General features: G+C 34.8%; 2 protein-coding genes across 3 annotated transcripts in view; one reads left to right on the forward strand and one right to left on the reverse strand.

The window, feature by feature from the left end:
• LOC136027362 (neprilysin-1-like) overlaps positions 1-14,229 on the forward strand; it is a 159,578-nt gene extending 145,349 nt beyond the window's left edge. For both annotated transcript variants that reach the window (XM_065704529.1, XM_065704530.1), the window contains one exon: positions 12,419-14,229. In XM_065704529.1, the coding sequence (XP_065560601.1) occupies positions 12,419-12,598 (180 nt within the window). In that variant the 3' untranslated portion in view covers positions 12,599-14,229. The remainder of the gene's footprint in view (positions 1-12,418) is intronic.
• Positions 14,230-23,852: 9,623 nt separating this feature from the next.
• LOC136027360 (uncharacterized) lies at positions 23,853-51,872 on the reverse strand. Its single transcript, XM_065704527.1, has 9 exons — positions 51,691-51,872; positions 47,831-47,987; positions 47,234-47,359; positions 43,301-43,565; positions 41,924-42,117; positions 40,251-40,388; positions 36,789-36,944; positions 32,646-32,793; positions 23,853-25,500 (listed from the first exon to the last, which is right to left on the reverse strand). Exons 1-9 carry the CDS (start codon positions 51,834-51,836, stop codon positions 24,323-24,325), a joined length of 2,508 nt encoding a protein of 835 aa, XP_065560599.1. The 5' UTR covers positions 51,837-51,872; the 3' UTR covers positions 23,853-24,322.
• Between the last annotated feature and the right edge of the window lie 20,217 nt (positions 51,873-72,089).

A 72,089-nucleotide genomic window follows, 5' to 3' on the forward strand; every position in this document is an offset into this window, starting at 1 on the left:
CCTAAATTCTATCTGACTAGCTGATGGACTACGGTAAATAACTGCGATTAGAATCTTCTCATTATTTGGAAAAAAACATTCAACAACACAAGATTCAGATTACATTTCAATATTCATTGACAAAAAATCTAGCCTTGCACGGGCTGGTATGCAACTTTTAATTAAAACACCAAGACCACCTTTCTTTTGCATACTCCTCCCAACATGAAACAATTGATAACCATCAACATGGACACTTTCAATTGAAAACTCATCTAAAAAAGTTTCGCAGAAACCGAATATGTCCGTATCAGATGTCGATAGAAAAGTGTCAATTGTATCCCTTGCAGTCCTCCAGCCCCGGCAATTCCAAAACGATATCCTCCTTGTTGTAGAATTTTTCTTTGCCAATCCATTCAAAAATAAATATTGATTTTTTGGTATATCTAAAATGCTGCTATTTTCTTCATTATCACTAGCTACAATATTTTGGAAAACTGAATGAAACAAAAGAGAATCTCGCTCAAATTCTTTTAACCCTGATGATGGAATTCCGTCTCTATCTCTATCCATTATCAAATATTACCACCATGTCAAGAATAACCACAACACGACCCATGCGCCCAACAAACAAAAATAAAAGGTAACAGACACAGAAATAACTAAGAAAAGAAAAAAGAAATGTCTTCATTCTAAGGCAAATTCTTTCAATGTTCTACCGCTATTCATAAAGACATCTATGTGCTTCAAAACAAGCAGTAAAAAAAGATAAATAAAGAGAAAGAACAGTAATAAATATATAGTGCAACAAAAATTAGTGAGAAGATAAATAAAAAACAGATAAATACGAGATAAAACATGATTAAACGCTTTCTACTCGTATATTTTAAAACATACTAACAGGGCGCTTTACTATTAGACAATACGCTTTTATTTCACTGAAACATCACTTGGAAAACTATGATGTACATGTCCTCGGGCGTTCGGAAAGTCGTCAACCTCTGGTATGCTGTCACTAAATGAATATTTTGTAATTGAGCCGTCAGGTCTTTTCACAAACAAGTTTGTCTGAATCCTCTTTGATATCCGTGCCTCATATCTAGGAATCTTCTGCAATTTATCCCGTTTCGCCAAAATCAGCTTACGTATTTTACGAATTTCGGCTGGCACATCATCACTAATAAACAAGTTGCTGTTATTTCCATGAAATGTCTTGTCCTTAAGCTTGCTGGCATTTTTTATAATAGAAAACTTGTCGTCTTTTTTATTTAGTGTTACCTTTAAAAATTTACGATTTCTGTCATATTGCGAGATTGTAAAATTTACTTCAGGCAATTCTAATCCATGGCGAAGAACTTCTGTGAATAAAGCTTTAGCGTTATCAATATCCTCGCAAACTGCATTCCATATGATGATATTATTTTCTAACTTGGCGGCTTCCAATTTCACAATCCGACACATTGAATCTTCATTTTTTCTTTTTAACTTTGTTAATTCATCAGTACAAGTTTTTAATTGCCAATTGAGGCAGGACGTATCATCTTCAATTTTTCCAATTTTCAATTCACTATTAACCACCTTATTTATAAGAAGCGAATGTTCTTTATCCAGATTAAATAAAAAAAAAAACAAGTTTTTTAACTGAAAGTAAGGAGCGACATTAAAACTTAAAATGAACAGAAATTACTTCGTATATGAAAGGGGCTGCTTCCTCATCAACGCCCCGCTCTTTACGCTAAAGTTTGACTCTTTCTCTCAACTCTTCTTTTTAAAACAGCAAAAAACTTTAGCGTAAAGAGCAGGGCGTTGATGAGGAAGCAGCCCCTTTCATATACGAAGTAATTTCTGTTCGTTTTAAGTTTTAATGTCGCTCCTTACTTTCAGTTAAAAACTTGTTTTTTTTATTTAATTTCTGGACGTTTTTGAATCAATGCATGTTTTGACTTTGGCTCTCCGCAGAGGAATAATTAAAACGAAATTTGTATATTTTTTTTTTTTTTTGACTAAATGGCTTTCTCATAGTTTTGATCGAATGATTTTGAGAAAAAAAGGAGCAGGGGAGGAAGCCTAGTTGCCCTCCGATTTTTTGGTTACTTAAAAAGGCAACTAGAACTTTTAATTTCTTACGAATGTTTTTATTAGCAAAAGATATAAAAAAAAAGATATACGTAAAAAGATATACGTAACTTATAAATTAGCTTACGTAACGGACTTTTGTATTCTCTTGTTTTTAGTACATATATGAGGGGTTCACCCACTCGTCAGAACCTTGCTCTTTACATTAAAGCTCAAATTTTGTCCCAATTCATAAAGAATGACCCCTGAATCACAAAAGCCGTAGAATAAATAGTTGAAATGATTAAAAATACTTTAGCATAAAGAGCGAGGTATTAGGAGGAGGTGAGCCCCTCATATGCGTAATAATTTCTGTTCGTTTTAAGTTTTAATGCTGCTCCTTACTTCCAGTTGAAAAACTTTTTCATAATTATTTTTTTATTGTTTTTTTTAAATAATGCTAGAAAATCCTGCGCTCCCTTCATGGAAATTTGCTTCCCCCATGACAAATTCCTCGATGGAAAGTTCCCCCCAACATATCCTCCTCTTCTCAACCCCTCCCCCAGCCAAAAAAATCCCCCTGAAAACGTCTGTACACTTCCCAATAACCATTACTATATGTAAGCACCGGTCAACGTTTGTAACTTGTAGCCTCTCTTACGGGGACTGTGGGGGAGTAAGTCGTGCCCAAAGACATAGTTATAAGGTTTTTCGACTACGCTGAATAAAATTGCTATCTCAGAATTTTGATCCGTTGACTTTGGGAAAATAATTAGCGTGGGAGGGAGCCTAGGTGCCCTCCAATTTTTTGGTCACATAAAAAGGACACTAGAACTTTTCATTTCCGTTAGAATGAGCGCTCTCGCAACATTTTAGGACCACTGGGTCGATACGATCACTCCTGGGAAAAAAAACAACAAAAAAACAAACAAATAAACACGCATCCGTGATCTGCCTTCTGGCATAAAATACAAAATTCTACATTTTTGTAGATAGGAGCTTGAAACTTCTATAATAGGGTTTTCTGATACGCTGAATCTGATGGTGTGATTTTCGTTAAGATTCTATGACTTTTAGGGGGTGTCTCTCCCTATTTTCTTAAATAAGGCAACAATTTTCAGACTTGTAACTTTTGATAGGTAAGTCTCAACTTAATGAAACTTATATATTTAAAGTCAGCATTAAAATGTGATTCTTTTGATGTAGCTATTGGTATCAAAATTCCATTTTTAGAGTTTTGGTTACCACTGAGCCGGGTCACTCCTTACTACAGTTCGTTACCACGAACTGATTGATTATCGACCCTTGTAGTAAGAGTACCTAATTGATTACATAAGTTGTCTAATTTATTACCATTTTCTTTTACGATTTCAAGAATTTGCTTAAAATCTGCAGCTAGTATTGATATTTCCGGTTTCGAGCAAGAGCTATCATCTGAGGTGTCTAATGAAATATTCATACCTTCTCGTTTCGGATTTTTCCTTTTACGTCCCATTGTACATTAATATTGTACTAATATCCAAATACTGCATTACTACATATTACCAAATACATATTACTAAATATCCAAAAGTTCTTGAAATAATATTTTCACATAAATCAAACAGTTCGTGGTAACGAACTGTAGTAAGGAGCGACCCGGCTCAATACTAACCAAAACTCTATAAAACGGAATTTTGATACCAATAGTTACATCAAAAGAATCTTATTTTAATGCTGATTTTAAATATATAAGTTTCATCAAGTTTAGACTTACCCATCAAAAGTTACGAGCCTGAGAAAATCTGCCCTTATTTTAGAAAATAGGGTGAAACACCCCCTAAAAGTCATAAAATCTTAATGAAAATCACACCATCAGATTCAGCGTATCATAGAACTCTACTGTACAAGTTCCAAGATCCTTTCTACAAAAATGTGGAATTTTGTATTTTTTGCCCGAAAACAAATCACGGATGCGTGTTTATTTGTTTGTTTGTTTTTTTTTCCCAGGGGTGATCGTATCGACCCAGTGGTCCTAGAATTTTGCGAGAGGGCTCATTCGAACGGAAATGAAAAGTTCTAGTGCCCTTTTTAAGTGACCAAAAAAATCGGAGGGCACCTAGGCCCCCTCCCACCCTCATTTTTTCCCAAAGTAGTCGGATCAAAATTCTGAGATAGCCATTTTATTCAGCATAGTTGAAAAACCTTATAACTATGTCTTTGGGGACGACTTACTCCCCCACAGTCCCCGTGGGAGGGGCTACAAATTGCAAATTTTGACCAGTGTTTGCATATATTAATGGTTATTGGGAAATGTAGAGACGTTTTCAGGGGGATTTTTTGGTTGGGAGGGGAGGTTGAGAAGAGGGGGCTATATGGAGGAAATTTTCCATGGAGGAATTTGTCATGGGGGAAGAAGATTTCCATAAAGGGGGCGCAGCATTTTCTAGCATTATTTTAAAAAACAATGAGAAAATAAATATGAAAAAGTTTTTTTCAACTGGAAGTATGGAGTAGCATTAAAACTTAAAACGAACAGAAAATATTACGCATGTAAGGGGTTCACCTCCTCCTAATACCTCACTCTTTACGCTAAAGGATTTTTAGTCATTTCAACTATTTATTCTACGGCCTTTGTGATTTAGGGGACAAAATTTAAGCTTTAATGCAAAGAGTTATTGACGAGGTATTGACGAGTGGGCGAACCTTCTCATATACGTAATAAAAACATACGAACATAGAAGTTTGTTACGTAAGCTAATTCGTGAGTTACGTATATCTTTTACTAATGAAAACGTTCTTAAAAACTAAAAGTTCTAGTTGCCTTTTTAAGTACCCAAAATATTGGAGAGCAACTGGGCCTCCTTCCCCTCCTTTTTGCGCAAAATCATTCGATCAAAACTATGGGAAAGCCATTTAGCCAAATAAATAAATATGCAAATTTCGCTTTAATTATTCATCTGCGGAGGGCCGAAATCAAAACATGGATTAACTAAAAAACGTTCAGAAATAAAATAAAAAAAAACAAGTTTTTTTAACTGAAAGTAAGGAGCGACATTAAAACTTAAAACGAACAGAAATTACCCCGTATATGAAAGGGGCTGCTCCTTCTTCAACGCCCTGCTCTTTACGCTAAAGTTTTTACTGTTTTCAAAAAGTGGAGTTGAGAGAAAGAGTCAAACTTTAGCGTAAAGAGCAGGGCGTTGAAGAAGAAGGAGCCCCTTTCATGTATGGGGTAATTTCTGTTCGTTTTAAGCTTTAATGTCGCTCCTTACTTTCAGTTAAAAAAACTTGTTTTTTTTATTTAATCCACACAGAGGTCTTAAGTGCGTCTTACTCTGACGAGAGCATAGAATGAACTGATTCATAATTGTACCTACAATATTCATGTGAATATGAAGACTAAATATGAATCTTGGTTAAGCATTGGAGCAATGGGTTAATATAGTAAATTGTGAAATGTAAGATATTACAAAGTATATTAAAACATCAAAATATTAGTAGCAAAATGCTATACATTTTTACGTAATTTCTCTTAAACTAAGGGGGCTATAATATAAATAATTGGAAACGAATCACTTAGCATTCCTTCTCCTATGAACTACATAGGTTATCAAATCTCTAAATTTTAGTGCCTGCTGATTCGATTGTACCAATGTTGGAAACGTATGTTTGAGCTCCTTGACTCCATCCCCTCCTTCACAAAATCTCCCATTCCTAGCCTTTCTTTTTCAGCATCAAAACCTTGTTTTTCTTATAGCAATAAAAATGAATCCCAGACATCCTACTTCTTGCCCCATATCGTAACAAAAAACTTTCCCCTTCTCCTTCTTGACTATCGATACCTCGAGTTAGTTGAAATATGACTGGCCGATACACATATAATTTGCATAATTAAATTGTAAATTCCAGAGCTTTTCTTCACTGCCACTTCCACCAACCCTCAGCTCCTCACCTTGTTCTTTAGCATGTGCTAAATCAGTTAACTTGACGGACGCGATAGATTTGAGTATATACGATTAAACGAAGAACGAAAATAAATAGAAAAATGTGATTATCTGTAACCAGTGAAACAAAAGCTAATTAAATCCGAGTATCTTGCAGTTTAAGCCTTGTATTGATTGTAACGGCGAATATTGAACACAGAATTTGACAGTCAACAGAAGACTTAAATAGATTAAGGCCGTGATTAAGTGAACTTGAAAACATCGAGCTTCAAAATTGAAGTAAGGTTAGCCTTCTGTCTTTTAATTCTCTAGAGACCGTTGGTTGTCAAAACTTCAAATAGCACCAATTATCAAGTCTTGTCAAAGGTTTTGATTGACAGCTTCCTTTGGTGAGATGTTTCAGCCGAGAAATAGTAATATATTTGGCTGGGTAAAAATAAGATTTTATTATTTAAAGTAAAATAAAAATTTTAAGATTTAAAATTTTTTAAAAATTTTTAAATTTTTTAAATTTTTTACTTAAAATTTAAGTAAAAATAAATTTTATTAGTTAAAGATATACGCAACTTACAAATTAGCTTACGTAAAGAAACTTCTGTATTCTCATATTTTTATTGCATATATGAGGGGTTTCACCCCCTCGTCAGTACCTCACTCTTCACGCTAAAGCTTAAAATTTGTCACAATTTCTTAAGAATGACCCCTGAATAACAAAAGCCGTAGAATAAATAGTTGAAATTTCTAAAAATACTTTAACGTAAAGAGCGAGGTATTAGGAGGTGAGCCCCTCATATGCGTAATAATTTCTGTTCCTTTTAACAGAAATTATTATGGAATATTTATAGGAATTAATATTTACAAGAAAATAATAACAGGAATATTCTGTTCCTTTCAGTTGAAAAACTTTGCCATATTTATTTTTTCATTGTTTTTTTAAATAATGCTAGAAAATCCTGCGCTCCCTTCATGGAAATTTTCTTCCCCCTTGACAAATTCCTCCGTGAAAAGTTCCTCCAACATATCCCCCTCTTCTCAACCCCTGCCCCCAACCAAATGAAAACGCCCCAGAAAACGTCTGTACACTTCCAAATAACCATTACTATATGTAAGCACTGGTCAGTGTTAGTAGCTTGTAGCCCCTCCCACGGGGACTGTGGGGGAGTAGGTCATCCCAAACGGCATAGTTGTAAGGATTTTCGACTACGCTGAATAAAATGGCTATCTCAGAATTTTGATCCGGTGACTTTGGGAAAATAATTAGCGTGCGACGGGGGCCTAGGCACCCTCCGATTTTTTTGGTCACTTAAAAAGGGCACTAGAACTTTTCATTTCCGTTAGAATGAACCCTATCGCAACATTCTAGGACCACTGGGTCGATACGATCACCCCTGAAAAAAAAAAAAAAACAAATAAACACGCATCCGTGATCTGCCTTCTGACAAAAAATACAAAATTCCACATTTTTAAACAGTTCGTAGTAATGAACTGTAGTAAGGAGCGACTAGGCTCAATAGTAACCAAAACTCTAAAAAAAATGGAATTTTGATACCAATAGTTATATCAAAAGAATGGCATTTTAATGCTGATTTAAATATATAAGTTTCATCAAGAATAGTCTTACCCATCAAAAATTACGAGCCTGAAAATATTTGCCTCATTTTAGAAAATAGGGGGAAACACCCCCTAAAAGTCATACGATCTTAACGAAAATCACACCATCAGATTCAGCGTATTAGAGAACCTTGTTGTAGAAGTTTCAAGCCCCAATCTATAAAATGTGGAATTTTGCATTTTGTGCCAGAAGACAAATCACGGATGCGTGTTTATTTGTTTTTTTCCAGGGGTGATGGGAAATTAGAGGGCACCTAGGCCCCCTCCCACGGTCATTTTTACCCAAAGTTACCGGATCAAAATTCTGAGATATCCATTTTATTCACCATAGTTGAAAAACCCAATAACTATGTCTTTGGGGACGACTTACTGCCCTGCAGTCCCCGTTGGAGGGGCTGCAAGTTACAATCTTTGACCTGTGTGTACATATAGTAATGGTTACTAAGAAGTGTACAGACGTTTTCAGGGGGATTTTTTGGTTTGAGGGGATATTTGAGGGGAGAGGGTTACCGGGGAGGATTTTTCCATGAGGAGCTTCTCATGGGGGAAGAGACTTTCAATGGAGGGGGCGCACGATTTTCTAGCATTATTTAAAAAAAAACAATGGAAAAATAAACATGAAAAGTTTTTTTTTCCTACTGAAAGTGAGAAGCAGCATTAAAACTTAAAACGAACAGAAATTATTACGCATATGAGGGGTCTACCTCCTCGTAATACCTCGCTCTTTACGCTAAAGCATTTTTAGTAATTTCAACTATTTATTCTACGGCCTTTGTGATTCAGGGGTCATTCTTAAGGAATTGGGACAAAATTTAAGCTTTAGTATCAAGAGCGAGGTATCAACGAGGGGTGAGCCCCCTCATATACGCAATAAAAATATACAAATATTGAAGTTCGCTACGTAATTTAATTCGTAAGTTACGTATATCTTTTACTTACGAAGACGTTCGTAAAAATAATAAGTAAATGTTGCCTTTTTAAGTAATCAAAAATAGGAGGGCAACTAGGCCTCCTCCCTCGCTCCTTTTTTCTCAAAATCTTCCGATGAAAACTGTGAAAAAGCCATTTAGCCTCAAAAAATTAATAAGCAAATTTCGTTTTAATTATTTATATGTGGAGAGCCAAGATCAAACCATGCATTAATTCAAAGACGTCCAGAAATTAAACAAAAAAAAAAACAAGTTTTTTTTAAATGAAAGTAAGGAGTGACATTAAAACTTAAAACGAACAGAAATTACTCCGTATATGAAAGGGGCTTTTCTTCCTCAACGCCCCGCTCTTTACGCTAAAGCTTGACTCTTTCTCTTAACTCTACATTTTAAAACAGTAAAAAACTTTAGCGTAAAAAGCGGGGCGTTGAAGAGAAAAAGTCCCTTTCATACACGGAGTAATTTCTGATCGTTTTAAGTTTTAATGTCGCTCCTTACTTTCACTTAAAAAAACTTGTTTTTTTTTTTTTTTTTTAATTGTAGATAGGAGATTGAAACTACAGTAGGATTCTCTGATACGCTGAATCTGGTGGTGTAAATTTCGTTAAGGTTCTATGATTTTTACGGGTTGTTTCCTCCTCACCTGTGCTTCCAAACTTAAGTCTCTAGACCGCGCACGAAAAATGCAGGATCAAAAATCCATCGGCAATCCTTCAATTCGTCGCAATCCAAGTTTCTACCACCAGTCACGATCCGGTAGGGCAACGGGGAAGAAGCTAAGGGGTTCTGCTCCGCCTCAAGGTTTGTAGCTTGACCTAAATCTCTTGACTTGTCTAGTTCTTCAGCGTACCGCATTATTAGGTATTTTGGATATTTACATCTACCAAGCTCCAAATACTTTTTACAAAGGCGCTGTCTATGTGTGGTAACACTTTTAAGATGTATACCTCACTTTGATTTAATTTTCCCCATGATTTCGGCCTTGTGTGCACAACTTTACTGAAGGCTCCTGACTATTTCTCATTTCTAGGTATCTTCATTGCGTTGAAATAATTTATGGAAATTTCACACTCTATTAACAAGCAGCTGATTATACCAGCTTGTCATTTTGGTCTCTTGGGGGTATTATCGGTGATCTGAAACGATTCTTTCTGGCAACCGACTTGTAAAAATTTCAGGTAGCTGAAAATATTCTATGGGACTGTTAGAAAACAGGAAAATAAATCGAAAAATGGTTCCAATCATCTTACAGGTTATTGTCTTCTGCTCATGATAGTACCGATTTTGTTCTAAAAGCAATATCCTTTATCGAGTACACTTGTGAAAAAGACCTAGACATTTTCTAAGATTTCTAAGCAATTAGAGGAAATAGAGCAAAATCCTTTCAAACATTTTGTAGCATCTTCAAGAAGCTATGGCCTGATATTAAAAGCGGCATCTTCCGCCAATGAATACTTGAGTACTTTTTAAATATAAATTTTCAATTTAACATGGGATTTTCGAGTTCCATCAGTTCACTTAATCACGGCCTTAAAAGCCCATTTGGCTGAGCACGGGTACTCCTTACGGTTCAGATTAATTCTCTTTAATAGCAATGTGCTGTCCTTACTGATTCTCGCTAATGAGTACTCGAAAAATGAGCCAGCTCTCAAAAAGAAGATTCTCTCATTCAAATATGTGTGCCTTATGAGGATTCTAAATATTAGCTGGAACTAGAGTCATCAATTCTGAAATTGCTCGTAGAGCAAGCAAGCCTGTCGTTATAGCTGTTCCAAGGAAGATGAGGTAGACATATTTCTGAGACGTCTTTCATATGCAATAGATTCGCTTTCCTTAAACAGACTACGAAATAAATACGAGATGACCAAGATCATCTGGATGGAATACGTCATCGCTACAGCACCGCTTTGGGACGAGCAGAGAGGCTTTGTCGCGCCATTTGTGCCATCAATGGCTCTGGAGGATCTAAGGTCTGAGTCAAAAACATATCAAAATAAATGAAACGGTTTCTGAGCTTCCCCCTAACCTAGGATCAAGGTACCCAGCTCCCCCTCGACCGTCAGTATCTTTGAAATAGTTAAGGGAAATAATATTCCTCGTCAAGTGACATAGTCAACATTACCTACCATGGTCGAGTCGATATTTTGTTTCGTTGATTATAAAATTGTTTTTTTTAAGCAATTTTCCATTCTGATTATGAAAAATAACAAGCTGCTTGTGAATTATTATGCTTTAAATCCATCTGTGCCTGCCAAATTGCCGCTCTTGTACCCACTCCCTCCGTCAAAATTGTTTAACGGGTCTGTTTATATATACATATATATATATATATATATATATATATATATATATATATATATATATATATATATAGAGGGTATTCGTCCCATCGTAAATACCATACCCTTTCCGCTAAAGTTCAAAATTTGTTCCAATTCTTTAAGAATGACCCCTGAATCATTTAGGCCGTTTAATCAGAATAAATAGCTCTTTTGAAAGTACAGAAAAAAACTTTCGCGTAAAGAGTGAGGCACTGACGATGGGACGAGCCCCCTCATATACGTAATAAATTCCGTTCCTTTTAAGTTTCAATGTTGCTCCTTACTTTCAGTTGAAAAAAACTTTTTTTTTTTTATTTAATTTCTGATCGTTTTTTAAATAACGCTGGGAAATCTGGCGCCCCATTCATGGGAAATTCTCTTCCACCGTGAAAAATTCCTTCATGGAAAGATCCTCCCACGTATTCCCCCCCACCACCAGACAAAAACCCTGAAAAAACATCTGTATATTTCCCAATAACCAATGCAATATGTAATAATGGGCGAAGTTCATAACTTGCAGCCTTTCCCCCGGGGACTGTGGGGATTCAGTCATCCTCAAAGACATAGCTATTAGATTTTTTGACTATGCTGAACGAAATGGCTATCTCAAAATTTTAATCGGGTTGACTTCAGGAAAAAAATGAGCGTGTGAGTGGGCCTATTTGCCCTCCGATTTTTTTGGTCGCTTGAAAGGGGCACTAGAACTTTTAATATCCATTCGAATGAGTCCTCTTGCGATATTCTAGGACCACTGGGTCGATTCGATTATCCCTGAAAAAATTTAAAATAAACACGCATCTGCGATCTTTCTTCTGGCAAAAAATACGCCATTCTACATTTTTGCAGAAAGAAGCTTGGAATTCCTACGGTAGGGTTTTCTGATACACTGAATCTGATGGTGTGATTTTCATTAAGATTCTATGACTTTTTGGGCGTGTTTTTCTCTTTTTTCGAAAATAAGACAAACTTCCTCGTAACTTTTGATGGGAAAGACTGAACTTGATGAAGCTTAAAATCATCATACAATTACGAAATCAGCATAATCAGCATAAAAATACAGCATAAAAATACGATTCTTTTGATGTATCTATTGGTATCAAAATTGCGTTTTTAGAGTTATTATTGAGCCGGGTCGCTCCTTACTCACAGTTCGTTACCACGAACTGTTTGAAATAGTTTCCTTTTAAGCTGAATGCTTTTTTAATTGATTTGTTAATTTTTTAGTTAGCTTTTAATTATTCCTCCGGTGCTGCTCTAGACTCAAAATGCCAATCCTTTTTCCTTTGCGAAATGATTTTTCCTTCTTAAATCGGGTCTCATCTCCTATAAATGTTGAGCCAATAAAAAAAGAAGCAAAGCTAATGTTAAAAAAGTTGGTTGTGAGAATCCTCATTATTGGGACATATAGCACTACTCACTATGTAAAAACCTCACTATTTTTTTTAACAAACTATCTTGTTCCAAAGGTAGATTCACATAGCTGATTTTCAGGGTAACGTGCCAGCAGCCTTTTCATAAAAGGTATTGATTATCACTAAAAGCTTATTAATAACCTTGTTTTCCTTTGGTTTTAATTCTTTGCGTATTTATTTTATAGCTTTGGTGCGAAGCTATGGATGATAAAGGTTACGAACGCTATATTAAGGGTGAAGTACATAGCCCTGGACGTCACCGAGCCAATGGTGCTGTTATGAACAACGAAGCATTTGCGGCAGCATTTAACTGCCCTTTGAATTCTCCTATGAATCCCGAAGATAAGTGTATTCTTTGGGGTTAGTAAGAAGTATTGATCTCTTTTGCTAATACTGCTCCCTATGTTGTTTATTAGTATATATCAAATAGTTAGAAGGCTTACTCTCTAAGATAAAGGAACGTATCTAGAGAAAATTTATAGATCTAAAAAACATTAATTCTCCTTTGATTTTACTTCCCATTACCTATTTATCAAATAGACGTATTTTTATATGCATTTTCGTATATTTATATAAAAATTTTGTTTGGAAGAAGACGAAGAAAAATTGTCGAATTCACTAGATAGTAAGCAATTAAGGTTCAAGAATAATTTCAGAATCTAGCGTGATAAGTTACTAGGAGTACTTATATATTGGAGTACCTTAAGTCGAACCCTTACTTATATTTTGCAGTTATCCTCATCTTCGTTTTCTAGTTATCATGTAGTAATGTTCAAGTGGGCCCTAAATACTGTTCTCAGTTCTACTTTGGGCCATAAATTCCATTCTTCCCGATCATCAAACTAATTACTGTCCCCTAAAGTAATACTGCAAGTAGTTCTTCACCAGCTTTTGTGCAAAAAATAAGATATAATAAAATCTTGATAATTCAAATTTCAAAGAAATTGCAAAAACTGACTAGAAATTGCAAGAAATTGCAAAAACTGAAAACACTAGGAAAGATTTAAATAAAAAAAAACTAGTTTTTTTAACTGAAAGTAAGGAGCGATATTAAAACTTAAAACGAACAGAAATTACTCCGTATATGAAATGAGTTGTCCCCTCCGCAATCCCTCGCTCTTTACGCTAAAGTTTGACTCTTTGCCACAATTCTACTTTTTAAAACAATTAAAAACTTTAGCGTAAAGAGTGAGGGATTGCGGAGGGGACAACCCATTTCATATACGGAGTAATTTCTGTTCGTTTTAAGTTTTAATGTTGCTCTTTACTTTCAGTTAAAAAATCTATTTTTTTTTTTATTTAAATAAAACATTAGGCCACACTAACGAACATCCTAGTAAAACTTAAGAAGAGTCAATTATTAAAAGATATTGTTTTTGTTCGAGTTTCTTCAAACGTAAATTTTCCTTTAGAATTCAAATTTTCCTTTAGAGTATAACTTGAATGTTCTGTAATTTTATCATTTCAGCTTCTCATTTTACAAAATCGTCAAATCCAAAAAAAAAATTTGGATGTATAGAAAGGTTTGTTCAATAAATTTGAGTTTTAATGGGTGCAATAAAAAAAAGTATTTTTTCAGTCCTAGAATTAATTGATAAATCGAGATTTACGAATTTCCAGAATATTACTGTGATAAAAATAGCTGAAGAATAAATATTGCTTAGAGTATCAAAATATTTTATCGCTAGGTATTAGTGTTAGTTAAGTACTTGTATTACTAAGGTATTATTTTGTCTACGAGACCAATAAGACGATGAATTTACTTTATAAAAAAGATTCCATCACCTCTTTAATAATTCACTTTGACGACTTTAGAAGTTCGAAGTGGTTTCTATGATGTATACTTGTATGTTGTCAAAACAATTATATGTTCAGTTCCTATAGCGTAATATTTTAGTTGTATCAATATTAAAGAAAATGTTGCTATATATGTGTTGAAGAAAATGTTGTAAACCAATTACGTATATTGTTTTATAATAAATGCATACATATATGATTGTTATATCCTACTGTCTCAAAAAACATAGCCAAGGTTCACATATAGTCCATCAGTTCACATATAGCATTCATTCAGTGAACATCTTAAACCGGATTTACTCTCACGAAGTTTTTGATAAAACAAGAATGCATTCGAGGTAAGTGCTCTTACTTTGCGTCGGACCGTTCATTCAGTGTTCAGCAAGGTTAATTTACTGTCAAATTTTTTTTTGGATAGATTCAGATGTCAATATTACTCACAGTGAGTAATTAAGGAGTTTTATGTGATAGTATATTTCTACAGTCTATTTTTCTTGGAGTTCAATTACTATTTTGTATAATGGGAGGAAAGAGGAAGAAGGACAAATCTGACGAGTCTTTTCTTACATCCAGTCCTATGGAAGGAATCTCATTGAAATCACTAGCTGATAGTTTGAGTCTAGTTTTATAGACTGTTAAAGAAAGTTCAACTACGTTAAATGAGCTGAACGTTAATTTTAAAGGATTAGAACAAAGGATTTCTAAGATCGAAGAATCTGTATTGGAATCGAAATTGGAGGTGGAAGGTATTAAGCCTAAAGTGATCAGTCTTGAGGTAGAAACCGAAGATTTGAAGAGCCACATTTCAGTGAAAATTCTTTACTGAAATCGCAGCTATCTTGCCTAAAGCATAAAATGATGAAGCTGGAAAGTAAAGAAACAGATAAAAATATTCTAGTATGGAACGTGACAGCAAATGATACTGGAAACGCTAGGGCGATTTTCGATAGTATAATTTCGTCAGGCCTTAGGATTCATGAGGTACCTAAATACACGACAGCTGATCTTAAGCCTGAAAAAAAAAGCTGATAAAGGTTATCGTGGAGACAGGGACCTGAAAGTGGCAATTCTAAAACAAGCTCGAAATCTTCGTGGAAAAACTAGCATGGGCAATCAGAATGTTTTTTTAACCGATGATTCTCCCCCGTCTGTTCGAGAAGTTCGAAAAAAACTTTTAGCTATCCGAACCAGTATTCGTGAAAAAACAGGTTTTGAAACTTGGATTACGAGATCTATAGATACATACCGGAAAAGAAGCTTACCCAAAAAACCTTGGATAAGTTTATCGCTTTTAAAATCTATCAAGGAAAAAAATCGACTCTATAAGATAAAGATTAAATAAAAAAACAAGTTTTTTTAGTGGAAAGTAAAGAGCGACATTAAAAATTAAAACGAACAGAAATTACTTCGTATATGAAAGGGAATGCTTCCTCATCAACGCCCCGCTCTTTACGCTAAAGTTTGACTCTTTCTCTTAACTCTACTTTTTAAGATAGTAAAAAACTTTAGCATAAAGAGCGGGGCGTTGATGAGGAAGCATCCCCTTTCATATACGAAGTAATTTCTCTTCGTTTTAAGTTTTAATGTCGCTCCTTACTTTCCGTTAAAAAAAACTTGTTTTTTTATTCAATTTCTGAACGTTTTTGAATCAATGAATGTTTTGATTTTGTCTCTCCGCAGATGAATAATTAAAACGAAATTTGTATATTTTTTTTTTTGCTAAATGGGTTTCTCATAGCTTTGATCGAATGATTTTGAGAAAAAAAAGAGCGGGGGAAGAGGCCTAGTTGCTCTCTTATTTTTTGGTCACTTAAAAAGGCAACTAGAACTTTTATTTTTTTGTGAATGTCTTTATTAGTAAAAGATATACGTAACTTACAAATTAGCTTGCGTAACGAACTTCTGTACTCTCATGTTTTTATTAAGTACTAGCTGTTGGGGTGGCACTTTGCGCCACCCCAACACCTAGTTGGTGGGTGCTTCGCGCCCCCCAAGCCCCCCCGCGCGCGTAAGTCGTTACGCGCCATTGTAGTTGTGTCCCTGTGTTCCACCTGTGAATAGATATATATATATATATATATATATATATATATATATATATATATATATATATATATATATATATATATATATATATATATATATATATATATATATATATATATGTGTGTGTTTTTAACTACGTAAAACATGCGAATATACAACATTCTTCGCTGTCCCATTGTCTGTGCATATAAATAGATTGCCAGGTTTACAGACTCTTGAACATGCAACATATAATTGTCCATGGGAAAAACAATCCGTATTCAGATCTATACCTCATTATTCTAATGATTTGTCCCTGTGTCCCGGTCGTCATTTATATTCCCTGTTTCCCGGTGTCCCGGTCGTCATTTGTGTCCCGGTCTGTAATTTCTATTCGAACAATCCCTGTGTCCCGGTCGTCATTTATATATCCCGCCTGTGCCCCCCGGCGTCCCCGTTGTAGCTGTGTCCCTATGTCCCGGTCGTCATTTATATTCCCTGTGTCCCGGTCGTGATTTATGTCCGGGTGTCCCAGTCTGTAATTTCTCTTTGAGGTTCCCGGTCGTCATTTGTATTCCCTGTGTCCCGGTCGTCATTTGTGTCCCGGTGTCCCGGTATGTAATTTCATCAGTTGACAAACATGACGTCAGTCGACAAACAACTTCATGACGCATATAGCTCAATCCTTATAATGACGTCAGTCGACAAATATGACGTCAGTCGACACACAAACATGGCGTCACTCGACACACACACACACACACAGACAACTTATTTTTATATATATAGATATGATATATCATACCTCGTCAGCACCTCGCTCTTTACACTAAAGCTTAAATTTTGTCCCAATTTCTTAAGAATGACCCCTTAATCGCAAAAGCCGTAGAATAAATAGTTGAAATTACTAAAATACTTTAGCGTAAAGAACGAGGTATTTGGAGGAGGTGAGCCCATCATATGCGTAATAATTTCTGTTCGTTTTGATTTTTAATGCTTCTCCTTACATTCAGTTGAAAAAACTTTTTCATATTTATTTTTTCATTGTTTTTTTTTAAATAATGCTAGAAAATCCTGTACGTCTGTACACTTCCAAATAACTATTACTATATGTAAGCACTGGTCAAAGTTTGTAACTTGTGGCCCCTCCCACGGGGAATGTGGGGGGGGGGGGTGGTAAGTCGTCCCCAAAGACATAGTAATAAGGTTGTTTGACTACGCTGAATAAAATGGCTATCTCAGAATTTAGATCTGGTGACTTTGGGAAAATAATTAGCGAAAATAATAATGCCTAGATGCCCTCCAGTTTTTTGGTCACTTAAAAAGGGCACTAGAACTTTTCATTTCCGTTAGAATGAGCCATCTCGCAAGATTCTTGGATCACTGAGTCTATACGATCATCCCTTGGAAAAAAAAACAAAAAAAACAAATAACCACGCATCCGTGATCTGCCTTCTGGCAAAAAATACAAAATTATTTGCCCCTATTTTCTAAAATAAGGCACATTTTCTCAGGCTCGTAACTTTTGATTGGTAAGACTAAACTTGATTAAACTTATATATTTAAAATCAGCATTAAAATTCGATTCCTTTGATGTAGCTAATGATATCAAAATTCCATTTTTTAGAGTTTTGGTTACTATTGAGCCGGGTCGCTCCTTACTACAGTTCGTTACCACGAACTGTTTGAAAATAAAATATCCCTCAGCTCATAGTGTACAGCGATTCAAAAATTATAAAAATTTGCTGGTTAAAATTCTAAGAATAAGTGAACACATTTATTATGAAAATTCATTTAAAAATCGGATTCATCTCGAACTACATTGAAAATAATCAAGGGAAAAATTGGAAACAATACTAAGACATCACACCCTGAAGTGATCATAAATGAAAATGGTTTTGAATTGAAGGGGAAGGATGTTGTTGCAGATTATTTTTGTAATTAATTTTCCCATATTAGTACTGCTGTTGAACTGGAATCCCCCGCATCTTTATTTGATTCATATAAGGATTATCTACCGTCATCCGAAAATTCGGTGAATTCAAGAAAGTAATTACGAATTTAAAACGTGGTAATTCCCTATGTCTAGATGGGCTCCCCACAAATATTCTGAAAGAACTTGCTTGTGTAATCCATGTCCCGTTGCTTCATATTTTAAACTCATCTATATCATCAGGGATCTTTCCAGAAGTATGGAAATCTGTACGAGTTATTCCATAGCTTTTTTATCCTTTTCATAAGAAAGGTGATAAGACAGATGTAGGCAACTATCGCCCAATAGCTATTCTTTCTCCAGTATCGAAGGTTCTAGAAAAAATTATTCAAAAAAAATTGTATCGTATTTTAATAGCAGGAATTTATTTATTAAAAATCAGTTTGGATTCAGGTCGGGTCATTCCACTGAACAAGCTATTGCTGCGCTAATCTTAGAGATTAATGATTCACTAAATGATGATAGTCATGTGTCAGCTCTCTTCTATGATATAAAAAAGGCATTTGATACGCTAAACCATGAAATCTTGATGGAGAAAATTAATAAAACAGGTATTAGAGGTTAAGGCCTAGATCTAATAGAATCTTACCTGCATGGTCGAAAAATTAATTAATGGACATCTGTCAAGCCATATCGTTATTGATAATTTTGGAGTTCCCCAGAGATCAGTACTGGGGCCATTACTATTTTTTATTTGTATAAATGACCTCCCAAGGTGTTTACCCCAACATAATAGTTTAGCAGTAATTTTTGCAGACGATACGGCTGTGACAGTAAAAGCTAAAACCCCATCTTTGTTGGTTGAGAAAATGGTGACAGCAATTAAATGAGTTTTGCGTGTAACTACCTAGCCCCGAACTTTTCTAAAACTGAATTCATGATTTTCGGGTGGTCACAGCGGGCGGTAAATAAAATTACCATAGATGAGTTAACTGTAAATCAAAATAGGATAAAAAGAGTAAATTCATTTCGTTACCTTGGGATTATTCTCGATGAGCTTTTATCTTTCCGTAAGCATTCTGATTATTTGAGATTGAAACTTGCCCATCACTTAGGTTGTCTTCATAGATTGAAACAAGTGTTTCATTTTTCCATCCTTAAAATTTTATACCATTCTCTAATTGAATCATATCTTAGTTATTGCCCTGTAGATTATCTCAATACATTTATGGTCCAACTGCAACCTCTTCAGATAATTCAAAATAAGGCAATTAGAATTCTGGGTACTTTTGTTCATCGCCCTGTGAGGCTTAAATATCTGTCAGAAACCCAAACTTTATATATTATTCTCAAAATACTTAATATTAAACAACTGAAGGACGTGCATACAGCAACGTGGTATTAGGATATCCAATCCTCAACAAATTATTTCCATGATTTGGGTATAATTGAGACTCCCACTTCTCCTTCCCACCGTATCCGCTACAAGAAGTATCGCCTTTCGCCAATCAAATCAGAAAGAGCTAGATTCTCAATCAGATACCAGATTCCTCATATTTTAAATAAACTTAACTTAGTAGAAATGTCCCGACGTTCCATGAGTCGATTTTCTTTGAAAAAACACATTTCAAAAATAGTTTTTTGTCTGGATGTCGGGATTGATTAATAATAGATTTTAGTATGTATTTTGTTGTGGTGTTCTCGTGCTGGGGTGGCCTCCTCTGTTATCTCCTACCTTGTATGTTTTTTTTGGAATTATTAGTATGACGAGACGTTGTGTTTATTTTCTATGCATTTGTACTGCCCCAGCCTTACGAGCTCTGCTCTCTGTTGGGGCATAATATAGTTTTTGTATATTTTTTAATTTGATTTAATAAATATTGATTGATATTGATTGAAGGTTCTATATTCGGTTTTAGGGATCCAACTCAAACCATCAAAAAGTTCTATGTTTGAATTCCATCTCCTCTCCTCTCAGTGCTACAACTTCTTTGTTTTCAGAAGCTAAGAATTATATTTATATAATATCTACACTTAGACACTAACAAATTAAAAAACTTCATCATGTAAAAAAAGTCTTTAAATTATAGCGGTTAATATTGAACAGATCTAATTTTAGAGCATTGTAAATTCCAAGCAACTCTCTTAATAGCCAATGCATATTGAAAGATGTATGTTTATAAATGTGTTTTCCAACTTGAGGGAAGGGGTTTAATGCATCAAATACTATTTCTGGCTATACAACCAACGTTTTTATGGCACTACCAGTTTTCTTGATTAGGAGAGGCGATAACTAACAACTGCTAGCAGTCACTTGCTTGAGCATTTGCATGAGCACGGCTCTATTCCATTTCGACATGTGAAAGGCTCCGTCCGTAATATCCATCAACCGTGATATCCTTAATTGACCAAAAATAATTTCATTATTAGAGTTAAACAGTGTTTAATCGCTCATCATTTTGGGAGAAAGCTCAGCTTCAAATAAACACCAAAAATAATCAAATTAAAAAGAAAAAACTGTAGGAAAATTGTTGAAAAACTAGATTTGGGTGGAGGCACGGATTTTTGTCCTACTATGCACGATCTTGAAATGTCTCTAGCAGAAGTGTTTGAAGGGGAGTCAAGATATATCTTTCAATGACTAATGACTTTCTTCAGTGAATATTCCTACCAGACTGTTATTTCTGGAAAATGGTGAAATTATAATAGAATCATGGTGCTTCGTTCCGCATTTTTTTGCACCCGAACTTTGCAAGTGCATCTGAGACTCATAAAATCTCTTGTTTTTTTTTCATTTCAGCAATGTTACTTTGACTGCTGTAAATCACAAGGGATCATGTGATTTTTTTACCAACATTATACTCTTCTGGTTTCAACTCAACAACTCCTAAGAAGTGATCTGACCCTTTTCCAGTATATTATTGGGATATTTTGTTTGCAGATTACCTTTATATGTCTCTCCTTAAAGTCTGAACACTTGGTTATCTTTGATAATAGCTTGGAAATTTTGCGCAGCCTATTACGAGAGTAGCTACATCAATGATCAAAAGTAGTCAAAAAAATATAACTAGTTGTAGAAACTACATGGTAAAATGTGACTCAGTCTATTTTCAGTCTGATCAGAAAACAAATATTTCGCAAGAGGCTTTACAACTCTCGCGGGTATTAGTTAGTTTTGAATAAAATTATTTATAACTGTCCTCTTTTTCCACATTCGAGCTTTAAACATGTCTTTTTGTATGCCATTTACCTGCAAACTTCTATAAACGTCCCTAAGAGCTATCCTGAAAAGTTATGCTTTATTCCTGCTATTTTAGCAGAAACTTGAAAGTTTCAGCAAGGGTTTGAAAAGTTACTCGAAATTTTCTTTATCTTATAATCATAAAGTCGGGATGGGGGGTGGACAATAACCATCCTACTAGCGTGCCAATTCACGATATAAAGGAGATGTGGGGCAAATGTGCTTTTTCAAAATATAAGGGGGAGGGAAATTTGTTAGCTTTTCGATTTTTTTTTAATATAAAAACCCCCCAAAATTCATTTCTTGAAATTTAGATGGGAACAAAAAAGTGGCAGGGGGCTAATTATTCTCTCTCCCACAACTGTCGCCACTGCCTTATTCTAGTCCACTGGATTCTAGGAATTTTCGATAGAGAATTCAAGCCCTTAGGAGTGTGCTAAGAGTAATTTTTCAACTTGTCAGTATTTTATAAAGGTTACATACTTATTTTCTGTCCATCCTTGCTTGAGGACGTTTCCCATAAAATATTGTTGCTTAGCACCAATAAAGACTACAAAACTATAGTAGTCTTAGCTTCCTATGCATTTTTCACTTCACACTTACGTAGCCATACTGAGCCTCTACGAACAGAAGGAAAAGGTCAGTCAGGGAGACAAATTGTTTTACAACACCTCAAATAGGTCCTGCAATCAATAGTTCGGTTTTAGCCGGAGTATCACTAACCACTGCTTCTCAGTTCGATAGTGGAGTTTCAACTAAAACAAAACTTTCCATGGATACCCTAACGCTAAAACTACTCAAATAATGCATCGTACTTAGAGAGCCAGTGACAACAGATAATATTTCGTAGTCAGTTCCCCCGTCGACCGTAATAATCGAGTCTTGCTCAACTTGAGAAATCAGTTGGATCCTGTAAACTACTTTGAAGTGATTCTTTACGAAAATATTCTTTCAATGACTGTCAAGAAGTCTAACCCCTACGCATTGACAAAGAAACAGTTTGCATTCAATTTGGCAACAGCAGAACTAAGCATCCCCACTGGAACCTTTGTGATCATGGGCCTTGTATGGGCTCTGATAATTTAGGACCTGTGTAAGGGTTAGGTGTGACAGGGAAAACCACTCGTCGTCTCTTAGAAAACGCTCAAGTTTACGTTGACAGTTCTTTTTTTACCTGTTTCTTATGTGAAAGCAGTAGCGAAATCAAATATTTATAGTACTGGAGCTCTTTGTGCAAACCGACTTGGGGCAGTACTCATAAGCTCATAAGAAAAGTCGTGATAAAAAAGAAAAAGGAGGAACCTGGTCGTTTGCTTCATCTTCTAACAGAATAGCGATTCTGCATTGGCAAGAAAACAGCCTCGTCAATGGTTGTCCATTTATCGCTAGTTACACCAAAGCTCAGCGTACAGAAATGATAGAAAGTAGAAAGTAGTGGCCGAAGGAGCACACTTGCTGATGGACAAACAAGTAGGTGGGAGGCACATGTACGGTTTATTTGTTGACTTTACTTTGCAACAATTACTTTCGAAACAAACGTTTATTCATGCACCTCTTCTACCATTTCCTTGATTATGCTGTTGTCATATACAGATTCTCTATAGAAAAACCTTCACTGTTGGTGCCCTTGACACTTTCATAGTACCTGTTACATCAGCTACTATGGACAATAACAGATGATGGACGAGATTTTATGTCGGTTAGAAACATTAAACATGCTTTGAAAGTTTTTAAAAATTATCTGTAGAAAGATCTTTTTGTGGGTGCGTTTTTACAATTATTTCACTTGATCTGGAAAAATTCTTCTTCGACCTGGTTGCAAATTCAGTTTAGAGATTATGACAGTGTGCTATTCGTGGTGTTAAAAAGAAAATTTTAATTTGTTATTGTTGATAAACGTGGAAAATATAATAAACGCTCTTGGTACATTGTATTCCACTTCCTCTGATAATTCTGTCTTTTACAGTTCCAATCTTTATCCTTGCCAAAAAAAAAAAAAAATGATGTTAAACAATACTCGTCGGGGCATTTCAGATCTTTCATGTATCTCCCCCTTGGTTTAGTAATAGTAGAAGTCAGTGTATTAATATTAGAATAAATTATAAATTTAATACTCCGATGTAATAGTAAAACTGACCATGCTACAAAGAAAGTGGTCAGCTTCAGCATGCTCCTGATTTTAGCCACCTGATAATTTAGATCGTTCCTTTGTTTATTGAAGTGTATTTTGGTTTTGCTTTTTTTTTTCTTTTACCCTAAGAGTGTCATAACGCTTGTATGACGTGGATTACGTCACGCAAACGCAATACTCCATCTGTTATATGACGTCAAACAAATGTATTACGTCATAAATAATAGTAAACCACTATTGTGTTATTTGTAAAATAAGATTAAAACTTTGTTTATTAGATCCTACTCCCTCTCTCCCACTGCAAAAGTAAAAATTAAATCATATCTCTGATTTTCCGATGGCGGAAAATCATTCTGATTTTAAGATAATCTTCTGATTTGATTTTAAGATAATCTTAGAGAAGCTATACTCACATAGCTTAAGCTTGTCGAACAATGTTCTTAGGGTTTCCACTGAGTGAAACAGCCCAAATAAAAGTTTCAAGTCAAAAAATCGCCGGAATATGTACGATTTAATGATAAAAAATATACAAAATAGAAATGTAAAAATAAAGCGATCCATAATGCGAGTACTTAAAATATATAGTCACCTGCCCTTTTCAAAGAAGAAATGAAGAGACTGGTTCATTTGTCCTTTGCGTAAGCACTGTTTTTGATTAATAAATTTTCTCATTTTTTTTTAATTTGCTTCTATAAAATTATGTTAATTAAGAAAAAGGAAGACGCTTAAAAGGTATATATGTTACAAAGTATTACAAAATAAATATATCAAAAGGAGTGAACTGTATAACTATAAATTTTGCTTCTGGCAATGAAAACGATTAAAATTGCATTGCTATGATTATGCTTTTACAGTAAATTTGATAATTAAAGCAAAGGTATGACCTGAAAAAAAAACACTCCTCTTCATGCTGCCTCCTCAATCTCCTATAAAAAAACATTGCCTTCATATAACTGGTCCCTTCACTCAGACCTGTTTGGCATCAAAGAAATTGGGGACTTGCCTGGGGCACTGGAAGTTCTTGACCTCCTTCTTTTCCTTGCTCCATTGTTATAATCACTGAAAGCAATACTCATTTGAGTACTTAAGTACTGTTCATATTCACCAAAATCTGGCATGAATGTTGGCTGTCTTTGAGGTTTTTGTAACATCTTCATTTCTAACCATTTTAGAAGATCTATCACACCTTGAATATCAGGTAACTTTTTAAAGCCTTTTGATTGGTTAACGTGTTTACCAACACTTATGGTGAAGGCAAAGCTTTTCATGCTCAGCATGACTTTGCTATCATCTATGTCACCAATGTACAGAACAGTGCAACGTTGTGCCCAATCCACACCATAGGTTGAACGTAGGAAATAAGCTGCTGCTTTTGAAACATCCCAATTCACAGAAGGTCTCGCTTCAAATGCCATTGGAACTTCTTGGGGCTCAAATCCGTGTTTCTTGAAGATCTGAACAGCCTTTAGACATATTATATTCCGCATTCCTTTTGGAACGTTTCTGTAATGAAATGTCACAACAGGACCTTTATTTTCAACCCAGGCTTTACAATTAGAAAACTCAGTCTGCAGCTCAGTAACTAGTCTGCTTATCTTAATTTCGTGTTCTTCAGGTACTGGAGGCGCGAAAAATGCTCCGTCTGGGTGGACTATTTCTAACCCATTATTTCCAGCATAGGTTATTTTCTTTATGCCTACCATCTTACGCAGATCAGCCACACTTCTGCCAGAAATTATACAAACACTTACATCGTTATTTGATGCCAAAATTTTCAAGATTTCTCTCGTCTCGTTTGCCAACACTGCCTGTTGTGGAGTTGGTGCGGGACCTACTAAGGTTCCATCATACCCAAGTATGACAGCTAGCTTAGGGGATGCTTCCATCTGTTCTGATAAGGATTTCGAATACAAATCTAGCGAAATAGTTGGGAGTTTTGGTTTTTCAATCGATTCTACAAATCTCATTTCTTCCAGGAAGCTCGACATCCAATAATGAACATCGAATTTCCGCTCCCTGGCTCGAAGTTTTTCCATCCTTAGCTGACACTCACTAGATGACATCTGGAGAGCCTTGTGAAGGCTGTCCGCAAGTAAATTGACTTCATAAGGATTGACCATCAACGCCTCTTTCATTGATTCTAAAAAAAAGCAAAAAACATAAATTTATACAAACAAAAAGTAGAAGAAAAGCTTAATTCCTGTAAACACCACACATTAAACTTAATAAAAAAAAAACTCCCTCACATGCCATAAATCCAGACCTTGAATATAAGCAATATTTCAACTTTTTTTTTTGTAAAATCAACAACCTGAAACAAGTCTCTGGATTCGACGCGAAATTAAATTACATTAATTAGGAACAATTTTGTCTCCCAAATGAGACAATAACCGCCAGTGAAAACCGATTGTCAGCTGCAGAAGTTAGGGTATTGATTTCAGATTAGGCTAATTTCCAGTCTTGACCAATTAAACTTTGAATCAAACACAAAAGTTTTGTCTGTTTATAACTATGCAAGCATGAAATAATGTCTTAGCAATGATTACTTTAGGAAAAATAAGTGGTCAAAATAAAGTTTTACTATTCTTACTTTTGAGAATATCAAAGTGGCATTAATTGGCTACAAAGACATATGAAAGGATTAGTTTTCTTGGCCGAATCTAACTAAGGACATTAAAAAAGTTTACCTACCCCCTCCTTACTTTTTCTTGCTAGCCAAATTCTGCTGTAATTTCCAATATTTCTCTGATCAACTGTCTAATTGTGCTTAAATTAATCATTTAAAGTCTCAAACGCAACAACTTTTTCATAGGATTTTCTTTTTTTGTTATTTTTTAATAACTTGCAGATACTGAACTAAGCCCAGCTACAGATATTCAAAAGCCCTTGCTTGCATTTTTTTTGTGAAACTAATATTTAGCTTATTCAACAAAAATAATGTAAAAAATGGTCAAATTGGTTTTCCTTATCTTATTTAGTTGTTAAGACTCTAAGAAGCTCCTTTTCAAGGTGGCTTTTCCTTCTTTGCTTGCAAAATCACTGTAAAACGCACCTTTTAATATCGAATTGCTTTACCATATTTAAGATGTCTAACGAAAGTAATCCTTGTATATAACGCTGTTTGGGAAAATTATAAAAAAGAAAAAAGAAAAAAACCATTTCAGTTTTTCTCTCTCTTTTAAAATTTATGTCATAAATAAACAACGCCGCTGAAATACCATGGACGAGTTTCCAATCAATTAAAAACAAATTAACAACAAAGCTGAATATAGTGTGTTGATGTAGTCCAAACTGTGCAAAAATATCTGTGTTTTTTTATATCTTTTTTCAGTTATTGCACCAATTTTGACTTATTAATAAATGATTAAAAGTGGCGGTTCTCATCTTTCTTGGTTAAAATCTTGTACCTGTTGCTCAGACCACCTATAATATTTTCAGACCTCGTTTGGAAAACCTACAAGCCAACAATAAGGTTTTGTACATATACCAAAGAAATAAGTAGATTCTGATTATATGAGTTTTAGAGTTGTTTGGCCAAGGAAAAAAAACGAAAAAAACAACTAATTACTAAATGTAACGTATAGGTGGGGGGGCCCCCTTCCCGTTTTTTAGTCAATTAGTAAAAAACAGAAATCGGGAAAATTCTTTGTTTGGTTCAATCAAGACCACGAAAATACTGACATTTCATCTCCAGAAATTTCAAACTTGGACAGTAAACGCAGCATTTTTACCGACTCCTGCCATGATTTTACACATGGTGCCACAATTTTCCATTTGGTTAAATAAACAACATTAAAATAGGGACATGATATGTACCGAACTCTGAATTTCGGTTGGTAAATGCAGCGGTTTTACCAACCCGCGCAGTTATTTTCAATATTGTATTTGAAACGGATATTATGCTAATTTTTGACAAAAACAGTCGGTAAAAATGACCAGCCAGTCGGTAAAATCTCTTGCTCCCCCCTCCCGCCAAACATTGTGTCTAGTAGCGACCCTGATTATTATACTAAAATACGTATCAAATTGTGGAATTAATTTGCAATAGGGTAGGGGGTAACTGCCCCCTAGACCCCAGTCCCCGCGCTCCAGCTGAAGCATTTAAAGTCTGAATTTTTAATTGAAAGGATTCCCACATATTATTATGTTTTCCATAGCAACAATGAAAACCATGAGTGGGTGTCACATTACTCAACAACAGCTATTGGGGCTGGGTGGAAGATCAGTTTGCCTTTTGAGGGGAGAGGGGGGGGGCAAAACCCTTAAAAAGTAAATTTCAGTGAAAAGATTTCCCAACTTTTGTAAGAGGTCCTTCCGATCAATCTGAAGAGGGGATTTAACTTTCCGCAGCTCCTCATTTGGAAAAAATATATCTGGACCAACCATGTAATACTGGTACTCAAAAGATGGTTCTTCCCTACTGTCCCAGAAATCTTTTAAGTACGAAGCAGGAATTACATTTACATGATACTTTTAGACGACTGGAGAAACTTTTCGGGATAACTACTGAGTTATGTTGAGAATTGTAAGGCATTGTAGGCTGGCTTAAGGAAATAATTTACAAAAGAATTCAATTTTTTGGACAATTTGGAAGTGAACGAAGATTTATTTTAAAAAGAGAAGTTAGAAACAGTACTAAAAGGATTAAAACTATCAAGGCCTCGGCTGCTGATGATATGGTATATGAGTTTTCGAAATATGGTGGTTGCAAAGTTAGAGATAAATTACTGAAGGTTATAAATATTATTTTTTTAAAAGGGGGAAGCACCTATTGGTTACTGAAAAAACTTCAATCAAACCCATTTATACGGAAGGTGTTAGAGTGAGTGTAGTAATTATAGAGAAATTAGCTTAGTTTATGTGGGAAACAAATTACTTAGCATAATTATACTAACTATGCTAATATGCCAAAGATGCCGATACTAAGAGATGCTGCGAATAAAGTTTTAACAGAATAGCAAGATGTAAGGAAGGGCAGAGGATGTATCGATCAAATTTTCAATCTAATTTTGAGAAGTGTCTGAATCAGACTAATTTAATCCTCTATTTTATAGATTATAAACCGGCACTTAATTTAGTTGATAGGAGAACTTTAGTGAAGGTTCTATCCTTGTATGGTTTACAAGATGAATACATTAAAGTTTATTGGGTTAAGTACGAAAAAAATATTTCTGCGGTTAAAGTAGGAAGTGAGGCTAGTAGCTGGTTTGTGATAGATCAGGAGTTAAGTATGGTTGTCTCCTATTATTATTATACGGATTATTTTCATAGACTCTGTCCAATGGAGCCTCACAAAAGCTGTGGAAGAGCATGAAATCAAATGGGAAGTTTTCATAGACTGGAGTGTCTTGAGTTTAACTTAAGTGCCCCGTATAAAAGCGTTAGCAAAATAAATAGATTTTTGGAGGAGTTGAGAGTTCAGAGTGCAAGAATAGAATAGAATTGAAAATCAATGTTAGGAAGACGAAGTCGCTTGGAATAGAAATAAATGAAGGTCACAACAATATTGATCCAGTGAAAAGTTTCACATACATTGCTAGCATTAGTAGCAAAGACGATAGATGTACTGAAGATGTAAAAAGTAGAATGGCCATGACCAACGGTAATTTTGCAGTGGAGAAAAGTTTGGAAGAATAGGAAGATGGGTCCGCAAAACATCAATGATAATGACGTTGGTCAAGTAAGGTTCTGAAACGTTGGCACATTCAAACACAAGGGGAGATGTTAAACTTTACCTTAGGGATTGTCAGTGGATTTTTCATGTGCCGTTTAAATGATAATCTGTCAAACGACCAGCTGCACGAAAAAAGTGGTTCTAACTCTTTTCCAAGGATTAGAATCGAAGATGGTTTGAGATGACTAGGACACGTTTTAAGGATAAAGAATGAAAGACAGCCAAAGATTGTTCTTTTGGCCATCCATCTGAGGCCATTCAAAAAGCAGGTTGTCTTTGAATGGAGTGGGAAGAAATCATAAGGAACGTTTTAAAGGGAACTTCAGCAACTTTACGGGAGGGGGCAAAGAGTGAAGTTTTGAATTCATTAGGTTTGGAGGAGGAGGTATTTTTCTTTTTGAAAGACTTTTATGCACTGATTAAAGTTTAGCATAAAAGCAAGGGGGTGGGGATGGTCATGACCTTTACTCTTATTTTTTATGAAACCAAACATGAAATTAGAAACGAACACAAATTAAGCAACGAAAAAAAATTTCAAATGAAAGTAAAGAGCAACATTGAAAGTAGAGAAACAACACCTACATTTAATATGAAGAAGGCTGCCTCTCCTTCGATGTTCCACTCTTTACGCTAAAGTTTTACTTTTCCCCACCAAAGCTTAAATAACGAAAAATCTAATAGAAGGGTAATTGCATAAAAAGAATTCTATGTTTTGACAATGACTCAGAAACGGAAGCGATTACTTATTTGAATTTGCTTTAAACAATAGAACTTCTCGTTTAAGGTTTCTGAAAGCAATTGATGGATGAACATCTACAAACAACTAGCTTTATTTTTGCACTGCTTTCCGTTAAGCACCAGTTAAACGTGTGCGTTTATATGGGGGGGGGGGAGTTTAGGGGTAGGTAGCACTGCTCAGACACAGGATTATACAGTTGGTTGAAAAATGAAAAAAATCATTTTTTATTTTTAATTTAGTAAAGCGACGACTGGAAAACATTAGAAAATTCTTTCTGGGTTGGTTTATGGTGGTTTCAAAATGATTATTTTAATCAGAATGCTTTTAAAGCCTAGAAAACATGCCTCCAGGTGCAATATAATGCATGGAATCCAGGGGCAAGGTTATTTAATTGTTTAAATACCTCCCCCACATAAACAATTACCGAAGTGTAAATAAACAGTACATTTGCAAATAAAAATACTTCTCCGAGAAAACTAAAAGACTATTTCCCTTACAACTACAGTCTTAAATAGGCAGGAAAGAAACTCCCTTAAACCATCCCCAAAAAAAAACATGTTTAGTAACCAGATCCCCCAACAAAAATTATCTTGGTACTATACTGATCTTTCTAATTGAACAATATAAAAAAAAATTTGATAAAATATAATGAATACCGATCATTAATTGAGTCACTGATTAAAGCTAGAAACACTTTAATTTGTTTTCCCCGTTCTAAGCATATAGAATCGACGAAATTCTATATAAATTTGACAAAGGATTGGCATGATTGAAAATGCCAGGATTATTACCTGTTTGTGAAAAAAAAAATTAAGAGTGAATTAAAAACTGAAACGGAGAAGAAATCATACATATACAAATTCAAGCTTAAAACTAGAAGGAAGTCTTATGAATGAAGAATCAAATCCTAGTAAAAACAGAAACTTGGAACGATCAGAAATTAACCCAATTAAGTGTGGTCCTACCGTCACCTTATAACCACTAAGGCTTGAGCGTCGTTTAGATTTTACTTCATATTTTGAGTTTTCCCTCTGTTATACAGATAGTGTATCGTATCTTAAAAATGTATCACTCAATTTAAACTTATTAATCTGTTATGGCACTAATATCAATTTTTTTTTATCCTTTTCAGTCCATTTCTTCCCAATTTATAGAGATTATTTTCTAAATAAACATTAAATTAAAGTAAACTAATTAGGTTTTTATTAATTAGAACACACTCAAGCCCTTTCGTTATTTGATTACGCAGCGAAGCAACAACAAATTGTGTTAATATGCATTCTTTGTTAGCTTGATTTCATTGTTCACTGTGGCCACTCTATTCGTTTTAGGATTTATTTTTTTATTCTGTGGCTCCTGTTTCTTGTAAATTTGATTTTCTATGAGCAAATTCCTGCCCGTTTTTAGTTTTGAATCAACTTCTTACTTTTTTTTTAGAAAACCTGGTTTTTTAAGTTTAATTTTCGTTCGTTTTTTCTATTATCACAGCTGAAAAGCCTTAAATACCAAGTTTGGTAAAAACCGAAGCCAATTTGTGAAATGTTAACTGACTATGCTTTAATAACTGATATTAGATTTCTATATTATAATATTAGCCTTAGATTTGTTATCAGAAAACTCAAGTCTTTGAACGCAAACTCTTGTAGAAATCAATCACGATATTTGAAATTTGCGCTTAGTCTGTTTTGATTTAGAGCCGTTAAACTGTGATATAAATGATCTTTATTGGGTAGCATTTAATCTTTTATGGCCGATCCTTGGACTATCTCTAAATAATAATGACTTGAGAAAGGTAAAACTTATCGACCTATCGACGAATTTGGGGCTGGATAGGGTGGTTTTGGAGGGGGCACGGGCCCACTGACCCCATTTTGGATGAATACAAACAGATAAAGTAAAATGCATGGAAAAATGTTTGAGATAATGATCCACAAAAATGAAGGGCAACAAGATCTGCGGCTGGAAGTAATGCAACAACAAGTATTGCAACGAATCCCAAATGAAAATAAGGGACAACGAAATCCCCGTTTAAATGATAAGCGATAGGACTGAACACATCGAATCGTAAATGAAATCTGCGGTTAGAAAAGAATGAACTGAGAGAATCACAACGAGTCCCAGGAGAAAAGTAACCTATAAAATGGATGATTCTTTGATGCATTAACAGGATGGAGTAATTGAATTGATGCCACAATTTTTCATTTAAATTGAAAACGCTGATTCGACACCTCATGACTTAAAACTAAAGATTAACGCAATGATTATGCCCCTGCGTAATTAGATAATCAAATATATAAAAGCCTCTCGCGAGCTGGGGCTGGAGCGAACCTGAGCTCTTGGTACTACTATTTATAGCAAAAAAAACACAGGGATGAGAAATTGGATGAAATTAAAGACCCAAGGACTTTTCACCCATACAGATCAAAAATCCTTCCATGACTCTGACTTGATACGGTGTAGCTTGTTAACTTATTTATTTAAAAGTTTGTATGGAGACTCTGTTATACCTTGTACATAATTTCTTTGCATTATGTAGCGTCCTTATCCGTGGGGTTTCATTTATCGTAGGTCCTAAGTAGGCACATTTTTTTATCTTTCAACGGTTTTGTTTAAAATGGCTAAATGTAAATTTTATTTGACCTCGCACTGGGCTTCTGGAAAACCCAGGGCAGATATCCTGCAAACCGTTGACCCTAAAAGGAACACTAGAACTCCAAATCTTTGATTTTATCACCCTTCCCCAACTTTTCATGAACTAAAAATATCTTGTTATATGACGATCTCTGAGGAGGGGTAGAAGAAGGAGGAATAGGAAACAATGCCCTTAATAAGTCAGCTCTATTATATTGATAATACAAAAGAAGCTTCCTACCGGCTGCACCAGCAAAATACGAAAGAACAAGTGCGCCACTATTGTTTATCTGACAAGCCACAAACTCCTTAGCAACCAAGTTCATTCCGTCCACCAGGGGAGTCACCAGTGCCACGTCAGAGTCCCGGTAGTACGCAGCAAGCTCATCCTAAAAAGAGTTCCTAGAATTAACTTTAGTTATTGAGAGGGAGAGGAAAGTTAAAAAAAATAGAGGAAAACGAAAAGGAAATGCATACATATAAAGCAAGAAAATGGTGAAAATGTTTTAAATACCTTGCTAAGCATACAAGTCTTATCCTGTGAGAAATCAAATAACTGACTGGAGAATTATCACTCTGATTGGAAAAATTCTGTATAAATTTTAATGAAGAATTGTGATAAATGTTGAGCCACTAACCATCCAATTATGTACGTGTTGTTTTTTAAAGTTTTATTTTATTCCTTTTAGTCTCAAAGATTTTGATTTAACACTGGTCTTCGGGAAATAACGGAAAAGAAGTAAACTATACGCCAATTATTGCTCGCATGCATAATATGCATGCTTGTTTAAGAATGGAAGGGACTGCAATTTAAAATCCATAAAAAAAATTAATCAAGGAATAAGCTGGAAAAAATACAAGTTTACAATTGTCTTTCAAAGTAAAGATGAGTCAATCTCTTTGAAAGTAAAAAGCTATCTTAGTGGCTAGGAGAAAAATATCCTATTGTGTACATGCTGTTTTTTAAGTTTTAATTCATTCCTTTTAGTCTATTAAATAAAAAAACAAGTTTTTTTAACTGAAAGTAAGGAGCGACATTAAAACTTAAAACGCACAGAAATTACTTCGTATATGAAAGAGGCTGCTTCCTCATCAACGCCCCGCTCTTTACGCTAAAGTTTGACTCTTTCTCTTAATTCTTCTTTTTAAAACAGTAAAAAACTTTAGCGTAAAGAGCGGGGAACTTGATGAAACTTATATATTTAAAATCAGCATTAAAATGCGATTCTTTTGGTGTAGCTATTGATATCAAAATTCAATTTTTTAGAATTTTGGTTACTATTGAGCCGGGTCGCTCCTTACTACAGTTGGTTACCACGAACAGTTTGATTGAAAGTTATTTTACTTATAATGTATCGATGGTAAGAATCCTACAGAAGTGGTTTCCAACCTTTCATTATCCCGAGGCTCCCTTAAAAATGCTTGTTCATATGGCTCCTCCCTCTGTTTCAGATAATAATACAAACACAAAATTGTTAGTATCAGAAAATTTATTAAGAAAAATCCTTACAAACAAAGAAAACGAATAACAATTTTTATTTTTATCTGATAGTAAGATGGCGGTGATTGCATATTAGCGCAAAATTAGTCAAATCAAACAGTTCGTGGTAACGAACTGTAGTAAGGAGCGACCCGGCTCAATAGTAACCAAAACTCTAAAAAATGGAATTTTGATACCAATACCTACATCAAAAGAATCGCATTTTAATGCTGATTTTAAATATATAAGTTTAGTCTTGCCTATCAAAAGTTACGAGCCTGAGAAAATTTGCGTTATTTTAGAAAATAGGAGGAAACGCCCCCTAGAAGTCAAAGAATCTTGACGAAAATCACACCATCAGATTCAGCGTATAAGAGAATCCTACAATAGAAGTTTCAAGCTCCTATCTACAAAAATGTGGAATTTAGTATTTTTTACCACAAGTCAGATCACGGAAGCGTGTTTATTTATTTATTTTTTTGTTTTTTTGTTTTTTGTTTCCCCAGGGGTGATCGTATCGACCCAGTTGTCCTAGAATGTTGCAAGAGGGCTCATTCTAACGGAAATGAAAAGTTCTAGTGCCCTTTTTAAGTGACCAAAAAAATTGGAGGGCACCTAGGCCCCCTCCCACGCTAATTATTTTACCAAAGTCAACGGATCAAAATTATGAGATAGTCATTTTATTCAGCGTAGTCGAAAAACCTTATAACTATGTCTTTGGGGACGACTTACTCCCCCACAGTCCCCGTGGGAGGGGCAACAAGTTACAAACTTTGACCAGTGCTTACATATAGTAATGGTTATTGGGAAGTGTACAGGCGTTTTCAGGAGGATTTTTTTGGTTGGGGGAGGGGTTGAGAAGAGGGGGATATGCTGGGGGAACTTTCCATCGATAATTTGTCATGGGGGAAGAAAATCTCCATGAAGGGAGCGCAGGATTTACTAGCATTATTTAAAAAAAACAATGAAAAAATAAATATGAAAAAGTTCTTTCAGCTGGAAGTAAGCAGCAGCATTAAAACTTAAAACAAACAGAAATTATTACCCACTAGAGGGGCTCACCTCCTCCTAATACCTCGCTCTTTACGCTAAAGTATTTTTAGTAATTTCAACTATTTATTCTACGACTTTTGTGATTCTGGGGTCATTCTTAATGAATTGGGACAAAATTTAAGCTTTAGTGTAAAGAGCGAGGATCTGACAAGGAGGCTAACCCCCTCATATATGTAATAAAAATATGAGAATACAAAAGTTCTTTATGTAAGCTAATTTATAAGTTACGTAAATCTTTTAGTAATAAAAATATTCGTAAAAAATTAAAAATTCTAGTTGCCTTTTTAATTAACCAAAAAATCGGAGGGCAACTAGGCTTCCTCCCCCGCTCTTTTTTCTCAAAATCATTCGATCAAAATTATGAGAAAGCCATTTAGCAAAAAATAAATGCAAATTTTGTTCTAATTATTCCTTTGCGGAGAGCAAAAATCAAAACATGCATTGATTCAAAAACGTTCAGAAATTAAATAAAAAAAACAAGTTTTTTTAACTGAAAGTAAGGAGCGACATTAAACTTAAAACAACCAGAAATTATGTCATGATATTTGAGATTATGTCATGATATTATTCACGATGTTGTGAATAACGACATCGAATCGGATTTACTTGTTTTATTTTTGCTGCAGAAAGGAATAACAACATCGAATTAGATTTAGTTGTTTTAGTTGCTTGCAAGATACTGGCAGAACTTTTTCTAGTAATGGGGGGGGGAGTGGAGATACCATTAATAACTTTTTTTCGAAAGGAGGGAGGAGATTAAAGTTTTTCTTGTCTGAAAAGTGCTTCCCCCCTCTCTGTTTCTATCCTTGCTTCCATGAATTCCGAAAAATATTGCCAAGTGACTGCATCAGTTTTAGAAAAGTGCGAAAATAATGGTTATATATCCTCTAATTCGATTTAATTACTATTTAGATTTATTACAAAAGGTCAATTTCTATGTACTACAAACGTTAATTCCAGAAACTTCAATTTTCATCTCATGTTCAATAACCACTTACTTAACCTATCATACGTCTTTCAATTTTTGCAATGCTGTGCAATTTCATTTCTAGGTTTCTGACCCTTCCAAGAATATTAATGCTTAAATGGCCCTGAAGGTCACCAGTTTAACAAGTAGACAGAGGAAACTAACATAATCTTGCTGCACTGAATTTCTATCATTTCTAGGCTTACGTTTTGAAGAGATTAATCGTACTTCAAGATGAAATTCCGCTTCTTAAACAAAAAAGTATTTTTGTATGTAACTCCCCCGACCAAAAATTTATTTCATTTTAAGTGTTAAATCTTTAAGGATCTATTTCACTGACTTTTTTTTACAATACGCTAGTTAATTTGAGCGTTAAGAAAATGAGTTAGAAATGGGTGAAATTTGATTCAATATATGTAGAAGTTGGAATTGTTTTTGCGCCCTGAATAACAAAGGTTCGGGAAACTTAGCTCTCTCTCTCTGCTACAAAACAACCGTGCTTAAGGATTTTGTGGTTTCTGATTGTGTTATGAAAAAAGAGAATGAATAAAAATAAATAGCTTCATCTGACTTTCCATATATTTTTCTACCTCTCCATGGTTATTTTTGCCACATTGCATTTTGTGTAAGCCGGAAAATTTTGATAATAAACAACTGAACCGATCTATACTTTTTTGAATGCTTCCCATGACTCGAATTTATATGTAATCTGACTATGGCCAGCAAAAAGGTTTAAAATACATAGTTTAACAAAACATTTATCTCAGTGCCAATCGAGAGGTTTTACCAAACTTCAAAAACTGTAAAAAACAAGAAGGATTCAAGTTGTTCCACAGATTGCCGATATTAAATAGAAGACTAACCTCCTTATAAATGTAAATTACCTGTGGTAGCCCTTTATACATGAACTGAATTGGATACCAATCAGCAGTTGAAAACTTTCCGTTAACTCGTCCTATTTCCCTAGATAGTTCATTGTGTAAAGACTGATACTCCTTGATGTTTGTCCTCGAAGGGACCCCAATTTGGAGGAATGTTAGCTGAAAAACAAATGATACATTGGCACAAGTGTTACACGAATCTTTAGTTGCAGAACTGTCCAAGTCTACTATTTATGAATATGAAATTTTACCGTAAAAGACCGGAGCCTTGATTTATGCAATCACAAGTATACTCAGTAAAATTAAGAGAACAAAAAAAAATGGCAATCAATCATTCAATAGTCCGTAATAAGCCAATGTGGCTGTGTTAATTTTAAAATGTACTGAAGAACAGGCCTTCTTACTTCAACAAACTAGCAAATGCCAAAATTCTGGAAATTTTCCCACCAGATGATTTTCAATTTAAAATTAAATCCAGCAGCAAATCCGGTGTAAATTTTCCCCACCATTTTATTATAAAGTTCGTCAAATTGACTCCTGAATAGTGCATATCTTAATGCGTGGAGCAATAAGAACCGTAATTTTTTTTACCTGTACTATTTATACATATTCATCTTCTTAGTTTTCTGAAGAGGGAAAAAGAAAACAAAAAGCATTTATTCTTCAGTAAGAAATGGTGGCAAATTCAGTACTACGAATAGAATAGGTTAGGATTTCTCAGGGTGTTTTTAGAACCCTAAAGCTCCACTAAAGTTCCTTTGACTTACAAGCCCTAACGTGAGAAATTGAGCTAGAACGAACAATGAAAGTGACGTGGGAAGAAATACTATGAACGATGCGTGATATAAGCACATTCATATTCTGCTGGGGCCTGTGGAGACAAGTAACTGTTGAATGAGTTCTACCAATATGAAAAGTTTGATAAGTACTTGATTAGATTAACAAAGGGTATACAATAAATACTGAAGCTCAGATTAATAAGGCGCATGCCTCAATATCCCATAAAAAAAATCCTAGTAAGACCATAAAATAATTAAATTATCATTTCTCTTGGGTATTCTCATTAGATGTTGCAAATATTCATAATTTAAATTTAGAAATAGCCTGTATAATATCAATAGTGTTATTTAGAATGCTCCTAACTTACTCTGCACATTGCAGCACAGTCCGGATTAACATGTAGCCCTGTCACCTTTAAATTAGCTGTAACTACAATCAAAGTAGCCTTCAGTCACTATGGTCATTCCGTAAACTCGGGTAGAAATTCTCAGAATTGAAAAAAAAAATCCTTCGACTTCATCTTTCTTCAGTTTGAGCCAAGCGTCCTTTCCCCCTCTCTTCTAATATTCTTACTAACAATCAGCGTTAACTGTTCTTCCATAAAGTCATTTGCCTTGTTGACTCTATTGTTGTTGTGGACCAGGACATGGAGATAGATTTCACGAGATGCGTAGAAAAATTAATGATATCAATTCATAACCATACTAGCCCCTACACAGTATGCTGGTGGAGATAACAGTGACTAGGAGCAATTTTACATGCAGCTGAAGCAACAAATTGATAAGATTCCAGGTAGAAATTGGGTTTAACTAGAGGACTTGAATATCCAGGTTGGCACAAATAGGGATTGATGGTATCCTAATTTAGACAAATTTGGGATTAGGGAAAATAGTTACAGATCAAAACAAGAAGTACACTATTAGAATCTCTTTGTTCTAAACTGCACATAGAGAACTTACTGTCCCTTCACTTGAATAAAGAGGAAAATCTATTGGCTGGAAAAACAAGATAAATTTCTTGAACTACAATATCTTCATTAGTCTATTCCACTCAGATAGTGGGGCACTGGAACATCAGAACATCATAGAGGCGCATTTAAAGGAAACTGCCACATCCAATGCCTTTTGTAACGAAGAAAAAGTAATTTTCTAAAATAAAATACATTTCTTATGAAAAACTGTATTTCCATGAACAAAATCAATGAATGACGTCATAATCTTAGTTTGTTTATAGAAGACGAGCATTAGAAGAACAACCATTGCATATATTGTTACAATTAAGATCGGCTGTTTTACTGTCAATTAAAGAATGGTATGATCAAAACTCTTGGGCATATATAAGTCCTGTTACTTTCATTAAAAGTGAGCATATATGAGAGTCTAGAATTTTAATGCAGAATGATGACGATATGGATTTAAGAAATTTGCGAAGTAGCATAAGAAGTTTTATGGAGAAAAATAAAAAATAAAAAGTAACTGTAGATTTAAGTGAAAGAGCTTTGACTTTGATAGAAGGGGGAAAGGTTTTGTATTAGAAATTTCACAGTGAACTAGAGGAAATAAAGTGAACTAAAGGAGCAGGGCCGTATCTGGGATTTTTTTCGGGGGATATTTTACACAAGGATTTTCCTGAAGGGGAGAGTTTACATAAAAAAAACTAAAAAAACGTACGAACTATTTGTTTATATCCATTTTTGTTACGTTTTTACGAGTCAAACATTTTAGGGGACAGGGGAGTTCAAACCCCCTCCCCCTGGATATGGCCTTGTAAAGGAGACTTGAAAGAAGGAATTAAGTAGACATATAATTATGGCTACTTTAATTACGATTCGTTGCAAGGAACGTTATAAGAGTGAAGTAATGATTGCAGAGTTATTGGCTAGATTTTGGTGAGAAACACATTGCTTAACCATTATATACTTATTATTGAAAATGATTTTAAAGGTATTAAACTAATATAATGTCATATTCTATTGTATTGGCTCTGTGATATCGAGCGCTCTTCCTAAATTATAGGTTAGCTTACAATTTTTGTCTTACAGTACATTTTTGCATTGTATTTGGTAATTCCCCCCTTTGAATTTTGAAAAATACCTTTTCGTTTTCATTCCTTTTTGTTAACATTCCATGTTATTGTCTTTGAAAAACAAAATCCATTCTCGTACTATTGGTGGACAAATCCAATTTTGGAATAAAGAATGAGTGATCGGAATGGCTTACAGCCTGCATTGTGCACAGAAGGTTTTCTGTTCGTCTAACATTTAACGTCACAGTTACAGTCAAATTTAAAATATCAATACATTAAAATTAAAATTGGATATAAACTTTATAAATTAAATATTAAACTGAAATAAAATATTTAAAATTAAAATATTAAAATTAAAATATTATTTTGTTAGATCGTTCTTGCATTTTTAGCTAACTGTTAGACCAAATTGGTTTGTCGTCTATCATTCAATTTTCTAATGGGACTGCAGGCTTTCGTCATTCAAAGTATTATCAGAGTTATACATGCAAGACCGCATTCTCTATGTGTAGGTATCCCTAATAGCCTATTGCATACTCCTAAGAGGAATGTAAAACTGAAGACGGCTAACATTTGTAGGAGACAAATGGAATTGATAATCAAGTGTCTTAAATTTAAAGTATAAAGATTTGAAAAGGATAGGAAAAGAAAAATTCTAACCTTGCCAGCATATTCATGTCTGTGTTTTTCTAATAATTTTTCAATGGCTCTGACTTTTTGAACTAAACCCTTTGTATAATCAACTCTATCAACGCTTATAATCAGTTTCGTATCTTTTTCATCTTTCTGACCATTTACCTAAAAAGAAGAAATAAATCCTATTAAATGATATATTTAAACTATAAACTCAGAAGAAACAACCTTCAAGCTAGTATCATATGAACTAGTGAATGTAACAAGATAACACTACTCTATATATATTTAAAACAAATCAGAAACGTAATCGTCGGCTAAAATTCAAAATATATAGGACCAAAGAAATCGATAGCTAAGTCCAGTAGAGCTTGAAGAATTCAATATTTTGTTTTTTTTTATGCACAACGGGGACGTTGTTCCATTGGACAAAATTCAATTGACCAACACTTTTCTATTTTAAAATACGGTATATCACTCACAAAAATGGGCTATCTGAAAAATACAATATATATATATAAATATATATATATATATATATATATATATATATATATATATATATATATATATATATATATATATATATATATATATATATATATATATATATATATATATATATATATGTATGTATATATATATAGTTATTTGACTTACACTGACCTATTTACTTGACATAGCTGACTGCTGCGGAAAAGCTACCAAATGAACTCAGCATTTTGTCCATAAAAACGCGCGCCATAAATTTAGCGCTCTAACCATTGTTGGAACACAACACACCACTGCAAAAAATAGCTTTATTCTTAAACTTGAAATTCACTCTAACTGCCTTTAGTCCTTTTAAAAATGAAGCTCAAGACATAAATATATATATATCGAGTAAAATCATTAATACCCTAGGAAAAAAGGACCTAACATTAGCATATACCCAGCCGCATGAGAATGTTAGGCGGTGATAGGGCAGATTAAGCCGCAAAAGATGGGTCGAAGTTCATAACCGGTGTATAAAACTTGCCCAGAATTCTTCATGACGTAGTGTCCATTAAGACTAAGAATATTGACCGCTGCGCATAGAGTGAGGTTAGCCTCTTTAGTTCCAGTAACCTGGCTGCTGCTTGTCCTGGCTCATCGCAGTTGTCAGTTTCCCACAAATATATGTATGTCGGAACTGGACTGGGAAGGCAGACTGGGAAGCGGACTGGGAAGGCAGTCGCACCGTGATTGCTCTCCTCAGCAATGGGCTCGTTTTAAACTAGTTCACGATGAATCACAATCCAATAGAACCTTCGTGGGTGGATATGATTACATTTACCTTTTTTTAAATTCATTTTTTTTTATATATAATTATTGTTAGCCTTTATTTATGTATATTCTGGTATTAAGGGGTAATTGAGTGAGTGTTTTGTCCTTCTTTGATTTCTTTTTTTTTTTATTAAATTAGGTTGAGAATCAGAGGATTGCAGCCGTCGAACATCAAGCTGTTTGAGCCTTCCCCAGGGCAGTTGTGTGTATTTATAGTTTTTGTAATTTAGTAGTTAATAAAGAGAGTTCAAATTCAAAAAAAAATTCTATGGAGGCATTTTTCATTTGATGATATTTTGTCTTTGTTAAAAAAATGTTATAAGACAACTAACTGAATTAAATTAGAAAACCTTATACTTGGTAATATATGTTTGTAATTACTAAAATTGAATTACCTTCGGCGCATTTTTTGCACATTCTTCAAACTTGTCGAAAGGAATTCCTATAGGTAAAGTCCTAACACGAACGACCCTCGATCCAATTTCAACTGTTTTGTTGTCAAAGTCAACCCGACATCCAAGTTTCCGTAGACACGATTCAAGAAAATTTTGACTGTATAGGTCAATATGAAATCCAATAACATCACAAGCTAAAACATGAAATAAGCGTGCAATTAATTTAAAGTGTTTACACTTTACGTTTATTTGTGCCGTTCAAAGGCCAGATGGGATAGCTTCAAAACGTATCATTGAGTCTCAAACGCGCTAGAATGCAAGATAATACCTTATATTAAGGATTAGTACCCCAAACTACCTAAAAAAAAATTTGATCGTAGCAAATTTTATAATTTTTCAGAAGCCAACGTTACTAATTCCATTCCAAATGTATTTACACACATTCTTTGAACACACAAATACGCTTGTTTTGACAAATTATTCAATCTTGGCAACTTTAGAAGAATCTGAATTAATACCCTTTTCAAAAGAGAGAGAGAGAGAGAGAGAGAGAGAGAGAGAGAGAGAGAGAGAGAGAGAGAGAAGGGGGGGGTAGAGATAATGTAATAATTAAAGAGGTATTAGTTTTTTCTGGGAAGGAAGCAAATTACTTAATATAATGGGCTAAAAATTGTTATCCTTGGTTGAAAGAATTAAGTATTGGCATTAAAGTTGTGGTCTGTTGGAGTTCTGTGAAATATCTAGGGATTATTTTAAATGAAGTTTTGTGTTTCTCTGAGCATTCTGATTGAAATCGTTCAAAGGTGGCAAAAAATATTGTTTTACGAAAATTGAAGCATTTTTTCACCCTGTGTGTTTCAAGACCATAATATTTTTCATTACTCCAGATAACTTGAATAGGACTGTAAACCCCTTAAACGAGAATATTATATTTGCCACAAAGAAAACACAACGATTGCAAATTATTCCTGTTAGTTTTCTCTCTTTCTTAAATAATTCAATTTTTGCCGGTTCCTTGCGAGCCTAAAGCTGTTGCTTAGGAGTTGACTTATATCAATCCTTACATTTGAAGACTGAGACAGATGAAGCAAAGAAAGTCTCATCTCCTATTTAATAGACGGACCTTAGGTTGGTCTTCTAATAGTCTCCTCTCAACCGCTTAAAAAACTTTTCAGTGTGCCACCTGTGTGTTTATGCTTATGTCCGCAGCTTCTTAGAGACCTATTAAAGAATCAAGCAGTAGGATCCGACAGCAAGATGACAGAGCAACACAGGAAGATATTCGTTGCCATTTTAATTTTTTTTTTATAACCATCATTATTTTCCGCACATTTAGAGAATCTGTTTAGTTATAGTCATTAAGAAGAGTAAACATACCGAGCATTCCATACAAAATCTCTTCACTTCCTTCAAGTGTATTTAGCATATCATAGGAAGGGAAAGGAATATGTAGGAAAAATCCAAGTTTGCACGACAGACCTTCATCTTCAGCCAATTCACGGATTCTCGCTGGACAAAGCAGGAGTTGATAATCATGGATCCAAACAATTGGTATCTCTTCATCCACCAATATAACTTCTTGCTGATACCGCAAAGCTTCTACTGTCTTTTCTGCGAAATAATCGTTCACTTTTTGGTATGTCTAAACAATAAACAAGCGTTAATATAATCAGCTACCTTCCACATATCGGCAATATTACTTGAAGAATTGTGTTAAAAAATTAATAGTTTACATGTTTGAATCATACAACGGTATTCGTTTGGAGCAGAGTTCTTCCATAATTCATCTGGCTTTGCCTTAAAAAATATGATTTGCTTTAGAAATGCTGGAGTAATAATCCTTGGAAATGTTCACACAAGCATACATAATGAAAAAAGAAAATAAAGATATATCCGTTGCGATTAGCCAGAATATACATTACTCTTGTGACACATCCACAATCTTGCAAAAATCTTTTTGCGAAAAAGAGCGACCCGGCTCAATAGCAAACGAAACTCTAAAAAAAGGGATTTTGATAACAATAGTTACTTCAAAAGAATAATATTTTAATGCTGATTTTCAATATATATGTTTCATCAGGTCTAGTCTTACCCATCAAAAGTTACGAGCCTGAGAAAATTTGCCTTATTTTAGAAATTAGGGGGAAACACCCCCTACAAGTCATAGAATCTTAACGAAAATCACACCCTCGCATTCAGCGTATTAGAGAACCCCATTGTAGAAGTTTCAAGCTCCTATATATAAAAATGTGGATATTGGTATTTTTTGCTAGAAGACCGATCACGGGTGCGTGTTTATTTGTTGTTTTTTTTTCTTTTTCCCAGGGGTGATCGTATCGACCCAGTGGTACTAGAATGTTGCAAAAGGGCTCATTTTAACGGGAATTAAAAGTTCTAGTGCCCTTTCTAAGTGACAAAAAATTGGAGGGCAGCAAGGCCATCCCACGCTCATTTTTTCCCCAATGTCACCAAATCAGAATTCTTAGATAGCCATTTTATTCATCATAGTCGAAAAGCCTAATAACTATGTCTTTGAGGACGTCTTACTCCCCCATAGTCCCCGTGTGAGGGGCTACAAGTTACAAACTTGTAACTTGCCAGTGTTTACATATAGTAATGGTTATTGGGAGCGTACAGACGTTTCCATGGGGTTTTTTGGCTTGGGAGGGGGGAGAGGTTGAGGGGTGATTACGTGGGAGGATCTTTCTATAGATTAATTTGCCATGGGGGAAGAGAATTTCAATGAAGGGAGCCCAGGATTTTATAGCATTATTTAAAAAAACAATGAAAAAATAAATATGAAAAGTTTTTTCAACTGAAAGTAAGGAGAAGCATTAAAACTTAAAACAAAGAGAAATTATTACGCATATGAGTGGTTCACCTTCTCGTAATACCTTGCTCTTTACGCTAAAATATTTTTAGCAATTTCAACTATTTATTCTAGGGCCTTTGTGATTCAGGGGTCATTCTTAAGGAATTGGGACACAATTTAAGCTTTAGTGTAAAGAGCGAGGCATTGACGAGGGGGTAAACCCCCCACCCTCCTATATACGTAATAAAAACATACGAATATGGAAGTTCGTTACGTAAGTTAATTCATAAGTTACGTATATGTTTTACTAATGAAAATGTTCGTAAAAAAATCAAAGTTCTAGTTGCCTTTTAAAGTAATCAAAAAATTGGAGGGCTACTAGGCCTCCTCTCCTGCCCCTTTTTTCTTAAAATCTTCCGATTAAAACTATAAGAAAGCCATTTAGCCAAAAAAGTAATTTGCAAATTTCATTTTAATTATTTATGTGCGGAGAGCCAAAATCAAAACGTGCATTAATTCAAAAACGTTCAGAAATTAAATAAAAAAAATAAGTTTTTTTTAACTGAAAGTAAGGAGCGACGTTAAAACTTAAACAAACAGAAATTACTCCGTATATGTAAGGGGATTTTCCTCCTCAACGCCCCGCTCTTTACGCTAAAGTTTTTTACTGTTTTAAAAAGTAGAGTTAAGAAAAAGAGTCAAACTTTAGTGTAAAAACCGGGGCGTTTAGGAGGAAAATCTCCTTGCACATACGGAGTAATTTCTGTTCGTTTTAAGTTTCAACGTCGCAACTTACTTTCAGTTAAAAAACTTGTTTTTTTTATTTAATTATGAGATAGGCATACATTGAGGAATATAATTCATAGGATAAAATGGGTGGGGGAAGTAAATTTCTCGGGGTTGAGGGGATCCTAAATCGCGTATGAAAGTCAAATTGTTTAGAATAACAGAGAATATCTTAAAGTGTTATTAATTGTTTGGGGAAATGTACCTAAAGCTCCCCCGTATACACTTGTTCCTATATGGTCATGTCTGCTCTAATCATCCATGCTACTGGAAATGGGTAAATAAAAGGGTAAATTAATAGGGTAAATAGTACCTAAATTCTGGGCATAACGCCATGATGTAATCCACATTTTACGCCACAATTTGGCTATTAATAGAGGTGTAAGCAGGTAAATATCCTTTTAAGATACATTTTTACCATACAAATATATGTCAAAATTTTAAACACTATGCAAACATAGGTTCAAATGGATCTTCTCAACATTTTAGTAAAAAGAGAAAATAGAGTGACTGCTGTAGAAGCAAGAGTTTAAATGACTGAGGCTGTTTACATAATATAAATGTGTGTATCAAATAGATATAATGCTGTGTGGCCAGTAACAAATGTAAGCTACATACATTCAAGTCTAGCTTATAGAAAAAAACATTAAAACTTGTTGTATTTCCATCCATCCATACTTTTTTTCTAGAAGTATGAATACATACCTTGATACAGACTTAAACACACTTTTAAAAGTAAGCTTTAAACCTAACAGAGGGTGATACTTAGATAAGCTTCCTTCCCTCAATGCTTCGACGACACATGAAAAGGTAGAAGCAGAAAGGTGCATATTTAAGACGCTTTAAAAATTTCCTTTAGAGACACACTCTTTTGAGGCATTTCAAGGGGGCTTATGTTTGGAAGGTGGAATTCGCGAAGACATTGAAAAAAAAAATTGGAAGAATATGGATAGAACTCTAAATTTGGATATTTTTTTGGAACTAGTCTCACATCCACCCCCTTGTTTAAGTGCCTGTTTCCTTATATATCCTTGTAAATGCCTGTTTTTCTTTGTGGCTCTTAATACGGAACACGCGCCCATAGGGATATATGCATTTTTTTTTATCTAGTTTTAGCAACTGCAGAATTGCTAAAAACCAAAAATGTTTTCTTTTTTCCTCTCCAGTAGTTCACTTTGAATTCTAAAAACTATGAAACATAAGAGAGAGAGTGAGCATCAGGCGTATGCCTATGGTCATATCTTTAGGGGAGAGAGCTGGAATTCTAAATACACAAAAAAGGTGAACAAATGTCAAATACCATAGCTTTGGTGAACAAAGCGTCATTACTATACCTCTTCCAGCAGAACTAAACCATCAGAAGGCCACCTTTAAACTCTTAAGGAGTTTTAACACATTTCAACGATAGAAAAAAATGGCCTACATCAGCAAAATGTTGCAAGTGAGTGCGAATAATGTGTAAATGAAAGCAATTTATTTTTAAGGGGAGAAGCTCAGATTTTGGGAGAAGGAAAGTTTATAAAAGCTCAAAAACGAGGAGGTATACGCATGTAGGAAAAACAAAATCTATCGGGATTGGGTAGACAAAAGCATCCCTCTTCTCCTCTATGTGCACATTGATCCAATTCTCACAATAAACAGTTCCATAGAAAAATGCAATAGGTATTCTAGTCACATTTACTTGTCCGTTTAACAATGAATTTTGAACATACCTGCCATGAATTCCTATCATAAGTAATTTTGCACGAAAATGAGTGAAATAATGGCCACAGTGTTCCGTTGCAAAATCCGTTATAAAATTCTTCAAAGTCGTTTTCAGGAATATTAACTGGTATAACCTAAAACAAAAATTCAAATTACTAATCATTTAAAATCACTAATTTCTAGATTTTAGAATTCAAAATTAAGAATAAAGTCATGCCGCTCTAAAGAGGTGTCTGTGTTGAAGATAATACTGAGTAGCCTTAACTATTCGTGAAGCCACTTCAGCTTACAGGGAGAGTGATTGTAGGTGCAGAAAATTCTATTTTTACGCCATATTATGTATCAGTGCTGTGAATTACTGATGCATAAACTATGTGTATTTCAGCATAAGAAGCGTTGGCCCACACGGCCTCCTCAGATGGTGCCTTCTACTACTATTAACAATACTAATAACCCATTGGAGCTCAAAGCTCACTGAGACCAACACAGCATGAAATCTTTTTAGTTTCTTGGCAATATTTACCTCAAGGGTAACGTCTCCTTGATGAGGTTCTGACGTGGTATTATTCACCAATGCCCTTGTAATATTAATTGTCATAATTTACCTGGTTAGATTTTAGGCCAGCTGTCGGAGATTTGTCATCATCGCTTGCCTCGGGAACTTTTTCATGGCCTCCTAAATCAAACAGTCCTGGCCAACCTATCCACTTGCCATTGCACTTGGTGACCACTGGTGCTACGGCTGTCACCAATCCTCCAGCGCTGAAAATAAGTTATCATTTTCTATAAAACATCAAAAATCGTCAACAAGTGATTAATTTGGATGCTCTTGGTAATTACACTTTAAATATAAATCTTGATTTCTTTTAAGGGTTCTTTAGTATGTAAGAAAGGATTCAGCCCAATAGTGACATAACTCTGAAAAACAGAATTTGACAAAAATAGATTTATCAACTAATTGGCTTTTTATTCTGATGCTAAAATACGAAACATTCGTTCAGTTTAATACTACCCATCAAAAGCTACGAGCCTGAGAAAATTTGCCTGATTTTCAGAAAAGGGGGAAAATCCCCCAAAAGTCAAGGAATCTCATTAGAAATAACACTGTCAGATTCAGTATATCAGAGGGCTGTACTGTAGTTTTGAGCTCCCATTTTAAAAATGTGGAATTTTGGATTGTTTGCCAGGAGAAAGATCACAGATGCGAGCTTATTTTTTTTTTCCTTTTTTTCTGTTCCCTGGGATGATCGTATCGAACCAATAGTCCTACAAAATTTACAAGGTGCTCATTTAAACGGAAATAAGAAGCTCTAGTACCCTTTTTAAGCGACCGAAGAAATTAGAATGCATCTAGCCCCCTTCCCAAACCCTTTTTTCCCTAAAGTCACCCGATCAAAAGATACCTTTTATAAGCATCATGTTTAATAAACATTTAAGAGTCAATGCATATAGTACGAGTGCTGGTTATTTATTCTGGATTTTAGTCCAGGTTGATGTGGCTCAATTACTTTCACAGTGCTTATTTGAAGTAGTCCTAATTGCCATTATACTTAACTACATTACTTAATCACCATCGTTATAGTTATTCACCATCTTGATCTGAATGCTAATGACTGAGAAGTTAGTTTTCCAGTAAGAGAATCTTTCTTGAGACTCATAGAAATTCGGCAATGTACAGCCAAGGATATTTACCGCGCCATAACTAAACTACTTTTTCAAGAAATTGGGGCCCCAAAGGCAACCCTAACAGAATTTACCGCAGACATTGTGTCGGTTATAATGGGGGAGCAAGGTGGTGTGCAGGCAAAGCTGTCAGAAGAGTGCCCAAGTTTATTTGTACTTGGTTGTTCATACCATTCCATTCATCTTTGTGCTAGTGCTGCCGGCAAACAATTGCCAAAAGAAATTGAAGATTTTTGTCACGATGTATACGGCTATATTTGTCGCAGCCGAAAACGGGACAGTGAGATTTTAGAATTGCAAAAGCTTATGGGATTAAAAGAACATTAAACACTCGATGGTTGTCTAGACAAGCCGTTGTAGCTCAACATTTGGAGCTGTGGGATCGCTTGACTTTATTCTTCCGTGCAGAAAGTCTTAAAGAGGTCAACAAGCCGGGGAAAGACACTGTCATACTATAAAATTTGCTATCAACGGTTTTTAAGGCTTACTTTGCCTTCTTGGCGTATATTTTAGAGTATATCGAAGACCTAAACAAGCAATCGCAGACAGAAGACGCCCAGATTCATCTTGTCTATAATCGTTTTTCTGAAGTGTACAAGACAATAGCATCCCACTTTTTATTTCCTAGTTATGCCAAAGAAAGTGATTACCGCCTCATAAACCATCATGACACCAACTACTATGTCGATGTCAAGGACGTGAATTTTGGGAGACGAGTGGAAGTGATTTTTACCAAATAAAAGATATCTATCTGTTGCATTTGAGTTTAAAGAGGAGTTTAGGAAATTTTTAATCGTGCTCTGTTATGAGATGAGAAAGCGTTTTTTTTAACTCCAGGTATTCATCGGTAAGAAACTTTGATAAGGCTTAATCCACGCTTTGCTATGGGAGAAGAGATTACCATTTTGCTCTGAGCTTGGTACTTCGATTGACTCATATTTAGCCGTGTTTTGGACTCGTTTTTACAGGCAAAACGATGTTAATGGGTCAAAGCGTTTTCCTCTGCTCGGGCGTTAAACTTTAAGCCTACTTGTTCTCCCACACGCTTTCGCGGCTGCTGAGCGAACTTTCTCAGCTGTCAATCTGAACAAAAACAAGCACTAGAAATCGCCTCGGTTTCACCTTGAACGGGCTTCGCAGTGCAAAATGGATCGTCTCAAAGAATTTGAAACCACCCTTGAAAATTGGTTTTGCACCCAAAGTGGCAAAACTGTGGAAGGGGATATGAAAAAGCTAGCCTACAAGAAGAAACAGCAGAATAAATTACCAAGTAGCACAGATGTTAAATGAATGTTACAATTTTTGAATGTTACAGTTTTATTACCTTTGTACAATTTAACCTGACTTCTTGTGCAATATAGTCGAAATACTTCTGTTAAATTAATTTAGTTCTGAATAGTAGAATCAACCAAGAACTTATGTAGGATGACCAGTGAATTATATGGCTCGCCAGGGTCCGTCGGTAACATACCGGTGGGTAGCCTTGTTGATCGCTACTAAATTTTTAACCGTGTTTTGTCAAATGCGGGACTCAGAAGCTATCGTCTACTATTTTAGACCATGAAAAATTTATTAGCCCTCTTGGAATTCCCATTCTCTGAGATTTTGACTCTCTTTGAACAAAAAATGAAGAAAAAATGGCACGAAATAGCAGAAAATGCTACTCAGCTTTAGTATGATCTCTAACATGACTTAAAAAGTACATTAGGTACGATTATTTCCTTTCAAGTGGGCCATCCTCTAACATTCTAGGACGACTGATTAAAATACGATCACCCATCGGAAAAAAAGAAAAAAAAACATCAGTGCTTTCTGTGTAGAAAAGTAGGTAAAATTCTAGTTGATTGACTTTTGACTATCTACGAAAGGGGTTAAGTTAGGAAAATGAAACTTTCAGGGATGAGTCTAAAGACTAAAGTATATCCTGGGAAGGTATTTTGAGTACCCACCTCCACTCCTTCTCCTGCTAGAGGGCCCTGACCTTGATGACATTTAAAAATATGTGTGTTATAAAAGTGAAACCTTGCAAAATAGATCTTCTGCTTGAAGGAAGTACAACAAAATTATTTTCAGCTTCACAACTTTGCTCAATCCCAATTTATAAGGTTTTAAAGATATGCAAATACATTTCCTAAATTTTGAAAAAAAAACATTGATATGGCTCAGAATTCTACTCAAATAACAGGAATTGCATGTTTAGAACTAAGGCAGAGAAAAGGCAACTGGTAACTAAAAATTAAGGTAAAATGTTGTTTTGTCAAAATTTCCATAGGTATAGATCTGTCATGTAGGTGAATTTCAGGGCCCTCTAGAGGGAGAAGGAGTGGGGGAGGATACTTCAAAACACCTTCCCGGGACATAATTTTGCCTTAGACCCATTTCTGAAAGTTTTAATTTCCTAACCTAACCCCTTTCCAAGATAGCCAAAAGTCAATCAACTAGAGTTTTACCCTAATTCCAACTGCCCAGAAGGTATAGTCACGCTGGCGCTATTTACATGGTAATCCTCCATCATAATTGTCATTTATTAGTGACATTTCTAATAAATCATTAAACAAGCTATCTAATACTTTCATTTCATAAATGATGACCTAAGCCACGAACATATGGCTTGGGAGGGGTCTTTAATTCCCCACCCTGCAAAACCCGTTTTTCTTGGACTTCCCCCTCCATCCCTCACATTGATGGCGTCCTCTCGAACCAAACTCCTGTGTACATGCATGGCTGACCTACGATTTTCAAGACTTACAGAGGTAAATGTCACTCAAACAAAGGCACATACCTGTGAGATCGTTGAAGTACACCATTTGAACCTCGCTTTAGAACAAATGGAAGTCGGTTCGAGACAACAATGAGAGAATTATTTCCTTCCTCTGTCGGGTTAGTAAAACTTAGGACTCGCTCCAATTTCTCTCCAAGAGGTGCCATATTCACAGTTTGTATGTTGAATTCAAAATGAAGAATTTCAAAGGGTACTCGGGTATAATAATCAACGTTGTTGACTTATTCATTCTCAATTCTCGTAACTGATAACAATATTTGACGGAATTTAGACATATATCCAACCAAAGAAAATTATAATTTTCTTTCGTAACGGAATTGTAACATAATTGTGATTTCGTAATTAACAAAGCTAAAAGTGTAGCCTGGTCCGAAAATACTTTTAGCTGTCAAGCGGTAAACACAAAAAAATCCATCCCTTTCTTATCCCATGCAAAAAATATTGTTTTTAGACACTAATTGTAGCCGGTTTATTATTTTTTTATTGGGGGGGGGGGTTGGGGTTAACTACCCTACAGGATACAGAAAATACGATCTATCCAAAATGGATGAAAGAGCAGGAGACTGGGAGGTGGAACCGAGACCTCCTTTTTTATGCCAATTTTTATGACGAGAGTAGTTGTAATACATTGGTAAAAACAGCGAAAAATAAGCAATTGATGGGTAGCATGCCTAGATGGGTTGCCGGGTTAGACCCCAGAAAAGTGTAGAAAAAATATAGCAGTGTGAGTATTATTTCTATTAAACGGATTAAATTAACCCAGAAGACATCTTTTCTGTAATTTAGCACCCATTTCCTTCCGAATAAAACTCTCGGGTATAGGCTTTGAACAGCCCGTTCTTAACCAGTTAAATATTATTTACTTGACCAGTTTAATTTAGTATAAATTAAACAAACGTTATTCGCATTCTAAACTGGGGCAAAGACTAAAGAAAATTTCGCTTTCTTTACTGTGAATTGCACGAGCCCTGGGTTTCTATTTTACTAACGGCGAGAGTACCCTTGTTCATTAAACCAGGATGATAATGTTTAGTGAAGGGACAATCTCAGAAGACGAGCATCTAAACTATACCATTAATTGTTTCATTTTTAATATCCCTGCTTTGCGACACAAACCGTCAATTTTGAAGGCTAATTTTACCCCTAAAAAGATTATGGCTGATTTTGTCATGTTAAATCTGCAGTGTGGTTTAATGTTTTTATTTTTACCCCAAGAACCCTTTATCTATTTGACAAAGTTGCACATAACTCATGGGGAAGCTTAAGGGAAGTAGGACGTAAAAAAGCTCTCTTTAAACAAAAATCCATGTTTATTTCTTCAGTTTCGTCACCTGAGGTGGACAAGAATCTTTTGGTCACTTTATTCAGTTTATTTTGAAAAAAAAAAAATCTGAGACGAGCAAAAACCAGTTACACAAAAAGTTTTCTTGCGGAAGTGAGGAGGGAAGTTGAAACTTAAAAAGAACAAAGATTATGTTGAAACTTGTGAAAAGATGTGAAGTTCAAATTTCAGAAGAACAAAAATGATGTTGAAACTTGTGAAAAGGTATAAAGTTGAAACTTAAAAAGAACAAAGATGATGCTGAAACTTGTGAAAAGATGTGAAGTTGAAACTTAAGAAAAACAGAAATTATTGTTTTGTAGATGGTTCGGGATGCCTCTACTAAATCAGATCAAATGAGGGGGTTCGTCATATTTCCCTACAATTCTAAAAACTAGCGATTTGCTAAAACTGAACTTGCTTCACTTTTTTTAAGAATTATAATTGTGTGCTAAAAGTCATTGATGTGAATGCCAGTTAAAGACTTATAAGAGCATTATGAATTAGTCCCTAATTCGGCAGGCAACTTTTCTGCTCGTGTGAGAATATTCTGTTTTTCGGGGGCGTTTTACGTTTTTCAGAAAACCGCTAGTTTTTTGGATTCTGCAATAATAGAAAACCGCCAAAAGAATCTAGATTATATTTGACCTAGTTTATTTGCAACCGAAACTTTAAAAAACGGGATTTTGATACCAATAGTTACATAAAAAGAATCAAATTTTAATGCTGATTTTAAATATATAAGTTTCATCAAGTTTAGTCTTACCCATCCAAAGTTAAGAGCCTAAGAAAATTTGTCTTATTTTAGAAATTGAGGGGAAACACCCCCTAAAAGTCATAGACTCTTAACGAAAATCACACCATCAGATTCAGCGTGTCAGAGAACCCTATTGTAAAGTTTCAAGCTCCTATCTACAAAAATATGGAATTTTGTAATTTTTTTTTCTGAAGACAGATAATGGATGTGTGTTTATTTGTTTGTTTGTTGTTTTTTTTCTCAGGAGTGATCGTATTGACCTAGTTGTCTTAGAATATCGCGAGAGCACTCATTCTAACGAAAATTAAAATTTCTAGTGACTTTTTTAAGTGACCAAAAAATCGGAGGGCACCTACCCCCTCCCACGCACATTTTTCCCCTAAGTTACCGGATAAAAATTTTGAGATAGCCATTCTGTTCAGCTTGGTCGGAAAACCTAATAAATATGTCTTTGGGTACGACTTAATCCCCCACAGTCCCCTGGGGAGGGGCTGCAAGTTACAAACTTTGACCATTGTTTACGTATAGTAATGGTTATTATGAAGTGTACGGACGTTTTCAGGGGGACTTTTTTGCGTTTGGGTGAGGGTGGGTCGGTAGAGGAGGTTACATGGGAGGATCTTTCCATAAAGGAACTTATCATGAGGGAAGATAATTTCCATGAAGGGGGCACAGGATTTTCTAGCATTATTAAAAAAAAAAATAATGAGAAAATAAATGTTTTTTTTCAACTGGAAGTAATGAGCAGCATTAAAAATTAAATGAACAGAAAATATTACGTATATAAGGGGGTTTGTCTCCTCCACAATACCTTGCTCTTTACGCTGAAGTATTTTTAGTAATTTCAACTATTTATTCTACGGCCTTTGCGATTCAGGGGTCATTCTTATTTAATTGGGAAAAAATCCAAACGTTAGTGTAAAAAGCGAAGCATTTACGAGGGGGTGAACCTTCTCATATACGTAATAAAAATACACAAATATAGAAGTTTGTCACGTAAATTAATTCGTAAGTTATGTATTCTTATTACTAACAAGAACATTCGTAAAAAAAGAAATCTAATTGCATTTTTAAATAAACGAAAAATGGAGGGCAACTAGGCCTCCTCCCTCACCCCTTTTTTTTTTTATCAAAATCGTCCGATCAAAACTATGAGGAAGCCATTTAGCAAAAAAATTAGTATGCACATTTCGTTTTAATTATTCATGTGCGGTGAGTCAAAATCAAAACATGCATTAATCAAAAACGTTCAGAAATTAAATAAAAAACAAGTTGTTTTAACTGCAATTAAGGAGCGACATTAAAAATTAAAACGAACAAAAATTATTCTGCATATGAAAGGGGTTGTCCCCTACTCAACGCCTCGTTCTTTACGCTAAAGGTTGCTATTGTTGTTTTAAAAAGTAGAGCTGTGACAAAGAGTCAGACTTTACCGTAAAGAGCGAGGCGCTGAGGAGAGGAGAGCCCCTTTCATATACGGAATAATTTCTGTTCTTTTAAGTTTTAAAAACTTGTTTTTTATTTAATTAAATAAAAAACAAGCTTTTTTTTACTGAAAGTAAGGAGCGGCATTAAAACTTAAAACGAACAGAAATTACTTCGTATATGAATGGGGCTGCTTCCTCATTAACACCCCACTCTTTACGCTAAAGTTTGACTCTTTCTCTCAAGTCTTCTTTTTAAAACAGTAAAAAAATTTAGCGTTAAGAGCGGGGCGTTGATGAGGAAGCAGCCCATTTCATATTAGAAGTAATTTATGTTCGTTTTAAGTTTTAATGCCGCTCCTTACTTTCACTAAAAAAACCTGTTTTTCTTGTTTAATTTCTGAACGTTTTTGAATCAATGCATGTTTTGATTTTGGCTCTCCGCAGAGGAATAAATAAAACAAAATTTGCATATCTATTTTTTTTGGCTCAATGGCTTTCCCATAGTTTTAATCGAAGGATTTTGAGAAAAAAGAGCGGAGGGGGGGAAGCCTAGTTGCCCTCTGATTTTTTGGTTACTTAAAACGGCAACTAGAACTTTTAATTTTTTACGAATGTTTTTATTAGTAAAAGATATACGTAACTTATAAATTATCTTACGTAACGAAATTTTGTATTCTCCTGTTTTTATTGAATATATGAGGGGGTTCACCTCCTCGTCAGTACCTCGCTCTTTACACTGAAGCTTGAATTTTGTCCCAATTCATTAAGAATGACCTCTGAATCACAAAAGCCTTAGAATAAATAGTTAAAATTGCTAAAAATACTTTAGCGTAGAGAGCGAGGTATTAGGAGGAGGTGAGCCCATCATATGGGTAATAATTTCTGTTCGTTTTAATTTTTAATGCTGCTCCTTACTTCCAGCTGAAAAAACTTTTTCATATTTATTTTTTCATTGTTTTTTTTTTTAATAATGCTAGAAAATCCTGCGCTCCCTTCATGGAAATTTTCTCCCCCATGACAAATACCTCGATGGAAAGTTCCCCCATCATATCCTCCTTTTCTCAACCCCTCCCCCAACCAAAAAATCCCCCTGAAAACGTCAGTACACTTCCAATAACCATTACTATATGTAAGCACTGGTCAAAGTTTGTAACTTGTAGCCCCACCCACGGGGACTGTGGGGGAGTAAGTCGTCCTCAAAGGCATAGTTGTAAGGTTTTTTGACTACGCTGAGTAAAATAGCTATCTCAGAATTTTGATCCGGGTACTTTGGGAAAACAAATAGCGTAGGAGGGGGCCTAGGTGCCCTCCAATTTTTTTGATCACTTAAAAAGGGCACTAGAACTTTTCATTTCCGCTAGAATGAGCCCTCTCGTAACATTGTAGGACCACTGGGTCGATACGATCACCCCTGGGAAAAAAAAAACAAAAAACAAATAAACACGCATCCGTGATCTGCCTTCTGGCAAAAAGTACAAAATTCCACATTTTTGTAGATAGGAGCTTGAAACTTCTACAATAGGGTTCTCTGATACGCTGGATCTGATGGTGTGATTTTCGTTAAGATTCTATGACTTTTAGGGGTTGTTTGCCCCTATTTTCTAAAATAAGGCACATTTTCTCAGGCTCGTAGCTTTCGATTGGTAAGACTAAACTTGATTAAACTTGTATATTTAAAATCAGCATTAAAATGCGATTCCTTTGATTTAGCTAATGATACCAGAATTCTATTTTTTAGAGTTTTGGTTACTATTGAGCCGGGTCGCTCCTTACTACAGTTCGTTACCACGAACTGTTTGAATTTAAAAAAAAACTTGTTTTTGTCTATTTAATTTCTGGCCGTTTTTGAATTAATGCATGTTTTGATCTTGGCTCTCCCCACATAAATAATTAAAACAAAATTTGCATATTAGTTAATTTCAATTATCGGAAGACTTTCAGAAAAAAGGAGCGAGGGAGGAGGCCTAGTTGCCCTCCAATTTTTTGATTACTTAAAAAGGCAAGTAGAACTTTTAATTTTTTACAAACATTTTCTTTGGTAAAAATTGTGCGTAACTTACGAATTAACTTACGTAACGAACTTCTATATTCGTATGTTTTTATTGCGTATATGAGGGGGTTCAGCCCTCGTCGATACCTTGCTCTTTACACTAAAGCTTAAATGTCCCAATTCCTTAAGAATGACGTCTGAATCAAAAAGGCCGTAGAATAAATAGTTGAAATTACAAAAAATACTTTAGCGTAAAGAGTGAGGTATAAGAAGGAATTAATCCCCTCATATGCGGAATAATTTTTGTTCGTTTTAAGTTTTAATGCTGCTCCTTGCTTTCAGTAGAAAAAACTTTTCATATTTATTTTTTCATTATTTTTTTTTCAAATAATGCTAGAAAATCCAGCGCCCCCTTCATTGAAATTCTCTTCCTCCGTGAAAAGTTCCTCCATGGAAATATCCTCCCAAGTAACCCCCCCCCCTCAACTGTCCTCCCTAAACCAAAAAATCCCCCTGAAAAACGTCTGTACACTTCCCAGTAACCATTACTACATGTAAACACAGGTCAAAGTTTGTAACTTGCAGCCCCTCCCACGGGGACTGCAGGGGAGTAAGTCGTCCCTAAAGACATAGTTATTAGGTTTTTTGACTATGATGAATAAAATGGCTATCTCAGAATTATAATCTGGTGACTGTTGGGAAGAAATGAGCGTGGGAGGGGGCCTAGTTGCCCTTCAATTTTTGGTCACTTAAAAAGGGCACTAGAACTTTTCATTTCCGTTAGAATGAGCCCTCTCACGACATTATAGAACAGCTCAGTCGATACGATGACCCCTTGGGAAAAACAAACAAACAAAAAAACAAAAAAACACGCATCCGTGATCTGTCTTGTGGGAAAAAATGCGAAATTCTACATTTTTGTAGACAGGAGCTTGAAAATTCTATAATAAGGATCTCTGATATGCTGAATCTGATGATGTGATTTTCGTCAAGATTGTATGACTTTTAGGGGGTGTTTCCCCCTATTTTCTAAAATGAGGCAAATTTTCTCAGGCTCGTAACTTTCGATGGGTATAACTGATCTTGATGCAACGTATATATTTAAAATCATCATTGAAATGCGATTCTTTTGATGTAACTATTGGTATCAAAATTCCACTTTTTAGAGTTTCGGTTACTATTGAGCCGGGTCGCTCCTTACTATTGAGCCGGGTCGTTCGTTGCCACGAACTGTTTGATTTCTGAACGTTTTTGAATTAATGCATGTTTTGATTTTTACTGGTATTTATTCCGGAATTTAGATAAATTGAATTTTTTTCCACCTAAATAGTAAGAAAAAGGTGCCATTAATATGAGGGTATCCATGTATTTTCTTGGCCGCTAATTCAAGAGGTGATCCGTATGATTTTCTTTATGAGAGGAATTAGCAGATATTTTCTATTTTATATTAGACAGGTTGAATATTTACAAGATATAAATTTAGAGCATAGCCAAGTTTGAATCCGTTCCAAACCCCACTTTTCTTCTAAATCCTTCCTTATCGACTCTTCCTATCTCTTTTGGGAACCCGTAAATGCTTTTGTTGGTTAAAAATGCTAATCTTAATTTTTGCTTCTAACCCAAGAGCTAAAAAGTCTGAAAAGTCAGAGATTTTTTCCTATATTTCACGGAAAATGGTTTTACATTTTTCTTCTAATAACGTTTCTGGCTCTTATATCTTTTGAGGAAAACTCTGTTTACTTGAAATTAATTTTAAAAAAGCAAAATTTTTCCGAGGGAAGTAAAGAGCTAAGTTGAAACTTAAAATGAACAAAAATTATCATTTACAGCCTATCTGAGATATAATAATAAATCTAGTGCAAATAAATCAACTGGTGATGTTTCTCTATGTTTGTAGGGTTACTGAAAACTAGCGCTTAACTGAAAACACAAAATAATGTAAGATTTTTGGTACGGTGAAAGTTAACAATTTAAGGACACTTTTAACAGTATAAAAGTAAAGCATTTTTAGACGGTTGATTTATTTATGAGCTCATTTTAATGATTGACTGTTGTATTGAATCTGAATAGGACATTTGGTGATTATTTTGTAGACAAGTTCAAAGTGAAGTGATCTTTTTAGCATTAAGGCTACAGACTCGCTTTAGAATTCGTATCACAACATGAAATTCTCCTTTTTATTTAGAGAGAAATAACCGAACCTCCAGAGTTCACATTAGGGTTGATATATTCTTCATTTTGAGTAGTACTAGATGAGACCAAGATGTTACCAGATAAATCAATCCATTATTTTGTATGCAGCTTAATTACTTTAAACTTATCATTTTTGTGGCTAAAATTTTAAGATAGTTTTAATTGTATACTGAAAGTTACTGCTATCATATCTCCTGCGAGGCTATAAAAATCATAATAGATTACTTTGCTGTTGTGAGGCTACGTACTTACTTTTGACTTCTAAATCAATATTCTTGCTTTTTATGCTTGGCCTTTGTGTTTTCAGTAAAGCCCTAGTTTTCAGTAATCCTACAAACATAGGGAAATATCACCAGTTGATTTATTTGCACTATATTTATTGATATATGTTAGATGGGCTGTAAAGTAATAATTTTTGTTTGAATTTAAGTTTCAACTTCGCTCTTTACTTACCACGGAAAAACTTTATTTTTTTGAATTGATCTTTGTTCGTTTTTGATTAAAGTTTAATGTTGAAAAACACTGTCATGATCTTTTTAGTTATACGAAATACTTTCTGTTCGTTTTAACCTTTAACCTCAACCCTTATTAAGGAGCTGAACTAGAAGCCGTACAAGAATAGAAGTAAAAAATAAGTATAGAGTTAGCTCAACAGCAATGTGCCTTTAGGCTCAGGGCTTTATTTGACCTGCCCTAAGTAAAAAAAAGCCATTCATTACTCATCAATGAATGGAAATTTTTAAAAAATCACTTTTTCTGTAGGTAAGATAAATGGTATTAAAAACTAAGTTTGATTTCATTTCAAAAATTTTGGGAAGAATTACCTGAATTCTCCTACAGAGCTGTTTTCATTTATCTTTCTTCTTCTTTGGATGCACAATCTTACGTATAGAGAAAATATAACGGTGGAATTGTCAAGTAAATAATTTGAGTAAGTAAGTATAGCAATAAGTAACCCTTCCTGTAATATACAACTTTTGAGTGCTTCCAGCACCACTTGCCTAACCACTTAGTGGAAAGGGGTTGGGGTCAGGGGCGTAATTTGCTATGTAGCAGAGAGGGCAACTTCCCCTCCCAGACCTCATTTTTCCTCCAGACCCCAGTCCCCCCCACTCCCAGCTGAAATTTAATTTCTCCAAAAATGCTGTAAAAACTAAGATAAGCCTGCATAATTCGAGCATCCACTGAAACAGGTCAGTTTTCTTTAGTAAATCTTTACAACAATTGGCTCCAACTTTGACCCCCCCCCCAACACACAGGACTTTGACAAAACTACGCCATTCGTTGGGGTATTGATTTAGAGATCTACTTAGAACGTTGGTGCTAAACATGAACTGGATGATCTCTATTCCATTTTGAATCAAAATACTAGACCAAATACCTTCCTGGGACATACTTAAAAAAATGAGTGCATCATCATATTAAAAACAGTGAAATTATCTGAAAGTGATTGTATGGAAGGTCAAAAATGATGATTTAAAAAAAAAAAACATGCCCTAGTAGGAATCGAGTAGGAGTAGGAAGACATATATGTGTCTTATCTTTTATTTGAGCTATTAAAAATATGTCTAGATATCTGCGATACTAATACGCCCAATAACAATACACCAATACTGATACGCGTGATATCAATGCGTCCGATACCAATTCAGTGTGCAGCCCTTTCCCCAGGGACTATGGAGGGTCATATCTTGAAAATTATAAAACTTTACTCAGCCAGTAAGATCCCCTATTAAAAGTTTATATAAAAAACTAACAAAGTGTGAATGTCATTGATAAAAATTCAAAATTACGAAGTTCTCTAACAAAATTGAAAATTGAAAATCTTTAACAAAATTGTAAAAGTGTGAGTTTCTTCGACAAACGTTAAAAACAGTGAATTTCTTCTTCAACAGAACTAGAAAAACTGTAGATTTTTCCACCAAAAAATTGAAAGACTAAATTTCTTCCATAAGGAATTCACTCGTCAAAAAATGTAGAAAATGCAGCTTTTTTCTAAAATTAGACAAATTTTCTCAGGCTCATAGCCTTTGGTTGGTAAGACTAAACTTAATGAAACTTATACATTTGGAATCAGATAATAAGCCAATTGTTTTGATGTATCTATTGAAATCAGAATTCTAACTGTTCGAGTTTCGTTACTATTGAGCTGGGTTGCTCCTTACGTACAGTTTGTTTCCACGAACTGTCTGACTGTTATTAAAATGTAAAAATTAAGGATCTTAGAAGACCAAAAACATGAAGCAGTAAAATATCTAGAAACGTGATGGGTCGAAATTCAAAAAACAACAGTCTTTGGACTCTAAGATTGTGAAAAATCTTAAATCTTAGATCTCAAAATTCTTAAAAGATTATAAAAGTTTGGAAATGTTTAAATTATTAGGTTTACATTATTCAAAAGGAAACATCGTTTTTAAGTCAAAAATTAATTCCAAAACGGCGAAAACAGTTGAATTTTTCAAAATAGGAAAGGTGCACTTATCAGAATCTGAAAAATTGAATTCTTCTAAGACTAAGACTAAAATCAGCGAAAAAAACTTAATTTCTTGAAATATTAAAGACTTCGTTGTCAAAATTTGAAAATACGAGTCATAGAACTTTAAAATTGTTTAAGAAACTTTGAATTTATTGAATTTAAATGCAGGAATCTGAAAATTAAATGTCTTTAAAGACTGAAAATATTAAAAAAGTTGAGTTTTCTTATCTTCGACAAATTTTGTTGTTGGAAGTCGAAAAATAAATCTTGGATCTCTAAACTTGTAAAAAATGTTAAATTTCTTGAAATGGGAATCTAGAGATCTGAAAATTAACAGTCTTAGAAAATGTTTTTTTTTAATTGAAATTCTGTAGATTGGAGAGTTTTATTTTGGGTGGGGCAAAATTCAGAAGCTGACAGTCTTAGAAGGCTGAAATTGTGAGGAAAGTTAAACTTCTTGAAATGAGAAGAGCTTAGTTATTACCATCCGAAAGTTCAAAGTTTTAAAAGTGTGAAAATATATATATAAATTTATCAAAAAAAAGTGTAAGAAAATGGGCAGATATCCATTAGACAGGGTGTACAACTTCTAAACCGGAAAGTTCGCCAAAACAATGTTGTTAAACCTGTAAATTGGTTAATGTCCAGAAATGACAACTGGAGCAGGTGAATGGTTTATAGACCTTGGTTGCAGTGGCAGCAGCAACCTAGTAAAGAGCGAACCAAAGTCCATAGTAACCAAAAGTTAAAAAACACGTTTAGAAATAAACTACCTAGTGAGAAAAACTTGCCATTTGATTTAAGAATAATAACTATTATTTCGGTTCGTCTTAAAAGTAAAAGTTTCTGCGAAAAGAAATTTATGGTGATTTCAAAAAAAGTCTGAAGCCCCTAAAAATGGAGTCAGATCAAATTGAAAGGTCTATTATTGGAATCAGCACGGTCAAAACTTAGTTATGGGAAATTAACCCCCTCCCCATCCTTAAACAATAAGGGGAATCGACTTTTTTGCATGGGTAGAACTGATCTGTTTGTTAGCGCACGTTGGTCACAGGCAGCGCATTAGCGCTGCTTTAATAAAGAGCGATGTGGGCATAATGCATTATTTATTTATTTGATATTTTTTTCAGACCAGGGTACTTCGTATAGAAAGAGTTGTTGTAGAAACTTCGAAAGGGGCTCATTTGATTGGAAATTGAAAGTTCCAGTGCCCTTTTAAACGGTTGAATGTGATCGGAGGGCAACCATCCCCGCCCCACAACCATTATTTCCTCAAACACACCCAGTCAAATTTTGAGATAGCCCTTTTGTTCAGGGTACTTGAAAGATCCAGTAATTATGCCTTTGAGGATGACAATCCCTCCACAGCCCTCAAGGCAAAAGCATTAATCTATGCTCCATTAGGCATATAAGTTTTTTTTTTTTTTAGAAAGGGTGGTCGTATAAACTTCAGAGGGGGCTCATTGGATTGGAAATCAGAAGTTATAATGCTCTTTTAAAGAGTAAAAGTGATTGCTATCCCCCTCAGGTTGTATTTTCTCCGAATGTATTCAACAGAAAATCTGAGACAGCCATCTATTCAAAAATAGTCCAAGCATCACACAACAATGCCTCCAGGGTGGACACAACACCCCAGAACCCAGGAGCTTGGGTTTTAACTTATGCCCCGGGGCAAATTAGCTTTTTATGGAAAGGGTGGTCGTATAGACTTCGGATGGGCCTCACTTAATTGCAAGTTGAACGTCCTAGTGCCCTTCTTAAGAGTCAATTATGTATGGAGGTCAATCAAATTACCCCCCCCCCCCCAAGCTTATCGCTCCTCAAAACATATAGAATCGAAATTTTAAGAGAACTATTTTGTTCAGCATTGTTGAAGATCTAGTAATTATGTCTTTGGGGATGTCAACCTCCCTACCGTCCTCAGGGCAAGGGCGAGGCAATTGGTTCAAGATTCTTGAGAAAGGTAGACATGTTTGAACTTTACTTTCCAAAGAGATGAAGGGCATTCAGGCGAGTCTTTCATAGAAGGTTGAGGGGATTGTTGAACTAAATCAACACGTTATGTGTATACGGATTGTCAAAAGGGTGTAACTTAGGAATGACTGAATTTATTAATTTGAAACTCTTAGGATATGATAAGGGAGATGATGAAAAAGGCAACGTTTGCATGCTACCACTACTACAACTATCACCATTACTACTTCTACCACTACTACTACTACTACTACTACCTCACCACTCCATTGACAATATTGAGGAGAAATTTGCAGTAAATCAAAATACACTATGTCTATGCACATTGTCAAAAGAGTGTATCTCAAGAATTGATTTGGGTATTAAGTTGGAACTTTCAGAGAATGCGTAAAGGAGAAGATCATTTGACCAAAAGGAAAAAAGTGCACGCCTCTATTAATAATACTATTACCGCTACATTTATTACTACTACTTTAACTACTAGTTCTATTGCAACTACTTGTAAGGGTAAGAATATTAAGATGAAAATTTCAAGAAGTATATGAATACAGGTTATCAAAGGACATATCAGCAATACCGTAGCAACGGCTAATTGTATTAGGTTGAGACTTCCAGGACTTGATGAGAGGGATATTCTACTGACCAAAAGGCAATACATAAATACTATTGCTGCTACTATTACCACCGCTGTTACTATTAATACTACTAATAATAATACCAATACTACTACTCTGACTATTATAATAACAATGCCTAAGAGTATGAAGATGAAAATTTCAGGAAATTTTGAGTGAAGAATATGAACTAAATCACAATACACCATCTGTATGCAGGTTGTCAAAAAGGCATAACAGCAATATCTTATTAACAATTTGGTGTATGAAATTAAAACTAACAGTGATTGTTGTGGGGGTTGTTGAACTAACGAACAGAAAATATTTCTATCCTAATGCTACTACTTCTACTCATACTACCACTACTGCCAGTAAAGCTGAGGCAACTACTATTAATTCTACTGCTACTACTACTACTGCTGCTACTAAAAGTAAGGGTATTAAGGCGAAAAATTTTGGAAATATGGAACTATATGGATCTAAATCGAAACAGAAAAATTACCCACACATGTTGTCAAGAGGACGTATCAGAAATGCTTCAGGAAAGGTTTATGGTATTGAGTTGAAACTTTCAGCGTATGCTGAAGGGCATGTTGAAAAAAACTTGGTGCTATGAGCACACTGCCACTAATGCTGCTACAACTATTGCTACTATGCAAGCTAAGGGTATTAAGTTGAAGCTTTTAAGGAATATTTTGGCGGATATTGAAATAAATCGAAACGAACTATGAGCATGTAGATTTGACGACAAAGGAATATCTCAAGAACTACATTATTATGTTAGACCTTTAGTTTTGGCGGATTTTGAACTAGCCAGAGGGCACTATGTTTATACTATCAATGCTACTATGGCAGTTACTGTATCAAATGACGCGCAGGGTATTAAGGTGAAACTTTTAAGGAACATTTAGGGGAATTTCAATAAAACAAAAAAACTATATGCATGCAGGTTTTCAAAAGGGTGTATAATTAATAGCATTGGCAGCGCCGCTCTACAATGGCTAAAAATTTCTTTCCAACTTTTAAACGAACAAAAAGATGACACCTTTTTTCAAATAGGTGACAAAGCCATACCTCAAGAATGGCTTACATTATTAATTTAAATCTTTAAGGGTAGGTTTTGGTGGATTTTGAACTAGCCAGAAGGCGCTATTTGTATACTATTAATGCTACCACTACAGCTACTGTAACTAATGACGCGAAGGATATTAAGGTGAAAATTTTAGGGAACGTTTAGGAGGAGTTTCAATTAAAGGAAAAACTATATGCTTACTTGTTTAGAAAAGGGTATATAAGCAATAGAATAAGCAGCGCCGCTCCATAATAGCTAGAAAAATCATTCAAATTTTAAAGGAGCTAATTCAATTGAAATTAGAATTCTAGTGCCCTCTTTAAGAGTCAAGAGAGATCGGAAGGCAAGGGACCATCCTCCCAAGGCTATTCATTTTCCAAGCACATCCAGTAAACAGTTTAAGACAGCCATTTTGTTTAGCACAGTAGAACGGTCTAGTAACTATGTCTCTAAGGATATTGGGTATGTCAACCCCCACTATTTATGCAATTTGCCCATTGTGCTTTAAAATCAAATTTGACTTTAAACTAAATCAAAAAGCACTGTATGTCTGGTTGCCAATAAGACACCTCAGCAATATATCGAGAACGACTAGGGGTATAAGTTGAAAATTTTGGGGATACTACTTTTACTGCTTCTGCTTTTACAATTTAAATAAAGCAAAAAAGTGCAAGTATATCCACGCTGTCAAAGAGTATAGATATAATATTTTGAGAATGGTACTAAGTTTTATTTTTAAAGTCAACTTAAGGAGGTATCAAATTAAAGAATACTGTTTGTGTCAGGATTAAAAATTGTTGAAATTTTTTTCCAATATACAAATAGCAAGCCAAACTATGGATTCTTATAGTAAAAACCCGAAAAGGTATAAGATATCATTTTTTTTCATGAAAAACACTATGTTAGTAAAAAAATGAACAGAAATTAATTTAAAACTTTTTCCACAAAACAATTTTTCAAAGAAAAGTAAAGAGCTCAATTAGATCAAAAATGGACAGAAATAAGTCAAATTCTTTTCCAAGAGTAAAACTACCACAAATCACCTTCAATAAATAAATGAAACCCAAAAACGAACAGAAATTACAAGAAATAACCGAGTCAAACCCAGAATGAGCAAAAATTTACTCGAGTAGGGCTGACAACCCCCATGCCTTCTCAAGACCAGAACAAAATCTGTACTTTAATAAAAAAAAATAAGAACAAATGACCGTGGATTTTCAGTTTAATTTTATGGTTGATTGTGTATGGCTATGCTGTTTGACCTATGTAGTCGTATGGATGAGTAGGGTTAAGGCCTCATTCAAGTGCTGGTCTATATTAATCACTAATTTAGGAAAACAGTTTTCCCTTTCTCCTTCTATCTCCTTTTTTTTAATGTGTTTGTGCTGTTGCATTGATGATTTCTCTTTTCGGTATACCTATACTGATATTTATTCCTTAAAGTTAAACAATTTTTTAAAATAAAGTCAAAAAAGTGAAAACATCTAACATACATTTTGTTTTCAGTAAAGTGCAAACTATATTCTGTTCTTGAGAAGGCATGAGGGTTGTCAGCCCTACTCATGTTAATTTTTGCTCGCTTTAAGTTAAACTCGGTTGTTTATTGTAATTTCTGTTCGTTTTGGGTTTCATTTATTTATTGATGATGATTTGTGGCAGTTTTACGCTTGGAAGATTATTTGACATTATTTATGTTATTTTTGGTTTAAAGGAGCTCTTTACTATTCTTTGAAGATCTTGTTTTGTTGAAAACGTTTTTTAAATCAATTACGTAAAAAACCACCTGACAGCAAACTGGAAATTTAAAAAATAAATTAATTTTGGAGCTAGATTTGGCCCCCATGCAATGTTGGTGTGATTTTTACTCTGGTAATCAGGGTTCTTTTCTATGTTGCGATATATATTGCACCGGGTTTACCAGTCCTTCCTCCAATTTCAATATAAATGAAGTTATCTTACGGAAGTAAAGAGCAAAGTTGCAACTTAAAACGAACCTAAATCATTGCGTATAAAAATTTTTATACGGTTCTCTTACCGTAATAGGGTCCTCTTATATGCCACATATTATCGTTTAGTTTCCATAAGGATCTCTTGGCTTTTTGGGGGTGTTTCCCCCCTTTTTGAAAATCCGGCTAATTTTTTCAGGCTCATACCATTTGGCAGATACCATTAAGCTTAATGAATCTCATATATTTAGAATCAGCATAAAAATACAATTCTTTGATGTAATAATTGTTATTAAAGTTCCTTTTTTTACAGCTTCGGTTACTATTAGGCCAAGTCACTCTTTACTTACAGTTCCTTACTTTAGAAAAAAAAACATTATATAGCTCTTCAATTTTGTAGCAACCTGCTTGTCCTTGCAGAAACAAAGAATTACAAATAAATAATTGTATGCCAGCTAACTATGCATTCGCATACCGGTAGAGCCGCTCAACAAAGTAGGAGGCTGAAACCTTTTTTTTTAAGGTTTTAGACCACAGAAAATCAATTTCTACCTTTGGTTTTGCACTTCCAGGCATTTCGATCCTCCTTCGGAAAATTTTACGCTTTGCGGCATAGAATGGTATAAAACGCGACTTTGCAGTGGTTTGTTAAGATGAAAGGCTGAAAACCTTCTATTTGGGACATCATACTGCAAAAATTGACAGGCTATCTTAGAATTTTATTCTCTGGCATTTTGAATGTAAATAAAAATTGTGGCACAAGTGATAGACTGTGGCACAAAATAGTAGAAAACGGCGCCTTTCTATGGGAAGATCTCTTTTGTTACTCAAGAAAAGCACTATACAAAAGAATTTTCTTTCCGTTGAGCACTCTCCCAACGTTATATGACCACTGTTTCGATACGATCACCCCTGGAAAAAAAAGAAAAAAGAAGGAGACATATCAATGCTTCCTATGCAAAAACAATGATTTTCTTTGTTGCTAAAGGTGGAGATAGTAATTTTCCTGTACAGGGTTTCCAACCTCAATAATTCCAGCGCTGCCCTTCTAATTTCGATCCAAAACCCTTACCGAGGTATTTCAGGCTCTTTTTTGAAATCCCCATAAATTGGTTTTCGTTACAAACAAATAATAGTTGCCATTTCTGAATCAGCTTCAAATGGTAATTTCCCTTGCTAGATTTTATTTTTCAAAACGAGGTTTTAAATTTTCGGTTACTATGGGCCGTGATCCCTGCATTTGCATAACAAACACTTGATGTTTATGTGCTATCCCTACACATGAACAGAGTAGGTTTCTTTTTTTTACGTACGGTTCAATGTTTCACACCGCAGTCCTTGTGTTTGTCGTCGCAAGTTTGACGCTTAACTTGCGTAGTTGAGTACGAAGGGTTAATTTTGAAAGAACATTAACGCAAGAAATTTGGCATTACCAAATGGTGAGACTGTGGAGAGTTAGAATTATATCTCTATTGATCAATATTTATGTTCGATTGTAATGTTTTATTCCCCTTTAACTTTGTAAGACATTGGGTAAAATTTCGTAGGTATATCATATCCTTTAAAGGGATCGGGCTCAAGACCCCCCTCCCACACAGGGGCGAGTTTAAAGTTTGAAGCTTCTAGGCCCAAGCATTTTGCTGCTCTGTTTTGCAAGATTTTTGGGGCAACCCCAAAATTTGGGGCTAGTGGAAGCACTGAACAGAACGCAACTGATGAGCCAAAAGTAATGAAAGCGAGAGGTGAAATCAACCTCTCAGCTGCCATTCTTGGGAGACATCTGACAGTTTATAAGTGGCCATGGAATTCCTGTGTTGTTTTAAAATCGCTTTTTTGTGAATAGATAGTGCAGAAGTGGAGTGCCCTTGGCGCTTTGACAATAAATTATATTAGTATCAGTCCAGGTTTTGTTAAAAAAACACTCAGTAATAATTTATTGTGCCCCCTGGCACTGTGCGCCCCTAAGCCGGGGCCTAGTGGGTCTACTGATAGATTTGGTCCTGATCCCACATGTGTGCCTAAATTCGAACGTCTTGACGAAGCGTAATAGTTTTCAGTGATCAGGCAAGATAAAGAACGGTACTTTGCATGAATTTTAATTGTTCACAGGAATCAGATTTGTTTTCATACATTCTTGGAAGGTAAAGTTCATACTATTTTGCTGTGATTTAATTTACTCAGTACGATCAAAAAGGGTATGCAATAGGCAAACCTGTTTTCTGCAATTACATTGTATGCTAACAAGCTAAAATGTTTACTATGCAAGGAGCTATACACTATCAAGTTGGCCCCTTTAGAGTTTCGGAAATGAAATGGAAAGTACGTTCAGATTTATTAATCTAGCTTAATTGTCATTCAGTCAGTTTTATATTAACATTATTTGTCAAACAAAAATCTAGGCGAGATTTTGAGAATGTTAATATTTAATGAACTGGCACTAATAAATTTTCTGTTACTGTTTTCAACAGGTTCCAAGTTCCTCAGATGTTTTGACCTTTTGGGGAGCCCAGATTTCCCGAAATAAAACTCAAGGGCTCTGATGATTTTGATAAGATGAAGTGGGGATTTAGTTGAATATATTTTGAAGTTGTTTGAAAGATAACGCGAAGCATTAGACGATGCATTTCCCCAAAAATTAACGCTTGTAAATACACGAACGTTAACACAAATACAAACTGTTCATTTTCATTTACGTTAATTTTGAGAAGGTTCCGGAATACTTGATTCTCTTTCGGGGGACTCTAAGGAAAACACCAAAAATCTGAGGATAGTGAAAGCAGGGGCGAATCCAGGATTTTATTCATGGGGAGGCACATAATAGATTACTTCAATAAACTTGCGAACAAAGAATATACCCACAATTTAAAGGGAACCTCGACAATATGTCGTAGGTAAGTAGTGGAAATGGTCGCTACTATAATCTAAAATCTGGTGAGGATTAAAGTTCTAATAAATCTGTTCAAATTAAAACGGTATATAATGCTGATAAAAAACCAGTAAGTTATAAATACCACCCAGCCTTTAAAAACTAAAAAGCTGTTCACCATCTATAAGAAATATGATATTTAGTATTTTCTGCATAATTTTTGCTTTTACACTTCTGGCCGCTATAGCGAGTGAGTTAAGCTTTTTATTGTAAAAAAAAAAAAAATGGTCTTGAATCATCGCTTAGTAACTATTAAATATAAAAAACAAGTTTTTTTCAAAAGGAGAAACATTAAAACGTAAAATGAAAAGAAATTATTCCGTATATGAAAGGGGCTGTCCTCTCCTCGACGCCTCGCTCTTTACGCTAAAGTTTGTCTCTTTCTCACAACTCTACTTAAAAAAAAACTTTAGCGTAAAGAGCCAGGCGTCGAGGAGGGGACAACCCCTTTCAAATACGGAATAATTTCTGTTCGTTCTAAGTTTTAATGTCGCTCCTTACTTTCAGTTGAAAAAACTTGTTTTTTATATTTAATTTCTGAACGTTTTAGAATTAATACATGCTTTGATTTTGTTTCACTGTACATGAATAATTAAAACGAATATTATATATTAATTTTGTTTTGGCTAAATGGCTTTCTCATAGTTTTAATCAGGACGATTTTGGGAAAAAATGGGGTAGGGGAGGCAACCTAGTTGCCCTTCAATTTTTGGTTCCTTAAAAGGGCAACTAGAGCTTTTTTCTGCGAACGTTTTTATTAGTAATAAATATACGTAACTTACGAATCAACTTACGTGCGAACTTCTGTATTTGTATTTTTTTTATTACGTATATGAGGGGGTTCTCCCCCTCATTGATACCTCGCTCTTTACACTAAAGCTTGAATTTTGTCCCAATTCTTTAAGAATGACCCCTAAATCACAAAAGCCGTAGAACAAATAGTTGAAATTGCTAAAAATTATTCAGCGTAAAGAGCAAGGTATTGAGGAGGAGACAAATCCCCTTATATGCGTAATAATTTCTGTTCGTTTTAAGTTTTAACGCTGCTCCATACTTCCAGTTGAATTTTTTCTATTTATTTATTTTCTCTTTTTTTTAAATAATTCTAGAAAAGTCTGCGCCCCCTTCATGGATATTCTCTCCCCTTATGATAAATTCCTCTATGGAAAGATACTACCACGTAACCCCTCCCTCCGAACCCCCTCCCACCGCGAAAAAGCCCCCTGAAAACGTCTGTACACTTCCCATTAACCATTACTATATGTAAAGAATGGTCAAAGTTTGTAACTTCCAGCCCCTCCCCTGGGGACAGTGGGAGATTAAGTCGTCTCCAAAGACATAGTTATTAGGTTTTTCGACTATGCTGAACAAATTGGCAATCTCAAAATTTGATCTGGTAACTTTGGGAAAAAAATTAGCACAGGAGGAGGCCTGGGTGCCCTCTAATTTTTTGGTCACTTAAAAAGGGCACTAGAACTTTTAATTTCCGTTAGAATGAGCCCTTTCGTGACATTATAGGACCACTAGGTCGACATGATCACCCTTGGAAAAAAAAAACAAAAAAACAGATAAACACGCATCCGTAATGTGTCTTCTGGCAAAAAATACAAAATTCCCCGTTTTTGTAGAGAGGAGCTTGGAACATCTACATCAGGGTTCTCTGATACGCTGAATTTGATGGTGTGATTTTCGTTAAGATTCTA

This window comes from Artemia franciscana, chromosome 5, assembly GCF_032884065.1.
Source record: "Artemia franciscana chromosome 5, ASM3288406v1, whole genome shotgun sequence".
Lineage (NCBI taxonomy): Eukaryota > Metazoa > Arthropoda > Branchiopoda > Anostraca > Artemiidae > Artemia > Artemia franciscana.

What these genes read in the sequence shown, in the direction of transcription:
- LOC136027360 (XM_065704527.1), bottom strand. Translation starts at nt 51,836, where the DNA reads ATGGCACCTCTTGGAGAGAAATTGGAGCGAGTCCTAAGTTTTACTAAC. An exon ending in GACATGAATATGCTGGCAAG is followed by an intron (nt 36,945 to 40,250) that starts GTTAGAATTTTT and finishes TTTGTTTTTCAG; the next exon opens with CTAACATTCCTCCAAATTGG. An exon ending in GTATTTTGCTGGTGCAGCCG is followed by an intron (nt 25,501 to 32,645) that starts GTAGGAAGCTTC and finishes GCTTTTTTTTAG; the next exon opens with AATCAATGAAAGAGGCGTTG.